Source organism: Siniperca chuatsi, linkage group LG12 (genome assembly GCF_020085105.1).
Source record: "Siniperca chuatsi isolate FFG_IHB_CAS linkage group LG12, ASM2008510v1, whole genome shotgun sequence".
Classification (NCBI taxonomy): domain Eukaryota; kingdom Metazoa; phylum Chordata; class Actinopteri; order Centrarchiformes; family Sinipercidae; genus Siniperca; species Siniperca chuatsi.
This window is the reverse complement of record NC_058053.1, coordinates 23932038-23992985: the sequence shown is the minus strand read 5'-3', so window position 1 is coordinate 23992985 and position 60948 is coordinate 23932038. Positions and strand designations below refer to the sequence as shown.

At 39.1% G+C, this 60948-nt stretch overlaps 1 protein-coding gene across 1 annotated transcript; it reads right to left on the bottom strand.

Moving 5' to 3' along the window:
* Nucleotides 1-1774: 1774 nt before the first annotated feature.
* On the bottom strand, nt 1775-31313 carry wars2 (tryptophanyl tRNA synthetase 2, mitochondrial). The gene is made up of 6 exons (XM_044217160.1): nt 31164-31313; nt 16045-16305; nt 12183-12263; nt 10119-10201; nt 7741-7859; nt 1775-4353 (listed from the first exon to the last, which is right to left on the bottom strand). The coding sequence occupies exons 1-6, from the start codon at nt 31284-31286 to the stop codon at nt 3905-3907; spliced, it is 1116 nt and encodes a 371-aa protein (XP_044073095.1). The 5' UTR covers nt 31287-31313; the 3' UTR covers nt 1775-3904.
* Nucleotides 31314-60948: the final 29635 nt, after the last annotated feature.

Below are 60948 nucleotides of genomic sequence, written 5' to 3'. Positions count from 1 at the left end.
TTTTAATGTTTTCTAAAAAGGTCCATTCTGCGCATTTCTTTTATTTTGTGAAGTCGAATATTACAATAATACTACACTAGATGTAATTATAACATGCAGCTGCAGCCGATGGTAGACATTACCTTCTAATTCTTCGACAGAAAACTAACTACCTAAAAAAATAAATAGAATTATATTATATGAAACGAGCCGCAATGATCCTACAATAAAATGACAGAGAGACAGGTTTATCACGGCTGAAGTCCCTCAGGAACATTCCAGGATTGACAGATATTATAGCTACAAATAATCCCCTGACCCTGGCACCACGAAGTGCGATCAAATATACAATCCCATATATGTATATCCAACACACACATTTTATGATATACTGTACTGTAGCCTTTATGTAGAGACCATTATTTTCATTAAGTCACTGATACAAAGGCGTATATCATTAGGCCTACATCAGAAATGACCGCTCGTTGCGTATAGCGCGATAAAAACACTGCAGTGCTATTTGACTCACCCGTGCGTGAGTAAACGGGCTATAATGTCTGAAGGTTAAGAGGCTTCAGGTTTACTAGCTTCCTACACAGCTCCCTGCACGGACACCGTCTAAGTTCAACATCAGTAAAAAAAAAAAAAAAAGTCTCGTTTTTATATTTAGTTTTTCTGTAGCTGTTTCCATGTGACACGATTTCCATTTACCACGATTTCTTTAAAAAGTAACATTTATTACGACTCTATTAAAGTTTTTACTTCTGCGCATAAAACGGTTGAGTTACGGAGTCGCTTTCATATTAAAGCAGGCTACTTATTGCAGCACTCCGATATCACTGCTGTCTCACTTTACACAGAAACATGTATTTGTCATAATGCTGCGGTCCTAACAGGGCGCTGTGATTTACAGCCTGGTGCTGTGTGTATATGTACTCTATATATTTTTATTTATACTCCGTCAGCTGCTTATGCCAACAGGAAAAAAAGGACCAAAGGGAAATAAACCGAGCGAGGACATGCTCTGTTCCCAGGTAAACACCGAGATGGAAAAACCACAGCACGGTCCAGCTCCATAGTGTGTGTGTGTGTGTGTGTGTGTGTCACGGTGAGAGTCTCTGCAGGAATATTATAGGACTAGAGAAGTGCATTTTCAATTAGAGAAAGTGTGATGGTTAAAACTGTAAAAGTAGAAACAGCAGGAGGGTGAACTGTGGGGAGAGTATGAGTGGGTGCAATAAAGGGAGGAAGAGTGAAAGAATGAAGTGAGGGAGAAAGAGGGGGAAGTGGTAAAACAACAACTAAAAGAAAAAAGGCATGACGAAAAAGAAGAAAAGGGAAAGAGAAGAAAAAGAATGAGGGATGAGAGAGAGTTGAAGAAAGAAGAGGAGAGGAAACAAACTAAGGAAGAAAGAATCACACAACAAAGAAGAGGAAGAAAGAATGAAGGGCAGATGAGATGAATGGAAGAAAGAGGGGACTAAGGAAAGAAAGGAGGAAAGAATGTAAAGAAGAAAATGAAGAGGGGAAGACAGAAGGAATACAAGACGTTAAAGATGCCGTTAAACATGTTAGTCACTGCTCCTACTGCAGCGCTGCAGTTACACTGGACATCATTACAGGACGACTGCAGGTGTATTGTAGGAGTATAAGATCTCTCTCTATTGGAAGGCTGCCATAACAGTAAAATAACTAATTCCTCTGGGAGGATGACACCATATGTGCATCTACACTTGTTTGTGTAAAGTTTGGATGTCAAAGTTGTGTGTATAAACAGACAATCTACAGCAAAGTGTTAAAATTTAGATACATTTAAAGTTTAATCAAGTGTTCATGTGTGTGCAGTTGGTGTGGAATTATGTGCACGCACAAGTATCTTTTTAAGTGTGTGCTGCAAGTGCAAGAGTGTGTGTGTGTATGTGTGTGTGTGTGTGTGTGGCTGTTAATCAACAGAGAAGCATTACAGTGTAGAAGTGTAAGGTTGTGCATGAGTGTGCACGTATCAGTTTGTGTATGCACAGAATATGCATGTCTGTGTCTCAAGACGTCAACAAAATCAATGTTAATGAAATGTCAATGAAAAGGATGACGAAACTACCGAGCTGCACATGTACAAAAAAAAACATACCTTCTCATTCATCTTTTTCAAAACACAAAAAGACAAAACTGTGAAACAAGCAAACGACAACAGTAACAAGCAGAATTAACTATAACCACCACACACTATCACCTTAATATCAGTGCTCAGTTTCAAGTCTTTACCTCGAAATTCAAGCCTTTTACATTTGGACTCATGAGTTGCGATGACGCGTCTTGAAGCAGCGGAGCTGAGAGTTTCCCTGCAGCAGGGCGGAAGATCAGCAGATGGGACAATTATTCAGTTGCATGAATGCTTTTTTCCCACCACTGTGTGTGGCTTTGTGCATGATGTGCACTGATTTTGCTACCGTAAACAATGCTGTACTGCACTGTATGAAATGAGCAAGCAACAACGAATCAAACTAGATTGTAGTCTTGGAAAAGATGATGCTCCACAGTGATCTTCAGTACAAACAGGAGTAATTTACCTTTTTTTGTGTCGAAGATCACATTTTCTTGAGTTATTACACCCAGTAATTATTTTCAATGATCTTCACTGTCAATTCCTGCACCACAGAACCTCTTCAGTCATCTCTCGGTTTCATTTCTCATATACTGTCTGTACTGCAGGCAGTCCATCATCACAAAGTGTCCTGTAGACTGATACTTATGCATTTTTACTCCCTAGCTTTTCACAGCGCCTGAGCTTTGCTTGCATTTGTCTGAGACCAAATGTTGTATTCTGTATATCTGTAGGAGGTTTTTTTTCTTCTTGAATTTGTACTTTTATTTGTATTTTCACAGTTCTCACCTTTCTTCCATTTCTGCCAGCTTTGTAAAGCACCTTTCATGAACTGTGTTGTGTTTACTGTTGTGTTTGAGCGCTCAGGGGAGAACACATTAAAAAATAATGTTTGAAGCAATAAAGGACTGCGGCCCACCCCGAGTCTGGTTCTGCTCGAGGTTTCTGCTTCTTAAAAGGAAGTTTTTCTTTGTTACTGTCGCCAAAGTGCTTGCTCTTAGTGGGATTTGTTGGGTCTCTGTAAATAAAACTATAAAGAGTAGTGCAATGAGATAACTTCTGTTATGAATTGGCACTATATAACTAAAATTTAATTGAAACAGATGTCAAACCACCAGTGAATCTGGTTTGAATCTTATTTGCCATAATCTGTAAAAAAAAAAAAAAAAAAAAAAAAAAAATTTATAAATTGTTATTCTTTCATGTCATTTCAGATTTCTTGTATCCAATCTTATTCTAATCCAGATTTACAAACATCTGACTGAGCTGCCAGTTGCAAACAGAACTATGGACACATACTACAACATCAGATCTCAACCCCTGTGACCTAAAGTCAACTTGCATTTGAACACTCAAACCAAATAAGTATAATTTAATAAGTAAATGTTACCTCTTATAATAAGGACATTTTTATTATTTTGGTGACATGGCAGAGCATTGTTAGCATTGAGGACTTATATTGGAGAATATCAAAAAGACTATACACTTACAGTACAGCCAAAACTCAAAGGCAGATAAATAAGCTGCAATGTCCTCAAAACGAGTTTGTGGCAATTCATGTTTCCTTCTTGTTTGGCTGTGTTCAGACCAACATTACCACTGCATTAAAAGACACAGCCTCCTCATCGTCCGCCAATCAGACTCTTACTCTGCAGTTGAGTCTTTTCCAAATTGCTTCACACATTTTGTTATGAAATGAGTTACATCCTTGAATATCCTAGAAATGTAAACAGTCATTGTAATACAATTTGATATCAGCAGCAGTTAAGTACTGAGCAAGGCCTGCAGTATACATGTGGCTTGATTTTACGGCCTTGCTGACGCTCAGCGGAATCCAACTCGCTGTCGGACCTCTCTGAGGACCAGTGCAGCCAGTTCCCGAGCCCTGCGGGTCCCCTGGGCCAGCACTCCCTCCAGGTGAGCACGATCTAACCTCAGCCTCTCAATCTCCTCTCTGATGGGCGTCAACCTCTGGATCACAGCCTCAGTTACAAGCATCTTATAGGCACCTGTGTCCAACCCTCTGGCCTGAGACACCGCTTCCTCCACACTGATCATCGCCATGGCAGCATGGATTGTCACCAGGTTGGACACACCTGGCCGCGTCTCCGGGTCAAAGGTGACCTCAGAGGTGAAGTCAGTGACAGCACGGCGAACCTTGAGGACAATGTCATCAGGAGAGTCTGTGATGGTAATCGTCGCCATCGTTTGGGGATCAGATTTGGACATTTTGGAAGAAGGGTCACGCAGGGATTTGACTTTTCGTGTAGAGCCTGTGGGAGGAAACCAGATTGACAAATCCATTAGTATGATAAGAAAAAGTGTCTCCAAACAATGAATTCATTCAAAATGAGACATCCAGCAGCAAAATTACTCCCAACATCAAACTTAAGCACTTGATCACATTGGAAAACTTTTACCTGTTATATTTATAAAACTCACAAAACTCAGCTGTGAGCATCACTGGTCACAGAGACTGAGTGAAAAGGGTGTAGGCTTGGTTTCAGAAGAAAAACATATGATAATACAAAAAAAAGAAAAAGATAGAGACCTGACACTTGATGATAATGGTGTATTTGCATCTTTCCAAAAAAGAGCACTCTCCTTTACGGCTTTATCTTTATTTGATCAAAATAAAAAGTAGATGCAGTGTCCTGAGTAGTGTCGGAAAATCTTCCTCTCTGGCTGTGTGACTCCACAATCTCCACCAATCAGAGGGTAGGGCAGCCTGTATTTAGCCTGACAGGCAAAAACCAGGGCAAAACTTAATGCTCGTAGTATACCGTAATAACTGAAGGAAATGAGCATATGAACATTTTTATCAACTCTGAGCTTCTTGAGTTTGTCAACTGAACATCAAGAGAACACTTAAGAGAGATTTAAGAGTAAATCAAACTGAAAAGGTTAAAAAAAGATGAGAAGCGAGGTCCTTTAGACCTGTCATTTAAAGTCTGATAAAAACAACTAATCAATCATTCAAAATGAATCTACATTTCTATAAATCAACTTATTGATTAATGAAAAATGTTTCAGTGCTAGTTTCTTGACTCTATAAAGACATTTCCTTGGAAAATAGTTTCGTTTTGAGGGTATTTTAATATCTAGTCGTGGATTTCAGTTGGTACATTTTTCTTTTTAAGACACAGACAGTATACATACAGCACTCGGTTTGAATCGCGTTTGTGTCAGCTGGAGTGAAATGATGAAATGAAAGTCTTTGTGCAGGAATAAATGAAGAATTACAGTTTCCGTATTGCTGCCTGGTGTGTGTGTGCGTGTGTGTGTGAAAGCATCCCAGTGTGAAGCAGACGTATCTCGGTGTGAAGTGATGAGCACACTGTGAGAGCCGGGATTTCCTTTCTTATTTATCAAACCCATCCTTCCGCCATCTTGCAAGCTCCGACTCTTTTTCTATCCCATACTAGAAGTCCACATCCGTCCCACATGCCACGTCCTGTTTATCACCACAGAGACGTCCTTATTTCAGGCAAATTAAAAAGTCTTTGGTTTGGTTTCAAAGGTAAGGTGGTGACTGGCAACTCTGCTTTGCCAAAGACAAGAAATGAGGATTGGATCCACCAGTGTGAGCCAAATACCGCTGAGCTCCTGCCTGCTTACACACACACACACACACACACACACACACACACACACACACACACATAACCCCCTCCCTGAAGTCATCTCAAGGACATCCCTCCAAATCTATTATCACTCTATTATTCTGATACAAGAGGAAGAAAATATTTCTTTAATCAAAGCCGCGCTGCACACATGACTGACTCCATCTTGTGCTTTTATGATCCTGATAATCAAGGAGGATGAAACTGGGCGCTCAGAACATGTTAACCATGTGTGTGTAAAAACTCTGAGGACATATTGGAAAACATAGAGCAATCATTTAAAAATAAAACAGTAATAATGTCATATTGTATTTTAAATTTTTGTTGAATGACCTTATATCTCCCTGAATTTCTGAGGTTGGAGTCTTCCTTTGCAACAGAGACCTAGACAAAAAGGCAGCAAAGTCAAAACAATAAAAGAAATGAACACAAAACAACACTCAAAACAGACAAGGCCAGAAAGAGCCGTGAAAACAGATGATTACAAATGGAATAATTTCCCTTAGAATTTAAAATTGTCTTGAATTTGACCAGGAATATGAGTTCCGTCCATTTCATTTTTTTCTACAGACTATTTCCAGCGGCTGAAGCAGAAAACGTGAAGGCTTTAATTTTCATCATTATCCAAGAATTGGCGACAGACAGTAAATATACTGTACATCTTGTCACCTGAGGTAATGATTGTGAAATTAACTCTGTGCAATTAGTTTGCAAAGGGGCGCTTCCGTGGCTCAGGCGTTAAGATGCCAACCATGAACTGCCACGTCCCTGGTTCAAATCTGGCCGGGGACCTTTGTTGTATGTCATTCCCTGTTTCTCTCCATGGTTTCCTGAAGAGGTCAAAATTCCAGCAACACTGGTAGTGTACAGAAAACTTTATTGTCAGACCAACGCGTTTCGGCTTGTAGCCTGGCCACATTCTTCAGACTTTTTCCCTTCTCCATGCACCTTGGACGTAGGGTGAAGTTGTGCCGGAAATCCATACTCTGCTTCTCCCGTGTTTCCTGTCATCTCTCTACTACTATCGTTATCTAATATAGGCATAAAATGCCAAAAAAAAAGAATTCGCAAAAAAAAGAAAGAAATCCGTTTGCAAAGATAAAACAGAAGTATACAAGAATTGCACCCTAAACACCTCTGACAGCTATTGACGTTTGTTGCTTTGCTCTTCAGTGAATTTTTCTTGTTCCAGTTGTCTACTGGGCAACCGTTAATGACGTTACATCATCATCTACATATTTCCAGCAACTGAAACACGGTTTGATGATAGAAATTATTTTAGTGACATAAGACATCACTGGTGTCAGTCCCTCAAATTGGAAACACAGGGGCTTTATAGCTGCTGTTTTTTACCCTTGCCATTAAGGGGAAGAAATCCACAAAGGGGAAACTTATGCACAGGAGCAGAAAATATAACAGAATGCAACATGTTGTAATCTGCACTGCAAAACCCTCTCATGAAGTTAGTTTTGTCTGTAATTGAATTATTAAAATGTTATTTTATTAAAACAGGTTGAAACAAGCTGATTTCTATTAAATCAATTAAATTGAATTTGTTTTAGTTATGGACAAAAATGATAAAAAGATTAAGACAAAATTCAGAAATCACCATGGCACTCTCTCAATTAATATGTACACACAGTTAACTCACAGCTGTCCCTATGAAACCTGAAATTACTCAATAATTATAAAGTATAAATTTTATCTACAGTTTAAGAGCATCTAAGGGGTGATATCTCATTGAAACAGCAGCTAATACAAACGGAATTTCCACTGAAATAAAGTGTGTGTTTCATACGAGTTTAATGTGCCATGATGATTTGCACGATGAGGTTTTCCACTCTTACAAAAGGAAACTGTAATACATTTTGCACATAAAAATAAAAATGGAAAGCTACTGAATTCTGGCACCGATCATTGACTACCGGAGATGCATTTCATTATCGTAGCTGGCCTTCAAAAGCCCATATCTGATGAAACCTAGTGTGCGTATGTGTGCCACTATGCCTGTAAATGTGTGTAGGAGCGTGTTCTTACTGAGCAGGGCGCTGGGTTCAGGGAACAGGTCTCCGTAGCGGTTGTTGAAGATGCGTGCGAGATCCTGAGCCAGCTCTAAATGCAGGACCTGATCCTCTCCGACGGGGACGTGAGTGGACCTGAGAGACGAACCCATAACACAACATGAGCTTCCTAAACAACCGTACACACAGCACAGGAGATAAAATACACAACAAAATGTGAGCCCAAATTGGAGACACTTGGAGTCGCTGCTGGAGCTCTCTTCATCGTTGGTTTAGCAACTTTGCAGCTGTCACTCGGGAGGAAGCAATCCATTAATTTCATCTTTAATAAAATCCAGTGAGCATTACAGATGAGGGTTCTCTGCTGCATCGGCCTTTTTTCACAGGAAATTCAGTTTTGGCTGTTTTATGGTTCAAATAGAAACCGCTGAAGAGATCAATTCTAAATTTGTTCAGAAATACGTAGTATTCACCAAGCTGCAATAGTCCAACCACAAACTGATATGATCACCAACTCGGCTCGCATTAAAATCTACTGACGCAGCACCAGCACACTTTAACTTGCAAATTGTACATAAACACACTATATTGCATCAGACAATTTCTCTGCACTAGAATCTGATACTAAGACTTAAATGCAACATGTCAAAGTAAAACAGCTTGGTTTAACTGCATTTTAAATACATTAAGGAGTGTTAAAGGGCTGACTCACACAAATTCTATAAAAACATATACTTACGTAGTAGTATCTACCAGTGGAGATAGTTTTGGTTTTATTTGTCCAGGTTTTGAGATATCTGACTCTTAGATTTCTGCCTCCACCCCCACATACAGTGGAGGTGAATGGAATTTTATTTTGTAGCTCACAACACTGAAAATGACAAAATTCAACAGCAACATCTCTTTCCAGAAACAATGTCCCCATTACTCTGGATAAACCACATAGTTCACTGTTAAAAGTTTTCACTGAAACTACTTTATACTGAAGAAATAGACCCCATGAGAACAGTTGGCATGTGTTGTGGATTATCAAAAGTAACAGGAACATTGTTTCAGGAAAATGTTGCTGTGGAATTTTAAACATGGTTTTTCAATGCTGTGAGTACCACAAACAAAACTTCTTGTATCGTGATAAAGGCAGAGATCTCAGAGGCACGTATCTCAAAACCTAGACAAATAAAATCCAAACTATCTGCATGGTCAGATACAACTAGAGATAAGTAAGAAAATACATTTATTTATGAATTTATTTTTTGGTAATATGGGTGAACTGCCCCTTTAAAATGTCTTCAATGGGAAAAAAATGATTATACTGCAGGGAATACTTCATAACTGTCTGTAGACTGATATTGTTGGCCAATCAGGCTTTCCCCCAAGAAAAATATTCTAGCTGCTCTAGAAAGCCACCCAGATCCTGACACTTCTGTTCACATGATCAATTTAGTTAGTAGATTACGACCTAAACAATAGTCATACAATATATGGTATTTGCTCTATGAAATAGCACCTCCGCTCTTTTTCCCTTAAGGTTAATGTTTTATTTTCATATACAGTAATGGATTTCATTTTGTATGATGTTAGCGGAGGTTGTCCGTGTTTTCAATTCAAGCTGACCCACCTCCATTAAAAACCCTCCCGATACTTAATGTTTAGCACATTATCAATACTAACAGTATTAAAAATGTACAGTAAGCAGAGCAGATCTACAACCACAAGAAACTGCAGTATTAAAGGGGTAGGGTTTTTTGTTACCCCAGATCTTACTGGAATATAGTTTATATCATCGTTTATAATCATGCAACCTCACCAACAGCTTTAGCTTACAGAAACCGTTGACCCTGCTAGAGCTTCTTACATGGGCTTACAGTCAATTGTTTTGGCATTCAAATACAAAGATAAATATGCTTTTGAACAGGATGGTTACACGTCTGTTCGAATAATAAAAATGGCTGCAAAACATGCTTTCTACAAGGATGAATTGACTTTACATTTCTTAGCTTCATCTGTACCAGAAGCAAAATAAGGCTAATGAAGCCGCACAGAAAGCACCGTGTGTGACCCATTCCTACGGGAGGAACATATAGAAATGATAGGAAACTCCATTTTAATAAGTTCGGGTTGAAAAACAATGAATCCATCCTTTAACAGGGTTTAGCACTCAGATTTACCGAAGTGTGGAATATAACAATAAAATTCTATAGAGCAACAACGGCCAATAAATGTTCTTTGTGAGAAAAGATTTAGCAGCTTAGTAGATAAAGCTCAACAAACATAGTGAATACTGGAAACTATGGTGCTCAATCGTGCATTAAGAGATGCAATGGCAAAATGTATCTGACAACACACACACACACACACACACACACACGACATCCTACTTGTATAAGATCTCACTTGTAGAGGAGAATATCGGCAGCCTGGAGGACAGGATACGTGTAGAGACCAACACTGCCTTCATTCTTTTGTTTGCTCTTCATCTGAGTAAAAGATAGAGGAAGGAAAGAAAGGAAGGAAATATAAGCAAGTTGAGGTAGAAGAAAAAATGAAGGAAGAAAAGGAAAAGAAAAAAAACAAAATACAAATCAAAAATAAAAGCAGACGGGGGAAAGACTGACTCGTTTGCACTTTTTCTTTCCCCCTGAAAGAACCATTTTCACTTTTACGACTCATCGATTCTCAGACAAACGGGGTACGGATGAGTTCATGTGACATTTTCCACCATGTTTGAGATCAACTCATCTGTTGGGTAAACAAAAGGTGTTTTCTATGTAGCAACAGAGACTAAGAACAGGGAACCGCTGGCTCTCTCACTCTGTCTCAACATGTATTAAAACTGCATGTGGCCGGGGAAAATAACTGTAATTACACAACTTTTGAAAAATCTGGCAGGTGGAATAGAGAAACAAAACGATCAAACAGACAATAGGGATGTTGGATAAATGCCGGACATTCAGAGGGAGTGGAAAAAGGAATGATCTTAATTTGCGACTATTAAACTGAAATTAAGCACAGACATGGCAATAATTAAATCAGCATAATTCTGAACCAGCGATGAGTGAGAGGAGGTCAAACCTTTGAAAGACATAACATTAAGAATAATCACAAGGTATGCAATTTACTGTACAAGGTGCCATGCTCATCCCCAGATTGCACTTAGTTTGATAAAAGATTTGGCTGTACAAAAACTATTTCAGTCACAGAAATCCAAGCTGGATTCCAGTCTCCATTTAACTTTGTTTAGCTATGAAATAAATACTTCTCATCTCCAGTTGATGATATGGTTTGTCAAAAACAGATCGGACCGCAGCGAGTAACAGGATATTAGGGTTGAACTCAATCTGAATACACATCAGTCAGTTCAAAATATTATTTGTCATTGCATCTCATCATAATGACAGTCTATACAATTTGGACAGAAGAATCCATTTTGTCACAATAGGTTTTTTATCTGTACGTCAATCAATAATAATGGTAATAATCAATAAGTGACCAGCAGAAACTACGACTCCAGTAAAGAGCAGCAAGCTACGTACTGTAATTATCAAAGCAGGGACTGCTTGGATATTTGTTGTTTGAGGCTTGAGAATGAAATCTTACAGACGCAGGTCGCTCTCATCGTCCATCCAACAGAGAAGGAAATCAAAAAGACACTTTATAAAAATGTCCCTTAACAAATTTTGACTTTTTAAACATTGTATTCGTGGTTTTATTGTTTACTGTTGAATAACTAAACATTGTTTTGTCTCTTAACATCTTACTAAAGAATACTGGATGGATGTATTCATTTAAACAAAAGTGAATTTCTACTTTCTCTTTTTATCGATTATCTATTGATTATCCATTTATAAAGTTATTTTCATTATGTGGCGATTATTGTGGTTAAAATAAAAATATCTGGCTATGGTATGTATTGCTTGATCAACAAATAATAAGAATATTATATAATTGTAGTCCATGTTTAACATGCTTCTTAAAAATATATTTTTAAAAAATCATTATTATTAAGTTTTAACACATATGTGTAGTCTGGCTTGTAAAGCATCAATGCAGTGTTATTAGCCCACGTGTAAATGGTTAATAGAGGCTCGTTAAAAGAAGACAAGATAATTTGATACTTACAACAGAGTTGTGTGTAATTTTTATAAATCACATTTAAATACATTTACAAATGTGAACTTGTAATGCTGCACCACAGCAACAGAGAAAGAAGGAGGCAAGATTATGCACAAAGATGATTACAGTTTACCATAAAATAAACTCTGAAGTGTCACACATGATTATAAATTATAAAAAAGTCAAGATCTCATAATACTAAGGATATTATGAGATCTTGACTTTTTTTATAATTTAAAACTTCACTGTTTACCAACCTCTGCAAGTGTTCTAAAAGGCATGCTGATCATTTAATGTGTATGTGCATGTGGGAGTGTCTGCCGCAGTAAATCTTAAAGCTCTAACCTTCCACTGCGGCAGGTGTCGGAGGCGGGGCATGCTGGTCAGACAGCCGAGGATCCAGGAGAGCTCAGCGTGTTCGGACACCTGCAGGGTCGAGAGAGGGGTGGGGACACATGCAATGTTACTGTCAGGGGAAAATGATCTATTATAATCAGCTTAAAAATGCACAGAGACACACATATGTTAACACTGCATCTCTGCAATTCATACCTCTTCCATCTGGCATTGAATTATTCAGTTTAATACAAGTTAGCCAAAATATATCTTGAACTGAATCATTTTCCTAGATGCAATAACTTGATTTCACTAGGTCATATGTTTTAGTTCATTTTGGATCTTTCGTCCAAAATTAACTTGTCAATCTTTCCTAATCTATAACCTGCCATATTTGGAACACTACCACCTGAGCTCTCTGTAATTAACTCACAAGCATCTGCAAGCATCTTTTGGCTCGTCAGTTAGGAACTCATAGTCGGATAAATCCTGACCCTTCAAAATTAGATACAGGAAGTGATGTCTTTACAACGACTCAAGAACATAAGACAAATATTGTGCAACAGTTTGTTGCTCGTGTAGAAGAACTGACACTCTGGCCACAAGGAGTGGTTCTTGCTGTTGTAGCTTGTAATTTGCTGCATATTTTTTCTTTCATTCTCTTTGTTTGTAGTTTTTCCTCTCTCTTTTTCCCCAAAGTTATATTCTTAATTTCATTTCTGTTTGGCTGTGTGTTCCTATAACTGCTGGTATGGGTGGGGCTGGATTAGGGAAAGTATGTATGTGTTCAAAAATCAATAAAGAAAGTAAAAATATACGTTTACACAATGGACAAATAATATGTGCATATCTACATCCATTCACATATTATTCTGTATTTGTTTGTGGGTTGTACTTTATTTAGTCAAGTTAAAAATAAAACTCTCACTACCACAGAGAAGCATGCCAGAGATAAATAGAAGAAATCAATTAAGCAGACAGATTAAACAAACAGAAGAATGGGTGAGAAGTCTATTACAGGACAGCTATTGTGGAGGGAGAGGGTGACTCCCTAGCGCCTCCAAGTGGCAGAGAGGAGTACTATCAGTTTATGCTTCACCCCATCTGTCCTCCACTCCTCATACAGACAGGTGCACCCGGTCACACCTGTGTTCACTGTTGAATGATAGATTAATATGCATTTCCTGATGTTAACAGAGCTGATTCTGTGGGATAACAATAAACATCGTCTGAGCTGATATGTTGTTCTCTTTGCCATTTGTTTTGAATTTGTCTTTAATTTTGTGCATCTTAAAAAGAGAATAAGCAATATGGAAGACTTTTTGTTAAACACAATTGACTATTGCGCCATGACCACTTTTAAATCAAAAAACAACACCTCTCTTTTACACATTAGTATGTATTTTTGGGGCATGACTGACATCGACATGAAACAATCTTGGATTTTAAAATCAGCTGTGATCACAGTGGGGGTTATTAGTGTCACTGATGCCTATTACTTGGGGAATGTCAGATATCAGCTAATAAACATTGGTAAACTAAAAATCAATCCACCCCTAAGTTCAGACATCATCATCTGCTTTTACTGTTGTTGCATAGATATGTGAATGAGTTTGGGTTTTAGTTGTGTTTTTTGTTTGGGTGATGGTGCTAAATGTGTTTATTGAATTAGTTTCATTTAAAAAGGTAGGTTCATTTAAAAAGGTTTTTGTGAAGTAATTAATAGGTGAATGTTAATGTAGTGTATCTTGTGCATCTGACAGTGGTAGATTAATTCCAACATATCCACTTTCATGAATGCTGTCCTGAATGCTGTCCTGAATGCTGTCCTGAATGCTGTCCTGAATGCTGTCATGAATGCTGTCCTGAATGCTGTCCTGAATGCTGTCCTGAATGCTGTCCTGAATGTGAAAAAAAAGCTTGTGTGTGTGAGAGAGGGGGTGTGAGTGTGTGGGGATGCAGGAAATAGCATTCTGCTTCAGCAAATTAAAGTTTATGGACTCTGGCTATATTAACATCCCCTCTTTTTCTTGTAGCTTGAAAAGCATTCTGGGGAGTGTGACGTCAACACCAGACAGCAGGGACATAAACCAGGATTTCAGGCTAACATGTCGGGGGCCGGTATTCATTACACAGACAGACAAGAGATGGGACAGATGTCGATGACAGCGCAGAAAGGGATGGATATGGTTTGATGTGCAATAAAACTGATATTTAAAAGCATGGGAAGAACAAGACCTTCATTCATGCTGCATAGCAAGAATGCAATGCAACGAGAGATATGCTAATGTTACGGATCATATGGGCATTACACTGATAGTGAGTTATCATACAGCCATGGCAACAACTCCTTAAGACTGTAAAGATGGGATTTGGGAAAACAGCAGACAGTTGGCCCTGCAGTAAATCCACTTTTCTTCTCGATACTTGTGTAAAACCCAGAGGATTTGTGGATCTGCTTATTCATTCACTTCATTTTTGATACCACTGACTTCAGCTCGTCACCAGAGCTGCTCTCTCTTTTTTTCTCAATGAAGTCGAGTATTTTCTTTGGGCAGTCGTTGTATTTTTACATGTGGAGCAGGCGTGTTCAACAGGAGGGTCGCCTTGCTGCCAAGTTATGTGGCATGAAGCTAAACGGGAATAAAAATAGGACTGTGAGTGAGTGTGTGTGTGTGTGTGTGTGTGTGTGTGTGTTTTAGGGGAGGGGGTGGCAGAGAAACACAGATGGACTGAACTTAACTATCTTACACTCGTTCTCACACACACACACACACACACACACACACACACACACTTCAACTTCTAAACTTGTGAGTACGAAAACACACAGTATCAAGAGAGAACCAGCCAAAGCTGGTCAGATTTCCATCCTCACTGTGAATTTAAACCTGAAATCTGGGATCTGGTCATTATCCTTCTCAGATCCTTCATGTGGCCAAAGCACGACTTAATGGTGGTTTATAGGTGTGTTTTTATATCCCCCTATGAATTTGCAGAGCGTACAGTGAAGATAAGAATCAGGAGCGATCAAATAAGCGTTTTGGGGCCAGCCAGCAGTAAAATAAACAGACAAAGATGGCTGACTGTCAAGATGACAAACTTGAAAAGAGACTTGAAAAGCTGCCTTTTAGAAAGAGACACACATACATTCATAAGCAGACACGTACTTTCACACTAGTCCACTGCAGGATTGATTACGTTAAGATCAGATTTTTTGCCATCAGATTTTTTGCCTTAAATGTGAAATAAATGTGCAGACATGAGCCAAATACGTGTGCACAAGCATATGTCAGGCAAGAGCGCTTCGTATGTGATCACATGTGAATGGTAATGTTCTGATCCTGTGTATGAGTGTTACTCATTTATCTTTCCATTTATTACAAAAGGAGGACAAAGGAACTCACATTCATAACACTAACGATGCACTCCAAGTGTCCACATAATAATATTTTGGAGTAGAAACTCCTCAGCCTGTCACTTTAAAGAGGCATTTATTATACGTTACGTCAATATGGTGTCTAAACATCATTGTGCTCATAATGTAATCCTGAACTACACTTTTTCAGCAACACATGACCTTACATGTATCATAGCACCATTAGCAGTAAATGGTAAAAGATTTACGTTTGAAATATACAGTAAATGTGGCTATATTATGCTCATAATCTACTTGACATTGACATTGTAGTAATACTGTTACATTGGAGAACACAACTTTATGTCAGGCAAAGAAAATCCTGTTAGGGTCATGTTAGTCATTTGTTTTCTGACCAGCTGGGAAAATCTGAATTCCATCTTGTAATGGAGCACAGCAGACACCCATTCATCAAATCATCCACCATCTATCCATCCTCCCTCTCCTGCCCACCTGAGACTGCTGGAACAGTATTGCCCTCTCTGGGTCAATGCCGCAGGCCAGCAGGCTGGCTGCCATATCCAGTATGTTGCTCCTGAGTTGGGCCGGGTCCTGAGGCTGGGTGATGGAGTGCAGGTCCACAATGCTGTAGAGCACTGAAGGATACTGGTTCTGCAGGGCCACCCAGTTCTCCAGGGCACCCAGGTAGTTGCCCAGGTGGGGCACCCCAGTTGGCTGGATCCCCGAGAATACGCGCCCACGTCCTGGAGGTTCCTGGAGAAGAAGGGGAACGTGCTCATGGTAGCTTTATATGCACTTATGTTAAAGATGCTCTGTAAGGATATTTTCATATAATTACCTTAAACCAGACGATTCAAGATGTTTCATACAGCCTGTATCTCACACCTTTATTAGGGCTAGTGTTTCTTAAAATAAAGACTGTACACACATAAATCATGTCTTACGTACTTAAAGTAAGTACCCATAATATCAACATCTCAAAATTAATGCAGTAATGATTTGTTGATTTAAAATTCTACACTAACAACAAGAGAACAGATGTGATAAATAGAACAAAAACTCCTTAATGGAGAAGAGAAACTAGAGTTTGGAGAGAGAGGGTGAAGATGAAAAGGTGAGAAAGTCACAAGAGAGAAGCCTGCAGAGACTGAAGTGTCAGCGTTAAACTATTGGCAGGTTGGAGGCCAGCAACAGTCACGCTTGTATTACCGAGATGCTAACTCCATGGCTAGCACCTCTGTTCTCTCCCAAACACATCCAGCACAAAGAATGCATCACCTCACTGGCCAACAATAACAATTAACATCCGTCCAGCCAACTTCAAGGCCTCTGTTACCACAACAGGGAAGGACACTGAAAGAGCAGGGGGAAGCAGAATCACGGAAATAGATCAAATATACCATACAACATGCAGCCCACCATATCACCAACATTATAACAAGGACCTTATTTTACAGAGCTGGAGCTAGGAGAGCAGTGGGCTCTTCACCCCCTCTGAATGAAAGAGGGAGATCACTGGTGTTTGTATCGTTGGGCAAACATTGTGTTTCTCTTTCTGCAAAGCCAGGCTGGGCCAGACCGCCTCATTTCTACTGGCATCAGCCCATTTCGCTGAACCTTGGCTTACAACTGGCCCTGCTGGAAGGGAGCCTTAACCACTGCTTGTGGCACCAAGCACCACATGAAACAATTAGAGGGCAAGCAGAGCGGCACCTGTCATGAGACATGAAACCACAATGGCATCCAAAATCTAGGGCTTCTTGACCAAAGCCGTTACACAGTAGATTAGGACTTTGACGGAGCAGAAAAACACAAAGACACAGACTGGAACTTTGGTGTTTTTTTTGGGCAGCTATAAAGACAAAATGTTTGGCGCCTGGGTGACACACATTTGTCTGTCCACCATGGAGGCCAGGGTTTAGTTCCCGGCAGAGGTGCGTTGCTGTGGCTTGGCCGGGTGCTCTAACTCACAGGTGAGAAGGGGGTGAGGGATCATGTACTTGTTGGGGTGGGGAGGTGGAATATGTGGTAGAGATAGCATGAACACCCACGTGCACAAGGATTAGAATTACACGAGGTCTACAAAATCCAGGACAAAAGGCCAGCAATGCCAGAGACTTTTGTATGTACGAAGAGCGCGTTCATACTGAAAATAGCACTGCATTTCAAAAATGCAAGGGGCTGTGTTGTTGTTGTGTGTGTGTCTACAGGTACCAGTGAGAAGATGAAATACAAACCATGAAGTCTAGTTTTGTATAGTATCAGCACTCATTTAACTGTCTATCTTGATTAGACTTTTCATGTTAAGACGTCAATAGTCTACAGCCATGCTAGCGGCAAGGTCCATACAGAAGCTCTTTTTGAGCTTTTGATTGCATCATGCCATCTGCCAGTTTACCCAGTTGTCATGAAGTGTAAATGTTCAAATTTCCATTTTTCTGAGCATCTTGAGGACTACTCATTCATGTTGGCTTAAACCACGTTGTCCACAAATTTTACTAGTTTACTTACAATGAGTTGTTACCAGTTCTTGAACTCCTGGAAAAAACTTGGCTAAAGATTGTACATGCTGCCTTAAAACAAAAAACAAAAAAAAACAAGCAGACAAAAAGAACAGTCATGTACTTACATAAAATCCAGTTAAATTAGCTTATTTAAATTTTGTGTTTAACAGTGCATATATGGAGAAACCCAATAAAGAGGACATACGCGTATACTGAAGGGAAAAGGGCTCTAAAACTGTATCAGTGGATTTCAGTGTAGTGCTTCCTGCACAGCAGTTGGATGAAAAAGGATCAGACATTTTTATCCATCAACTACCAATAAAAACTAAATGTTTGTTAAATTTTCTGATCTAACAAACTGTTAAATATGTCAGTAAATATATACAGTACATCTTGATGTTGATATTATAATTATTATTTAATCACTTTCAAAGAAAATTACCTACAATTCTGATGAGGTTAAGTTTGTTTTAGGTTGACGTGAGATCTGTGGATGGGTTGTAAACAGCAACAGCTGGGCAGAGGAGTCCATTTGAAAACGTTTCCCCACAAAACCCATGGGATCTCTGTGTTATCACCTCAAATCTGACTGGCGATCATATGTTCCCCAGCTGCAGTCTTCAAGGTTATCATAACTAATCATTAAAACCTGAAGCTTTCAGAGGATATCCTCTTCAGTCACTGTTGAGAAATCGGTTATCTCGACAGCTAGCTAAGCTACATCACATTCAATCTGACTGAGGGACAGGCTCGGCACAGCCTCTGAGATCAGTTAACAGCTGCTCTCTCACCAGTGTTGCCCAGGGCTTCTCCATCTCTCAGCCCTGAGGGATTAAATGACAACTGTTCTGAGGCCAGCGTGGTCTACAAAGTCTCCATCTACCGGCCTGAGGGAGCTGGTTGCTTGCAGGCAAGAGCGAGGCAGGAAGGAACTGGGTGCTTATGTCATTACCGACAGGGTAATTGCACTGGAGTGCCATTGATGCTGAGAGACTCTTAAGAGGTGTCAGGATTGATTTGGATGCGGATGGGGCCCCGAGTCTGGCTCATGTGTGTTCTTACCTCGAGCTGACACGCCAAACGCATGTTCCCCCTCTGCTCCGCTCCCCAGGGGAAGCCATTAGCCATGCAGACATGGTAATGGTGTCATTTGAGCCAATCGAGTGTCAAATGAGAGTCAACGCCACAGCTAACTAGCCACTGGGCAATCGCGCTATCACGCATAATGCTACTTCGCCAGACACCTCCGTGTTACTTTTGGTCAGAGAAAAGTGTCTTTAAACATGTGCCTTTATAGTTGTTGGAAGGGAAAGTAGGTTACACAAGGAAGTAAATCAACTACCACATGATGACAGAGGAGACAGCAAATGTTGTAAAGCAATTAATGTTTGTAATGAATACTGCACTGCAAAGCCAAGAGTAATAAAATACTATCATCTAGCATACTTTGGCCATGGATTATATTAAACCTGTGTAAATTAATTCATTACAGCATTCAAATACTTGTGGAGTGCTTGACTTCATATGATGGAGGTGAAATGACACCTTGTGGCTTGTTAAAAATTCCACTAAGATAAATCAAATGCACCTCAAGCAGTTCAAATTACTGAAAAATTTGTAACCACATTTAAACATCTTAATAAATACCTGAAACCATCACAAAAGAAGGGGCTAAAATTTGGCTATACTGGAATACAGGAAATCAAGTACTTTTATTTTTATTATATGTACACTGTTCTCCTTTCTTTTGTTTCTTACTGTCTGTGCTGAACAGCATTGTGTTCAGACTGCTATATAAAGTTGAGTTGTTTATTTTAATAATAATAATAATAATAACAACAACAACCTTTATTATCCACAAATGTGGACATTTGCCTTTGGCTTCACAGGTTGGTTTAAAAAGACATCATAGTAAATCGCAATACATGCATTAATAAATAACACAACTTGCACAGTACAGACAAAAATAATGGACAATTGGTTTCAGTGTGAATGGTGTTTACAAATTTAGCAGTTAATGCATTTGGTATGAAAGCCGTTTTGGAAATGTTCTTGGTTCCTGCAAGCTCTATAGCGTCTTCCTGAGGGCAGTTTTATGAATTCTTTAAAAGGGGGATAAACAGGATCAGACACAATTTGTCTGGCTTTTTAGGGCAGATAACTGTTGACACACTGTTATATGTTGGATGAAATATTCCAAGCATGTTGCCTTTTGGCCACACTCTCAGTACCATCACACCATGCTAGCGGTTCTGCAAGGCTGTACTTAAGTAGAGTGGTGCTTTGAGCTAAATTAACATGCTTCCGTTTAGCAAGTATAATGTTTACCATGTTCAAGGTCTTAGTGTCTTAGCATGCAAACAGCTGATTAGCACTAAAATTAAAGTACAGCTGAGACTGATGGGAATGTCAATTTTGCAGGTATTTAGTCATAAACTTAAGTTAAACTAAAATTTCGACCCTCTAGATGAAAAGTTTACCAAAGTTATTACAGTTCATTCAGAGGGGGGCATGACTGTCCACTGTAAAACACTTCATGGCAATCCACCCAATAGTAATTGAGACAGTTCACTCAAATCCACAAATGTTAACCTCCCATTGGCACCAGAGAAAAATTCAGGGGATGACTAAAGTCATTAAGATTCATCATCTGGGATCCATGAATGTATGTATAAAAATAGTTGAGATACTTCAGTCTGGACCAAAATGGTGGACCTCCGGCAGACCAACCAGCTGACAGAACGACCTCCCTAGAGGCAGGCCAAAAGCATGGCGAAAAAAAGTACATTTTTCTGACGTGAATAAACATTTTGAGACACAAACTTAAGAAACAGCAGGCTCAATAGAAACAAAATACTATCTCATCTTGTCCAATCAAATAAAAGAGCTGGTGAGCAGCGTCATTTGCCTTCCCCTATTGTCTCTTCACTTCCCTCTCTTTCCATCTCTGTCTCACAGGCGTTGGATGCCTGTTGATGACACGTAGCAAACGCGGGAAACGCTGGTTGTTCTATCCTCATATTTTACACTGACAGGCACGGGGCTGCCGTACTACATCGTCGCTAAGGTGGCGAAAGCTTTCTTCATCCACGTCTGCCATATGCTGAATGCATTACGCACCATGTGTGTGTGACATTAACGGCAACAGCTAGAAGGTTACATACACTAAAAGGCAATGTTTTCACACTTGCAGTACCTTTCCGGGAATATGTGTTCATTTGTCTGCGCGTGTATGTGTGTGGTAATCTCCATAGGGACAGAGGTCATGTGCAAACATAGACATATGTCCGCACGTGTCTTTGCCTACATCAACATCAGTTAAGCTGTGAAGGTGTCTGTCCATATGAATTTGACAGCTCACATCGAGGAACAACACTGGTGGAAAGATCAGACAGCCCATCAAAAAAACTGCAACATGACCAGAACCTACACACAAGCTGCATTATTAAATAGAAAACAATAGCCAACTGGAGCTGATTCACTTCATTTGAGAACAAATAGACTGTCTTCTACTTTTTCAGCTCCAGGATCCATGGAAACAACATTTCCCTTTTCTCTCCAAAGTCTTCCAGAGCCCTGGAACCACTTCATTGTGGGAACTGAATGACAAGTGTTGGATTTATCATTTAAGTGAGCACAAGATACAATGGAATTACATCCTTACAGAAGAATGTGTAACAATGACAAATAGTACTGGGATCAGATGCATAAAACTAGAAATATGCATACATTTTTTGTTTTTGCCAGATTTATGAAGCTGTGCATTTGGATTGTTTCAACTCCCACAGTTAAACTGGGCAGAGATGTTACTATTCTTGTAGGTTGAATTGTCAGCTTTCTATGTTCACACTGAACAGTTAAATCATATATGGACTCACAGATGTATGCCCCTTGAAGTAGCATAATTAATTTGCTTGGTGTGTAACTTCAAATACACACAAACTGACAAACAGCCTAAAAGAATAACATTGCATATTAGATTCCATCTCTGCATGCACTTCTTAAACCCTCCAGGGTTTTTAGTCAATTCAACCTTTTATACATCTGGTCGCTAAACTGAATCTCACAAACTGTCTCATAGGTTTTTCTTTGTTTCCTTCATTCAGTAGTTGTTTTTGCTCATTGGAACCCAATCTTCCACTCGGTGTCACTATAAGAAATGGTTGCATTCGAGGTGTTGCTAAAGCATGCTATGTGAGGGGACAGTGTTAAAAGCAGACCTGATATCTGCCATTATTATTATTGAGCAGTTGCAGCTTCGAGCATGTCCAGGCCCACAGCCTCACTCCGCTTAATGTTATTAATCACAGCAATGGTTTAGTTGAGCTAGGACTTGCAAAACAATGGATTTCTCTTCTCAGATCTGTTCTGGGCTGCTTTTAATGGCTCATACATCATATCAGAGCCTGGGAGTCCTGGAGTGGCCCACTGACATCTCTCTCACCAAGGGGCTGATGAGCGGGGCCCACGGTCACCGCCATTTTACAGCGCCAATTTCAACACATCTCAAAAGCACCTCCGTGAGCATCGCTGCTTGCCCCGCTGTGAATTACCATGAGCTCTTTGTGGGCCAGGAAAGAGCTCCAGATTTGACCGTGGCTGCATCGAGATGGGCCTACAGATGGAGGATTTTCGTGGCTCACCCGCTGGGCGTCAGACACACAGGATCCAGTGTTCTTCTTCTGTCCTGGGCGCCCCACACAACCCCATTAACACCAGCATCATGCTGAAATGCACCTTGACACACTTTCCCCCAGTCCTCTGTATCTTTCTTCATCTCTGTCTTTCTCTCACTTTGGGACCTGTTAACGCTGGCGACCAACAGAGCTGCACTTCAGTGAGGTATCAAATAGGAAATGGGGTTTACTGTATTACCCCCCTTTATTCCTAAAAGGGCGTGTGTGTGTGTGTGTTTAGCCAATGTGGGTACACACCACAGCTTGAAACAAAGTGCATATAACCACAGAGAAAAACATACACACACATGAATGCATATAAACATATACAGGCAACAAAACTAAGAAACTGAGTGGTGGACAAAGCAGGAGAAAGAAAAAAGAAAGTGATGGAGGAAGCAATACGGTAAAATAAAGAAAATAAGAATAAAAGTGTGACTATAGCCCAGTCAAGACTTAGGCTGTTTTTTTCTGTTTTTTTCCTCCCAGTGAGTGTGTTGGAGGGGGAGCAGAGGGGAAGGCCCAAAAGGAGCGTTTGATTAAATCTGCGGTTGACGTGTGGGACAGGTGAGATTGATGAGGTTCCTCTGAGTTTCACACTGTGCGGAGAGAGGGGGTACAGGAACAGAACGCTGCAGTGTGGCGGGCCAGGGCTCGGGGCCCGCTCGCGCCGTGGGGTCCCTCGGCTGATTAATGGGACTGGAGGCCCTTCAAAAACAGCACTCCCCGCAGACAGGACCCGACGGTGCTCCAAAAATAACCAGGCAGGGGAGGCAGCCTCAGCCTCCAGCACTAACAGGCTGCAGCTTCTGAAGGAACCATGCTTCAATACGGCCTGGGGGGGGATAACCAAGAGGAGCAGTGCCTACTCAAGACAGGAAGCTGTAATCTGGCTCATTAGAAACTAAACATTTAATGACTTTTCTATTTTATGGGAAGTGACAAACACCGACAACTGATATTGTATAAACTACGGTATCATATTACCTGCCGATGTAATTGCACACAAGTGTAAAATGCGCACATTCAATCCATAGAAGTACAAACTTTACACAATGTGACACTAACAACTGATTTAGAAACTAGTTCTCTGAGTACTTCAAGGACTTACTGTCCATCTTGGCTTAAAAGTTGAGAAGTTAACATTGAGGTGCTCAGAGGAATGGAATTTTTGGATATTTACAGTTACATGACCAATACGTAAAATCTCTATCTGCTGAGGAAGATCGTGCGTGATGATCGAAAGCTCCAGAACAGCTACTGAATGGACCTGGTGGTAAGATTGTTTTGTCAACTACTGTTTCAAAAGGTGAAGAATGAACTTTAAATCTGTTGTATCAGAATCTCTTTAAGGGGGAATTCAGACCAAACATTGCACTGCACCCCTGTTGCTTCAAGTACCAGAAATACAATTCAGGAAGTCCAGTTTGAGTAAAAGATCCATGAGTTTGTAGTTTATCAGACACCAAAACACTGCGCAGTAATCACAGGTTTTTAAAACAAGTTATCATGGCAGAAATTATTTTATCCTCTATTTTGATCAGGAGGTGAGCACTAGAATAACGCCGTACATGTGAAACAAGTAAACTAGAAGAAATGTGAGCTTGTATGTATTTGTGTGTTTCCGGATGGCGTTGCGCCAAAACTTGAGCTAGATCACCTTTTTTGCAGACGACCTTGTGTTATTTTTTGTCTGAGCCCTCTATGTTGGGACCCCCTGCTTTGCCAACAACACTCATCCATGATAGCTACTGACAGTCATCTAAATTCAACAAATCATGCGTGATAAACAGCTATATTATCTACAGCAGTATCACTGACTAAAACTGAACTGTTCAGGCCTGTTAAAACCAAAGCAGCTTGCCTTCAATATGTCCATGATCACATGTAAAGCAGCTGTGTGCAGCTGGAAAAGCAAACTCTAGCTAAATTCATATGTAACGTTTTTCACAGTTAGACAAACACATTCATGCCAGAGCTACTTGTTTCCATTCAGTCCTTCCAAATTGTTTCAAATAGTTTCATTATACCACTTCCTCCTTCTGTGTTGACAATGGGCATGTTTAATTTTATTTCACTTGCAGGAAACAAATGACTGACAGGAGAGCTAATAATACCCGAAAAACACATAAAAGTAACAACACAGCAAAAAATAACCGGCACACACTTCATAAATTTATCAATATGTAATTATGGTAACACTCACGGCAAACCTCCACCAGCAGCCTCTCTGTAATTTCCCCCTGCAAAGGCAGCATAAACCTGTTGACTGTTGAGCGCAGCTCAATGGTACGTTACCAGATACTTGCTATGTTTTAATAAAAAATGTCAGACGCTCAGCAAAAGGCGCTGGATCAGGCACGGACTAAAACGCAGGAAAACTAGGAAGATTCCCCAGGCACCACTGTGGGCGCACAGCTACAGACTGATTCTGTAAGTCGACTTAGCTAGATATGAGTTTTAAAAAAGGAATATGTTGACATGTGGGATAGTTTTAAGAAATGTGTAATGTGCAAAGCGTCTGAGTGAGGGCCTTGGCTGGAGAATGAGTACGACAGACCTAATTACACAGACGGGACTGCTGAGAATTAGCGGGCTTTTCTGACAGTTGAAAATAAATAGGGCAGTTAATGAACATCCTCAAAGGGGAGGCCATGTTTCCTCGCTCTCGCAGGCCTCTCCCATGTGGTGCGGGAGCTGCTCTAATGGTTTTAGCTGACACCCGAGTAAGTGAATTTGGAGCCGAGGAGAACAGAGAGGCAAATTAGAAGTCACTTCCTCTTTCCTGGAGCCCGGGGCTGACATGACTGATATCAGTCAATAACAGGACCACAGGCGAGGGACGGCTGAACAGGGAGCCCTGTATTTACAGCTGACATAAGGCTGGAGGTTACTGTAAGGCAGTAGGGTTGTAGAGAGTACAAACCTTTCAATTCTAATACTACACTACAACGGCTAAATTCACTACTCAGGTTAAATTAATTTATGCAGCACATAAACCATTAAGAAATTATTAGTTAATTAAAGCAAATATTTGGTCAAGATATCAAATATTTGTTTGTTTTTAGTTTGCCTTGTCATCAAGCTTTATCAATTTAGATTCAAGAGTTTTTGAGACCACTATATGGCAATTAAAATGGAGAACAGATTTCAGAAGAGAAACAAAACTAGAAATACATTGTGTGCTATATTAGTGAAACAGATGTCACTACATTTGCAGGACTTCTATAAAGTTAATTTAAGACAACAAATTCTGCATTCAATACTTCAGGACCCGATTTCACATAATTTAAGACATTAAGAATTTCCCATGATTTGCAGACATTCAGTTGTGGTTCATTTTAGTCATTACAGAAAACTATGTAAATAAATATGTTTTTTAGTTGTTTTTTTTAGCTGCATGTAATACAAAAGGGATTTGAAGACAGAGCTTTTGGCTCCAGTAGCTTGTGATGGGTATTATTGTTGGTACTTCATAAACTTAAAGGGGTAACCTGGCAATTTAGTATTGCTCGTCCATAAAGCTTGGGAACTCACAATAGACAAGTAAAAAAAAATGGATCCTACATTTCCCATAATGCAACTCAATAGTGTCTTTTATTAGACCTTCCGTGCCTGGTTAACACTTTTAAAAAATGTCTTTCAAAATCCATACTCCCAGTTTTTAATACAGGCTTTCTGTTATAAATTGGTAGACTCCAAGCCATGACAACCCTGATGACATCACTGGTGTTATCTTCTCAGAGGTGACAAACTCCAGAGCCACTGAAGACATTATCACACCGGCTGTGCCTTGTGACAATCAACCTGAACTTGATCTGTAAAATATCAAGTTCGCCTGTGATGTTGCTCTCTATGAAATATACCAGAAAAAAAAAACATATCTTTTCATCTACTGTGAAAACCAACTCAGGACTGCAAAAAACAGAGCTGACCAGACTGCAATTTTGAACTTTTGTCAAATTACTACAGGTTATCTCAAAAATAGTTGCTATTATGAGCAAACATTAACAGTGAATTTTAACTGCAAGTGACAAGATTTTAAAAAGCAAACCACAGCTCTCCACAGACCACAAACATTTCCCTCAAAATTCAAAGCATCTGACAAAGGTCACATTTCATCTTTGTGTCAGTCTGTTGAGGTTCAGTGACTTTTTAAAACACATTTTCCAGTGCAGAAAAAAAACGTCCAAAAAGAGTCTTGTTTGACGCACATCACACCTCAGGGCATTGTGAGCGTGCTGGTGTTTGCACTCAGCCTTCCACATTTGGAGAAAATTAAAACAAATGAAAACCAACACCTCATTTCTGATGTTATTGCTGGTAATGAAGCACTGCTGTGATGCTTTTTGAGTCCCCTGCTTCCACCCCTTCCTCCCCTCTCGTCGCACACCTCTCCGGCCTCTCCAGAGACTTTGCCTTAACAAAATACAGACGAGACGGCGGTGAACGTGCATACTGTATTACAGCTCGTACATCAACCAGCAACAGGGCTTTGGGCAAATGGTTGAGGTTTTAAACTGCACAGCTCAATAATTAGCATTGTTGTTGTACTGAAACGCACTGGTTATTCTTATGTGTGCCAGGGGACTCGTTGTTTGCCTTAACACTCCATTTGCTTCTCAGAGGCAGCCGTGCAATGATAGGAAACCCGAAGCTGAGTTATAGTAGGCCTGTTTCTTGAATCCACTGAAGTAAAAAAGGTACACTCAAGGAGTACTATGATGTCACATGCCAGACTAGGAAAGGAAAGTGCACCGAATAAACTCAAGATAGAAAAGGAAAAAAGTCATAAATGAAAGCTTTTAATAAGTTTTTATTAAGAATGTGATGGGCCACTCAGAGCTGAGAAGGAAATGCCCACAACAGAATAATAAAAAAACTGGGTTTTAAACTCATGCAGGAACCATAAGCCATAAAAAAATCCATTATAATGAATAACAACAATATCATCTTGTGGTTTTGTAAAAACCTAAGCCAGCTAAAGTCAAATAGAATCAATGTATCACATTTAATTCATGTGATGACATGTTGTAATTGCTTTAATGGAGAACCACGATTTGCTTCAACTTGCCTTGTTTAGTCCAATTCAGTTTATTATTTAGTTTATTATTTCCTCCATTTTCCAGAATACCTTTCTTGACACCAAAGCTGACACTTACTGTTGAGCTTTTAAGTCTCTGAAAACTCTTTCTGCTGTCAGACTAAATGCAGCTGCTTAAATACTAAAATGTTCTGCTACAATTCCACAAGTATTCTCTACTGTATGTAACAGTAACAGTTTGAAGAGACTGTGTTTCGCACACATTTACACTGTGTGATCAGAGTCGGTTCAGAGCGTCTTTGGTGTGATTTGACAGATTACAAAAAGGAGGAAGAAAGAAAATAGCGAGGGGCGCAGAGAAGAGACAGGCCAGAGAAAGCAACAGAAAACGTCCATAAAAACTCTGTTTAGTGTGTCTGTTGTAAAACTGAACTAGCATACCACAACAGCACGACGTCTATGCTTCAGCATCTCAGCAGAAAGCACAACGTTACAGTCTCTGCATCCAGTCCACAGAGCGGACCCGACACAAGGTAGATGAAGGCTAGTAAAGAACGTATGCTACGTTAATTATGGCTATATGTAACGGCTAGTTAACATCAATCATTGTGGTGGCTAGTTATGATGTCCCTAAGTTAGCTAGGTTTTGTTCAAGATATTAACCACAGAAAATAAAATGCTGCAGTGATTTTGTGAAAGCCTGAGCTTCATTCATGTTATTTATTATTATTATGATAGTCACAGTTCCTGTCCACTCGTTTCTGCCTCCTACAAATGCCACAAAGAAGACAGTAAAGGCTTACGTTATGCCTGAGCTGTAGTTAGGTTGAAACTTGTAGTTCTGAAATTTAAGAATATATACCCTTTTTAAAGCAGAAGGTGTTTGTTTTTGGATTTCAGATTGTTTTTTTCTTTAAAACCCAGAATGTAATACGTCACTCAAATGCACTAAATGAGTTTAGTTTTGACAGATAATATTATTGTATGCAATTTAAGCAATAAAAATGTAGATCTTTCTAAAAAGGAAACCAATTAGTTGTTAATTTTAAGAGACCTGTCTTATTTTCTCTTTTGCATATTTACTATTAGTCTTTAATGAAGCAAAAGTATTTCTTATCCGATTACTCGATTAATCAATGGAATAATCTGTAGAATACTCGATTACTAAAATAATAGATAGCTGCAGCCCTAGGACTAACCATAAAAATACTACTTTTTCCACTGCATATTTGTGCTGCGCTGCGCTTCGGCTCACTGCCCAGGAGAAACTTTGGATGACTTAATTCTTGCACTCAGCCTGCTGCTGCTGCTGACCGACTCCACAGAATAAAAAAGGTGAACAGTGTGCACATCCAACTCCCGTTGGGTGCAGGTGCAGGACAAAAATCAGCAACAAAGAAAAAGGAGAAGCTGTCAGCAAACTGAAATGTCCAAGCTCCCAAGTTTTTATATGTGCAACGTTTCGACCTGCAAGGGCTTCATCAGGCAAATATTCCGTTTTAAAAGTAGAAGCATGAAAATGATTTATTATGAATTAGTGATGTGTAGGTTCTGCTGAGCTCGTCTCAACCTACTAAAACACTAAATCCATTTAACAGGGAGAGAGAAGAAACAAGAATGGACTAAAACCAATCTGATACTAGACTTTTGAGGCCAACACACATTGAAATATTTGAGAGTTTTATATTAAAATGTATAATATATTAGTTGATATTTATTGTTGTACTTTAAGACATAACAAAACAACAAGTTTGGGAAAGGGATTCCTTAAATTTGATTATTAAAGAATCCCGATGACCCTTATGAAGGCATGAAACTGAAAACGTTTGGTGAATTTGAGTACTGGAGAAGAGCTGCATGACGTGATTTAATTTTGTTGTGTGTGCAATGTAAGAAATTATTATAGAATTGCGACCAAGATATGTACTGTTGAAAAATAAACTAATCAGTGCGATCTGGTGGACAAACTATGTAATGGTGACACTGTTGCTAAATTACCTTGAACACATCTTTGGCTTTAAATACTTATAATAATTTCTTGTTACTCATCAGCTGACATATACAAAGATACCGAATATATCTGCGACAAGCTAATATCGACCGATATATTGGCCCAGCCAATTTATCAGTCCTGCTTCAGAATATACTATATATGTAGTAATACACACTTGGGTTGAGGATATGACCCTACTCAAAGAGTGGTGTGATGGCTATTCTAAACATTTCAGCAACCGACATTGTAGCATTAAAGAAGACGTCAACCTGCCACATCACACGCCTAAACATGTTTCACAGTGTGTGTATCAAGATTAACTAGACTTTAAGTGCCAAGTCCGTTCATCTTGAAAACAGTCATCTTGTTTCTGTGCCTGCTTGTAAGTCAGTCAGCATTAACATGTCTTGTACACGTTACTCACTGGACTGTATACTGTATATAGACGTGTATACATGCATATACTGTATATAACAACCCACTTCGTGTATATAATGTAATACTTTACATTACCCATTCAGTATTTATTCCTTTGCACCATTGCTATTTGTTTACAATTTACAGAAACACTGTGACTTGCATATAGACATTATATGTTGTTGGTCTTTGCTGCTTCATATATATATATATATATATATATACATATATATATATATATATATATATACATACATATACATATATATATATATATATATATATATATATATATATATACACACACACACACACACACATTTTTTCAACTACTTATATGTGCGTAATTTTAACCTATCTTTGTTCAGCTTTGTTTCTCCTTGTTTTTAGCTGTATATCTATTTCTATGTTCCTGTAAATTATTCTGTGTGTAAGTAGGCTACATTGAGAGCAACTTAAACACCGGAGTCAGATTGCTTGTATGTGTACACATACTTGGCCAATAAAGCTGATTCTGATTCTGTACATGGAGCTGACCACTGGTGAGACATCAGAGACGTGTTTACTGAATATATTGAGATCATTAACAGCCGGCATGCTCCTTTACAAACAGCCAGTCTGTTCTCACATCTGCTCCAAAAGGTTACTACTAATTCAAATACTTTGTTAATAAAAATAACTAATGAACTAGATGACCTCCACTCTGTTTTCAAGAAGAGACAAATACCAAAAGCACGAGTTTAAATAAAACTCGATCACAATTGTTTAAAGAAACATGATTTTTTAACGTATGAAGATGAAAACTGAATTTAACATTGTTCCAGTGGGTAAACAGGGGGGGGGGCACAGAGAGTAAGAAACAACAAACCCAGAACCGTTTCAGTCTGTGTGCAGCCAGACTCTTAAATCTCTTATTCGAGCTGAGACACGAAATGGCTGAGACAACGTTAAGACAGTGTTTTCACCGCAGCACGTACCTTGTTTTCTGTGCAGGCCCCAGCGCTCAGGAATCTTTTCGGAGAATTAAACTTCTGAATGAATCTGAAGAGATGTTTCAAGTTAGTCCGCAAGGGGAGCGCCATCTTGGACTGTGACGTCATACTAAGGTGGCTTTGAAAGGGCTTCTTCTTCGTCTTTTTTGATTTTACTGGCGGGTTACAAACCCACGTTAAAGGTGCATGCCGCCACCTACTGTATCGGAGCGTGTAATGTCATGACTTTAACCAAAATCTTGACAAACGACGAGTAAAAAGAGTAATTAAAAGAAACTTCATAAAGAATTTATATTCTAGATATTAAACCTGTTTCTTTTACATATTTTAATAAAGCCCTTTGAACCTGTAAGGGTGTATCCCCTGTCTCTAACAGGCCTTTGATGCTCCACTCCCTGCCCATCTCTATCACTCTGCACTTCAGTCTTTCTCTTTCTACACTGAACTTCCTACGTCCCATCAGCACATATTCAACAGTTTCCTTACAGTTACAAGTCTCACATTTATCTGACACTGACTTTTTCATGGTATACAACGTAGCAGTGATGACCTAAACTTAACCTAGAAAAGATAACATCTTCTTTCCTACATTTACCTTGATTATTTCTGACTTTTATAGTATTCTCTACCCTAAATGTCGTTATTCCAGATTTCCTGCCAAGATGTCGTTATTCCCTATTTCTTTCTTTAATAGCCAAGCCACACTCCTCATTCCACCATGGCACAATTGTCTTGTACCTGTCATCACAGTTTTAGGTACACTTTTTGAGGCAGCTTCTTCTTTCTAAGAGAAAGGTTACCACCATGCAGAAAGTTACAGATTTTAGTTTTGAGTATCGATGTGTGAGAGTTTCATTGGATAGATATCAGATACACTCTGGATTACTGATTGATATAACAGTAATATTACATTTTGAAGTCCAATTGATTTGCCTTTTCACTTGTCTGGGTGCTTTTTTCTATATAATTCAAGTCTGCTCTATAAAGTGCAGTGCAGAAACACCACAGTCATTAGCTCTTGGTACCAATAAAATGGAGACAGAATGAAAATCACACTAAAAGTTAAAAAACAAGGATCTTCCAGACAATTGCCTAAATTCATGTGTCTTTTCAGAAAACTCAACCCCTGGGTCTTCCATCATAAAACTATACAGGACCTTCTATTCTCTTTGCTGAACTGTACACCAGCTGCCTGCACTGTTCTGTATGCATGTCTGCGCCCTGTGCAGCCTATGGAAGAGGAAGATATGCAAATACACACTCTCTCACCACCACATGTACAAGTAGACTATAGAAATGTGTCAGACATGTGTTGTTTCCCTCATTGTCTGAGGTCTCTATGTTAATTGGCTGGTGTTGTGTCTAGCCTGGCTGCGTCCATAACAACTGAACTTTCCCAGGGAGCAGCTGCAGAACGCCTCTATTCCATACCTTCCCTCTTTACAAAGTGGCGATATACATACTATAAGTGATTATGCTACATGCTGGGTAGGGTTACAATATGTTTGCAGGGCACACTGGCTGCTCACAGTTCTTGAGACCTCTTGTTTCTCAGACATCTGCTCCTGATTTTTTTCCCTCCACCTTTTGCATCTGGTTGCATTTGCAACACAAAATACAGGCTATCATTCCATATTCATTATTATTTCCCGAGGCGCTGAGACTGAGCTCTGAGCCCTGAGCCGGTATGTTCTCTCACGCCTGGATGATGGGAGATCTGGTCGGTGGAGCAGAGACTGACTGGTCGGCGATGGGTTTGTATGCCTGTTGGTGTGTGTGTGTGTGTGTGTGTGTGTGTGTGTGTGTGTGTGTGTGTGTGTGTGTGTGTGTGTGTGAGCCTTCAGCTCCTGTTTCCTGGCCACCCAGTAGAGGTTGGTCCTCCTGCTCTTCGTCTCCTCTCTTCTTTTTTCTTCTGCCTCTTCTTTTCTTCTAAGAGAAATTCCTTCCCTTAAATCAAGAAGAGTGGGATTTGCCTGCTTTTTATTTATGTATTCATTTATTGTGTGTATGTGTGTGTGTTTCATCTTCTTATATCCCAGTGGGGACTTTAACCTGAATGCACACTAACCTATGGGGACTTTGAAGGAAATTGAGATCCCCACGGATAGAGACTGCTTTTTGAGGGTTAAGACTTGGTTATAGGGTACAGGTTACAATTAGGTTAAGGTTAAGGTTAGTGTAAGGGTTAAGGTTAGGCATTTAGTTGTGATTGTTAAGGTTAGGGTAAGGGGCTAGGGAAAGCATTATGTCAATGATGTGTATGTGTCAGTCTTATGGTAAAATATATGGCTGAGGTGTATGGTTTGACCAAGTCCTGGATGTAGGATGGGCCTGAGCCATTCTCAGCAGTGTAATGTAGGAGAACTTGAGTAGGTTGAAGACCAGCCGAGCTGCTGCAGGATGAGCTGCAGAGTTTAGATGGCAAATGTAGGCAGACCAGCCAGGAGTGAATTTCAGTAGTCTAGGCGCGAGATGACAATGATAAAACATTTAAGCGTACAGTTCATGGTGGTGAAAGGCACTTTGGATTAAAGCATCCACCAGAATGGAAAACGTTATAGCCAGTAGGCGATTTGTTAATTGTTAACAGGGGGGATAGAGTTTCTCGGTTTGTTTCGTTCACCCATGACTAGCGAACCAAATCATGACCCCCGACATGCATTTTGGTCATTTTGCTAACAAGCGGGGTGGCACCCCCCTTCATCCCCCCTCAAATCACCTACTGGTTATAGCTGTTTGCAGTACAATTTAAAGCCATTGTTCATCAAAATGTAATAATACATTTACATCAGTAAATCCAAATAACCTTTTTCAAACTATATTGAAGAAATGTATTTTTACAGTATATTAAGTCATGTAGGGTGTCATATCAGTAAAAAACAATGCACTGGTGTACTAACATTAACACAATTTAGGAACTAAAAACAGCCTAAAAAGTACTTTTAACAAAGGAAAGAAAACAAAATTTTCTGCAAAAGTGTGAGTGTTAACAAAAGTCTAGAAGAGGACAAAAAATGTACAGTTAAAGTTGCCCTGTGTACTCATCACATTGTGTGTATCCTTGAGCTCTAACAAACATGTTGAATGCATTCCTTTCTTATAAAACAAAGCCAATTTTTACATTTTACATTGTTTACATGCATGTTTACTTGCTAGCAGTCTTCTTCTTCCCTGCCTTTGTTAGTGCATTTATTTCCTGGCACATTACCACCACCTGTTGGTCAGTGGAATAGTATAAAACCATTGGCAGGACTGAGCATGCACGAGTCAAACACATTAAGAAACTGCTCTATAGAGCTACTAGAGCTTAAAAAAAACTTCACTGGGTACCTTTAAATAAAGGTTAAAAACAATTTTTTTTATGATTTATGATATAAAGAAATAAATGTAAAAATCATAATTGTGTGGCAGAACACAGAGAGCTCAAAAAGATTTAAGAACTACATATACAGTTAATCAATGTTGTGTTATAGCAGTCAGAGAGTAAAGACATGCATATTTATCTCGAAGAAAATTAAGCAGATTATGACGTAAAAAAAAAAACAGACCCCAAACTCAGACCAACAAGGTTTAAACTGCAGCAGCAAGTTAGTGAGGATGGGACACTCTCTGCTGCTGCTGCTACACTTTATGATTCATCTGAGTCATAATAAATTAATAGTAATAAATATATTTTTTTACATAATGCCAACTACTGCAGCATGATGTAACTGTTGTATACGGATAGGCTTACATGGGTTTCAGGATGTAAATGTGGTGAGGTTTTTTCAGTCTTGGTTTCATTGGGAATTAAAGCGTTAAAAACTGTCCATCACTCAGTTTGAAGCAGAGAAGAAGAAACAGACACTCAGCAGTCTGATCTCCAGAGAGGAGTGAGAGGCCGTCCAGGTGATGAGTGAAGACTTTGTGCTTTCATCACAAATCCGCTCTACTTTTCCCATCAGGGTGATTCATTTTTCATCCTCAACAAGCTCTCTGCACCTCCTGCTGCTGCTCCTCCTCTCCCACCCCAACTTTATATCTTAAACCCTTTTCTCACCTCCTTCTTGATAATTGTCTCCACTGTCTTCCTCTGCCTTGTCGTCCTCTTCTTCTGCTGGTGCTCATCATTTTCCTCACCCTATCTTGTTCTCCTTCTCCTCATCCTTCTCTCAGTCTCTCCTTCCCCTCTTTCTTCTCATGCTTCTTCATCTCCTTCGACCAGACCAGCCATAACACATGTAATACATACAATAATTGAATATGTATAGTACATATTCACATAGAATATGTAAATATATACACACAGTTAGTCTAACTTCTAAACACACATTCTAATACTTTCTCACACATACTAACTTTCTGCAGCAGCCCTTCTGAGCTGAGGAGAGATGCTGGTAGGAAAGTCCGGCTGGTGGCGACCGACACTCCACCTGTCATAATACAGCCAGGCAAGGCATGATGGGAGGGTGGGGGGCTGCTGAGTGAGGGGCCAAAGATGTGTGTGTGTGTGTGTGTGTGTGTGTGTGTTTTCTGGACTCTGGATCCTGATGCTGAAAGACAGGATCTCCCCTCTGACACTGCAGGCATTTGGAGTCCACAGGACGTCCACCACCCAAGTGGATGGATGGATGGATGGATGGACAGCTAGCAGAATGACAGACACCTTGACAAATGGAAGATGTGTTGGCTGAATGGACAGAATGATGGATAAATCAGATGGACAAACAAAAGAACAACATCCTGGATGGATGGACAATCAACCAGATGTACAGACAGATGAGTCGATCACTGGAAGGATTGAAAATTTTGCCAGAGGGATAAAAAAAAATAATAAAGTCCGATTCTGTGCAGTGAACAGAACGAGTCAGTGATTGAATTGTCGGACCGACCGCACACAGCATGCAGTGTCACTCCCTCACCGGCCCGCTGTTCTCAGAGCGGGAAGCCTCGGCAAGCATAATAAACATTCAGGACAAAGTATTTTGTGTAAAGCAATGTTTGCTTCCCCAAGGAGAATCTGGATTTCATTACTAATCTGTGTGACTGTGCATGTGAGAAACAGTTTGTCATGTCAATGCATTTGTGTCTACATTATGTATATACTGTATATGCATGGGATTTCTATGTGCATGTGTGTACAAAATCTACATCCCCACCTACAGTATGTCTGTACTTAGGTTTGGGAGATATAACAATATATACCATGGGATAGTATAGAATTGTGTGGATTTTGCTTTAGTGTTTCTACTGAAGGTAGCTTTCCTTTTGATATCTCTGGTTGTTTTAGGCGTTATCTCTGTCTGTATCTGTACTTGAACTAAAGTGAGTGTATACTGTGTGTGCTAATGCCTGGGTGTGATGGATTACAACTTCACTTATTATTTTCTTCATGTATTCATAAATCATTGTTTTTCCACCGGTTGGCCCCTGTGTGTCTCATTAGGTTCATCAGGCAGGAGACTTTGTATATTATCATATATGTCATATATATCATATATTGTATCATAAATGATTAGCAGAAATCTATTATTTCTCACTGTCAAGCCTGAACTCTGTTGTAGAACATGAACTTTTCACTCGTTTTTAAAAGCTGCTTCCAACCACAGGAACGGACACTTTTCATGAGGCATCTGATTAGTGCTGCTGGCTGGCAGATTCCCAGCAGAGACTCAGGCTCACTCAGAGTGATTTATGTGTGTCAGAGCTGCTGATGTTATGTCACTGAAATGTCAGAGGTCACCTGACATCAGCATGCAGCAAAGACGACAGAGCGTCAACAAACACAGAGGCACAGAGAGCAACTCTATTTTCTCCTCCACCTTCTCTGCTTCGTGATCATCTCGTATTATAAAAGCTTGGGGATCTATTTATCTATCATACACTATTTCAAATGATGAAGGCCTGATTTTAAAGAAGGAGGAATTATGTTTCCACTGGTCACGCATGTTTCAGATAATGACTGGTCAGATTTTCATAAAACATGAGGAAAATTTATATAATTATATATAATTATTATATAACTGACAAACCCAAAAGAGGCGCTACAAGTACAGGTTGGGGTAAAATGAGACGGATTCAATTCAATTCAATTTTATTTTATTTATATAGCGCCAATTCATAACAGCAGTTATCTCATTACACTTTTCCTATAGAGCAGGTCTAGACCTTACTCTTTATAATATTATTTACAGGGCCCCTAACAATTCCCACCAAGAGCAAGCACATAGTGACAGTGGCAAGGAAAAACTTCCTTTAAGAGGCAGAAACCTCGAGCAGAACCAGACTCAGGGTGGGCGGCCATCTGCCGCTGCTGTGTTAGGCTGAGAGAGCGACAGAGAGAGAGATAAAAAGAGCGAGTAAGAGAGAGAGAGAGAGTGCGATAGTAATAAGTAAATAATAATAATGTAATGGTAGTGGTAATATTAATATTAATAAAATAATGTGGTGTCAAACTGGGAGCTGATTCCACAGGAGAGAAGCTTGATAACTGAAGGCTCTGGTTCCCTTTCTACTTTTGGAGACTTATATTCTGGATTTTACAGGGAGCCAGTGCAGAGAAGCTAATATTGGAGAAATATGATTTATTTTCCAAGTTCTTGTAAGTAGACGTGCCGCAGCATTCTGGATCAACTGAAAAGTCTTAAGGGACTTATTCTGGCAGCCTGATAATAAGGAATTGCAGCAATCCAGCCTAGAAGTAACAAATTAATGGAGTAGTTTTTCTGCATCATTCTGAGACAGGATGACTGATTTTTGCAATGTTACTAGATGAAAAGGCAGTCCTTGAAGTTTGTTCTATCTGGGAGTTAAAGGATAAATCCTGATCAAAGATAACTCAGAGAATCCTTACGGTGGTGCTGGAGGCCAGGGCAATGCCAGCTAGAGTAACTATATCTTTACATAATGTGTCTCAGAGGTTTTTGGGGCCCAGTATAATAGCTTCAGTTTGTCAGAGTTTAACATAAAAAATTGCAGGTCATCCAGGTTCTTAAGGTATGCTTGAAGGTTAGCTAACTGATTAGTTTCATCTGGCTTGATCAATAGATATAATTGGGTTTATGGAGTGTTTCCTAACAATACTGCCTTAAGGAAGCATATATAAGGTGAATAGAATCGGTCCAAGCATAGAACCTTGCGGAACTCCGTGACTAACTTTGCCGTGCACAGAGGATTCATCGTAAACATGTACAAACTAAGATTGATCTGATGAATAGGATTTAAACCAGCTTAGTGCGGTTCCTTTAATGCCAATTAAATGTTCCAGTTTCTGTAATAGGATGTGATGGTCAATGGTGTTGAATGCAGCACTAAGATCTAACAAGACAAGTACAGAGACAAGTCCATTGTCTAATGCAATTAGAAGGTCATCCATAATTTTCACCAGTGCTGTCTCTGTGCTATGATGCTGATATAAGGATATCCACAGGATAACAGAAAAAACAAAGACAATCAGCGTCAGAGTAAAAGCAAGCTTTAGTGATCACATTGAAAAATTACAATTATTATTGATAGTCATAATAAATTAGATAAGATAAAATATTATAAGATCAACTTTTTTGATCCTGCGCAAGCAAATTAAAGTGTCATAGCAGCAGAAGTGCAAGGACAGATGAAAAAGAAGTAACTTTAAAAAAACGTTTAAAAACTAGAATACTATTATGAACATCTACTATATACAAGTGTATCATGAAAAGAACTAAAATAAAAAGTACCAAATATATTATATACATGAACATAAATAGTCACTATAAAGTGTATTGAGACAAAAAATAGTAAAAAGTAAAGTGGGGGGGGGACAAGAAGTTGCAAAAAATAAATAAATACAAACATTTCACTCAAATTTTGCTCTTGAGAAAATGAAATTGTGTGTCTTCTGTCTGCAGATAGCAATGTTAAAAGTGCTCAAATGCAGACACTTTTAATAAAAACTAATATCTGAGAGTCTTACAGACACAATAAAAGTCATCATATCTATAAAAAAATAATTCATCATCAAAACATAAAAGATGTTTTTTATTCTTTCATTTGTATTGATCTCTCTCTACCCCTGATTGGAGATGTCTCTGTATCCTGTCAATCACATTCAGCTGTGTGTATGTGTTCTGGACAAGCAAAGAAGATCTGTGTGTGTGTGTTTGTGTGTGTGTGTGTGTGTAAAAGTAGGGGTTGCAGTGGGGGCTGTGGGGTCCCTCAGGGAGGCAGTCTGTTTCAGCACCTTGTCTCATTGCCTGTTACAGTGTTGACAGGACAGGAGTCGGGGGGCAGACAGGGTGAAACACAGAATTACAACAGATCAAAGGGACACTTCCTCAGCGTCAGTATGAATACTGTCATTATTATTATTGTTACTAACATAATTGTTATTTTACTGAGTTTTGGATTAGTGTTTAAAAGTACTGTACATGCAGTTTGATAATTCACTTTTTGACTACAGCATGTGAGTTGACAACAAACATGGACTTTTCATAGACAGGTGTAAGTGCTGGTAATCAAATTAATGATTACTATATTCTATTCGTTTCCCAATAAGCTATGGCAGTAAGACGGAGCTGAGGTGGTACACCTAAATGGAATGGAGACATTATTAATTGTACACCTGTGTTTGACAATTCAAAGGTCTATAACCTGAACTTTTGTATTTATATGAGTAGCCCAGACTCTGCTAACCTTTACCATGTTCATTTAGGAATCTAATTTATTTTTGTTGACAACAGTCAGTTAGTTTTAATTTGAGAAGGTTTATCGGATGGAATCTAAAATAAATTGCACTGTTTAACATTTGTAGTATTCAAAGCAATAAAAACAGCAGTGTCTCATTTCCAAAATATTGTTCCAGTTACTCTGAATAATCTACAGAACAAACGTTTTCATTGCAACTACTCTGAACCTTAGAAATAGTCCATATGAAAACTGTTCATATCAAAGTATGCAGATTATTCAGAGTAATGGGGACACTGTTTCTGAAAAGACACATTGCACATTATTTTTTTTTATTAATGAAAATAACAGCACAAAGAAAATTCTATTCACCTCCATCATGTTAAGGTGGAGCCAAAAATCTCTTGGCAGCAGATATCTCTCCACATTAAAGCGTAACTGATGTAAAAAAACGGAGTCCACTCCACAGTTTTTATCTCACGCCAGTGCTGTCATAAATGTTTCTCAACATTACAGCCACATTTCCCACATGCCTGTTGCTTCCTGTCAGGAGGAAGATGTCCCTCCTCCTAGAGTGACTATAGTAAATTAACACAAAATAAAAGTCACAACAAAAGCATCTGCTCAGTCTGAATGCTGCAATGCGAGTATTTTTGGAGGTAGAAACATACATTCATACTTTATGTCATTAGAGTGTACTTCAAAGCCATTATCAGCCATTTAGCACAATGAAAAAATTGTAACTGAGAGCTTTGTGTGTAGTTTTCTGGGAACCAGACGTGCTGTGTGTTCCGGGGGTTTCTGCCACGCAGCCTCTGACTGAGCTGAGGTCTGAAGAAAGTGTCAAAACTGATGAAGACTGCAGAGCAGAAGCGAGTGCGTGTATCTGCATGTGTGTGAATGCATGTATGTCTGCTGTATGTGTGTTTATTACCCGCTTCCAAAATAACAAAGGGATCGGGGGGTGAGTGGATGCCAGTGTAGCGTGTAATCAGAGCCAGATCCTACAATCCATCAGCGCCGGGGTCCATAAGAAAATGACTGACATCGGTAGACGGAGACTTTCTACTGATTCCACCGCAGCAGAGACCCAGTCATTAGTCAGCCTGACAGCGCTCATTTATTCCCAGTGACGTGAAAAATAATGACTGTCTCTTTGGATATGAACCCCCTCTCTCCCGCAGTCCTCCCCCCAACAGCCCACCAAAGCAACTAGAAGTCACGCAGACAAACTCAATTTGGATGAGTTTTTCCTTGTTTTCCCTGTAGTGTAATTTCTTGAGACCACACTATTCCCAAAGTCAGCCTCTCCATTTGGTCATCTTTTCCTTCTTTCCTTAACATGAAGTAAAACTAATGTGTGTCACTTTTTAATGGATGTCCCTCTATACAGTCATGCAGAGAAACTCAGTTTTGATTAAACATTTTGTTTTTGTTTTTTTTATTCATCTGTTTCACTGCTTTTATGCAATCTCAATGTGTTTCTCTGGTTTTATTTAGGAATTTTATAAACTCGATAGCACACACGCACACACACAACCACACACACATACACACGCACAAATCAACAGCAGGCTAATGCACATACTCATACAAAACCTCACTCAAACATGTACATACACACAAACACACACAAGATCAATTATAATGAAATCGATATGGAATCCAACAGTACTTTATTTTTACTCATTTATTGATATTTGTACCATAGTTTTTTATGTATTTAACATCAGTGTATGTTTTTTTACTGTATTATCATGTTCTTAGATATGTTTCTTGTAACCTCTAGCTTTCTTACCCTTTCTTTTATGTATGATGAATGTTTTTTATGGATGCAACATTGGTGGAAGCCCATTCCAAATTTCCTACATAGTGGGACAATAAAGCAAATCTTGAATATTGAATTTGTAACTTGTTGGTTAGTTGATTTATTGACTTAAATATAATAATTCAAACAACAAGGATGGATGTTGCCTTCCTAAACCAAAAATACAAGAGCACAAGTGTAAGGACTGGATTAAATTGTGTGTTTGTCATAAACCATTAATACTAACATGGCTGGCTAATCTCACTACCTACAGTAGTAAACCCCAAAGCCAAGGGGGTAACCACTAAGTTTGAGCCAGTCCCACATAAGCAGCTCTGTCCTGCTCTTTATTGCATTTGAGGAAGTATACCTGAGATACACTCACAAAACTCATCCAAAAAAAAGCCCTTTACCTTGCTCATTTGATTCATGATGTTTGAAAATACTAACAATAAATCATAAATCTCACAATTGTGTTCTCTGTGAAGCAAGAATCTGAATGAGTTTATGCTAGGGAGCAATGACAGTCTCATCTTAGATCTTTATTTCTTATAATGTACTATAAAGCTGGGGCTGACTAGATCTACCCTGCAAAACAAGAACAATCCCGCTCTTCTGTTTCCATGTCTTCTGCATGTTTCATCAACTGGTGAGGATGATGACTTTTTACCTGAGATCTGTCAACTTCTCAGTCTTTTTCTGCTTTTTTACACTATGTTAGCATGATAACATGTATGTGGTCATTGAATGCATATTTAAGACCCTTTTGTAGGCTTCTGATTTTCAAATAAGTCAGCTGAAAGACATGAAAAAGTCAGTAAATTGAGTTTCTAACCAACTCACAGCAAATGACTTGCAAGTTACAGCTAATAAAATCTGCCAGCAAAGTTGCCTAAAAATGAGAAGACATTAGTCAAAGCTGGCATCACTCCCTCACCCAAAGATATGTGCTAACACAGAGTAACGAAAACCTGAACCAATAGATGATTTAATCATTAAAGACTGGCAACACGGGCCAAAGTAAATCCTGATCTCCAAATGTGACCTTGTTATCCAGTTAGCTTGTGTTTGTGTGTGTGTGTGTGTGTGCGCGCATGTGCGTGTTTGTGTTTGTTTGCTTACATTGCCTGCTTCCCCTTAACCTTGATGACTGATTAAGAGCTAGAACACTGAATAAACTCTGCCCAAACATCAGCAAGTCCGACGGGTGTGTACAAATATGTGTTTGTCCATGTGTGTGTGTGTGTGTGTTTTCTCAGCAGCTACTAAAAACAGCCGCAGCATTATAACACCTAATTTACTCTTATTTAAAAGCAGGAACGAGTGAAGGAGAGGTTGATGGTATTTGCTCTACATACATGTGAAACAATTTGTATTCTGTTTCAGGAACCTGCTTCAGATGAACAAATCTGAGAAAAAAAGACATTTTATATTTTTGACATTTGATGTTTTAATCTAGAGTAGCTTGCAGGGAGGTAACTCTGAACGACACTCTAACAGGATGGATGGATGGTGATGGTTACGAGACAGGATTTCTGCTCTATTTTCCCACAGAAATCACAAAAGTTTCATCACGTTTTATAACCACAATGCCAACACCCACATCCACAGCATGCAGAGCTGAAAGGGTATCCCTTTTTAAGTGGAGAAAATAGGCATGACTTCAGTCGGAGTCAAACCCCAAACCTCCCAGTATCAGAGGGGATATTAACTAGTAAGCTATTAGTTATTACTATTTGACAGTTATTGATTTCATTTTACTGTAGTGGACTCACCATGTGGGCCTCAGGCTTACATATGCTTCTGCAAAGATACATGTAAATGCTTTTGTGAAGGGACAAATAAAACGGGTTTTTGGGTGAGTATGATGAGGACTTAAGGAGCAGTGTGGAGGATTTAGTGGCGTCTAGCGGTGAAACGGCAGTTAGCAACCATTTGAATACCGCTCGCCTCACCCTCCCCTTCCAAGCGTGTAGGAGAAACTACGGTGGTCATGAAACTTATTACAAGGTAATGAAAACACGATTCTTATTTTCAGGTGATTATACACTAATGAAGACATACGTAAAATGAAAATCACTTGAAAAATTTGAGCCAAGGTTGACTATTTTGAAACAGAATGGCCTAAATGACTGTGACATGTAAATTGATATCATGGAGGTAATGGAAGAAATGAGAGGGTAAGTGCACGTTAGATGTGTACATGTTCGTACAGTATATGTAAAAGTATGTATGTTCGTATATGTGTGCAAAAGCGTACATGTAATTAGAAATTTGTTTCTATGCTTTCATGTGAAAAGTTAATTGGGCTTCTCTGTATTAAAACACACTTGTTAAGTTTTTTATTTTTATTTTATTATTGTTTCATTTTATTACAGCTGTTTTCTATGCATGTTCATGTTCATGCACTAATGCACCCACAACTGTAAAAATATGATGAATTGGTGCTTATGAAATGAGCAATGATGTGATTAATGTAGTAAACTAATACCAATAAAGTATAACAAAACAAGTCTGGCATCATTTCATGTTTTCCCCTGAAGACACTAAAACCAACAACGAATTTATCCAGCAACGAGTCTTGTATGATTAGACACAGCTTGACACAGCTTATATGGTTCCCTGTCAGAACGTTATTGTTGTCTAAGACCCAGTTTACACTCAGTCACTTCATGTGTCTTGGGCGGATTGAACAGCTATCTGATCTGAAAAAAGCTAAATATAAATGCATCCAAGAAGCATTCAAAATGGATTGAAATACGATTGTTGAAAGGCGCTTGCCTAGGGCACTGAATGTGCTAGGTCCGGCCCTGCGTATAAGCAGGATTTTGTAACATCACCGAGAATGGACTTCTCAGTGAAGTAGGAGACATCTTGTGTACAGCAGCTAAACTTTTAAAATGAAAAGTATTTGCATATTCATAGATTCTGGATTTTTGTTGAGTGAAGGAGATGTTATTTTGTGTAAGATGAGTATTTTTACATGTCTTAAAACATGTCTGTAGGGCATCTTGAAACTACACTGAAGTAATATGTCATGCAGTACAATGGTATGACTCTTATATGTGTTTCATGGGGGCCAAATGAAAATGGCCTGTACTCATTGCTGACACATTTCTTAATTCCATTCCTTTCTATTTTGTCGGGGGAGGAGGGGTTATTTGTTTGTTTGTTTGTTTGTTTGTTTGGTGTTAAGCTACTGTGAAGAAAATACTTTCTGCAGATGTTTACGCTAAAACCCTGCCTGTTGAGCTACTGGCTTTTAATGTGAAATATCTGTGCATGAAGTGTGTGTTTCATTGACAGTGACAAAACACTGGACATAAAAACTGCAAAGTATAATCTACTGAAATTAATTAGTGAGAGAGAACAGTATTTCTTCAAAAACAGAAACTCAGAGCAGCAGAGTGGTGAGTATGACATGACTGTTGTACTGAAAACAGGGAAAATGTCTGACATTTAACATCAGGCAGTTTCAAATGAAGATGCTCTCTGCATTTTAGGTAAATAAAGGCCATGATTTGACAATTTACAGTTAAAATTATTTCTAAAACATTATAAAACTTTCAGAAATCTGTTCTAATTTTAACATGACTTTTTTCTGTATGGTTGGTGGGTAACTTCAAAGTTTTCTAGTCAGATACATTTACGCTGGCTGTACGCACAGTAAACCTTTTTCCATTTAACCCAAAATCTCGGCCATCTCTGTAAATTTCTACTCTTCCTCGCTTTTCCCGTGTGTGTGCATATGTGAGGAAGAGACTGGCACATATGTAAGTGTATGTTTTAGTGCATGTGTATGGGTCTGCTCACATGTGTAATAGATGTGTAATATCTGTTTCAAGGCCTCATCACTGCTGTCAGCACGTCAGATCTTCAGCGTGTGTGACGGAGGCTTGTTTTACTGAAGTCATAAAGCTGGAACCGCCTGCCATCTCCCCACCAAACCCGCTTGTTTTCATTTACATTTCAGCCTAACCGCCCTCGCATTTACTGTGGAAATCAGAAAAACTGCAGCGAGACAGCAGTCTTTGTGTTCATCCGTGTTTGTGAATGAGTACATGTCTGTTTGTCTACTGGGTTGTGTTTGTGTGCATCTATGTGTGTGAATGTATGTAAGTATGTGGAGTCTGACTGTGCATCTGATTGGAGGTCCCAGGGGTCCTGTGGGACGGGAGGACAATTACATAGCTTTTTCAGAATTGAGGTTGGGAAAACCAGACCTGCAGATACGATATCATATGAAACAGGGTCATTATGTGTCACTATCTGCTCAATACAAAACCAGGAAATTAGTTACAAATGCATTTCACAAAATGGAGCCACATCAGTAATCTACAGTTCAAGGAGGTCCAGTGTAAAGGTCCTCAAAATTGTCACATTAAAGGGGCGCTCCACAGATTTTATATGTAAAAGTCAGTTTACTCATGAAGGAGAGATCTACACAGCCTGTGACAACAGTTGTACAATGTCTTCTTTACATTATGGGATCCATGGTTTTTGGAGCTTGACCTTCTCTAGGGACAAAAAGTCAGAATATCTCTGCTGCTTTGACTTTACCCATTCTTTTTTAAAATCTGTCTCTTGCAAGTCCCTAAACTTTATGAAGTGTAACACTAAATGGCTCGAGTTGCCTAACGATCCACAAGGTTTTAATTTAATATTGACTCAGGATTGAAAGCAGGATTGGAGTGATGTTATCTGTTTATGTGGCCCATTTCTGCCACTAAGACTGACCACGAACTAAATCTGAAAGACAACTAAATTTATCTTTTATTGTGAAGTACTTTATCAGAGAATATCTGTAATTTTGATGCAATCATAATTACAAAATCTGTTAACAATGAAAAAAGAAGTAATGCATGTGACTTATGATGTCATAATTACAGGAAAAACAGTAACATATGTGACTTAGTAACTTATAATTAGGGGGGTGGGGGTTCTCATATTTTTGGCATAATAAGGCATAATTATGAGAAATAAACACTTCATAATGAAAAAAAATTCGGATTTTTTTTTAATGTACTAAGCCTCCACATGTTTGTGTATCTGCATGCATGAGTATGTTTGTGTGTGTGGTGTATTTATGTATGTGTGTAAGTAAGCATGTTTTTGAGAGATCAGTGTGTGCCTGCCATCTTTCTAAATCTGTGTGTGTGTGTGTGTGTGTGTGTGTCTACACAATGAGTGCTTGTGTGTGTCTGTGTTTTGATGTGTGTACTCCCCAGCTGCAGCCCAGGCTGAGGGGATCTGGCCCAGATGGATGTTGAGTCAAGTCCTGCTGGAGCAGCAAACACACTAACAAGCACGAAGAGCCACAGTCAGGATCAGGTTCACTGAACACCGAGCGACGCGCAGATGAAGGCAGAGCAGAGTGACCGCTGTTAACACTCTGCTAAAACTATGGAGGTCTGTAACGGTTAGGTGCAATGTGGCACGAATGGTTTGTCTACAGTAGAAGAAGCAGTAAAGGTACTGAAATATTAAGGTGTATTCAAAAGAATTTTTTTTCATTTTTCATCATTTTTGTTTCAGGTCAATGGAATCTGAACTGGATCAAAACCACACAACTGATTTGTGTCGGTTTTGCACCAATTGTGGTCATAGCTTTTGAGCTCATTTCAAAACTCCATATTACAATTTTTGCTCTGCTTATTCTGATCTGGCAATGCTTAACAAGGCACTGGCTTGAGACATACTGTATGTAATTTCACCTAGCCTGATCAACAGTTGACTGACAGGTCTGGTCTTCATTCAGACATCAACATGAAGCCTGATTTGCGATATATATTTGGAGCCTTTCCAAAGTACAATTGCAGTGTTTAAAGAACTGCCTTCTATTAAATAATTGTCTTTTCTCTTGAAATACACAGTATTGGGAAAATTATATATTTAATGCACTGAAATAGTTGGCTTATCCATCTACATAAGAAGCACAAAGACAGTTTTTCAGTGTGTAGATCAGAAGGGCGAACTAGCTATCAAAGATGTAAAAATACAAAAGTTATTTTGGAGTCCAACAGTGTGGGATTCCATGTGTGGTTCCATCTGGAAACAACATCCAACGACATGAAAAGACCTGAGTAATTCTTCGCTTCCATGAGAGGAGACACCAATGCTTCCCAGCAGACATGTTTATGAGCAGATACATGATTAAGAAGAGATAGTGTGACACAAACATGCTCCTCATTTGTGAAATTATAGGTCATCCACCAGGAACTTCCTCTCATTTGTGTCTCTCTTTTCTCCCACTGCAGACCTTCATGCTGAACTCCGAGTTGGTGTTGTACTCTTTTTTTATTTTCCCTGAATGACTGTTGTATGGCAACTATTCTCGGATGTAACCAAAAACCAGTGATTAAATGACAATTGTCTGCAGTGACAATAACTGTTTATATGTGTAATGATGCACAGGAGAACACCAGGCACTTTGCTCAAAAAAGCAGCGTATGTAGCATAATGCTAATGGCTGAAGCAAAATTCCCCTTTTCAGGTGGAGGCAGTACGTAAAAAATACTGTTAAACGAGCAGTTACTTTTAGCTCTGCTTCACATTGTGTGGATTAACAGTTTTAACCTCCCACTGACCTAAGAAAACCCACTGATGCATATTTGTTGTGTAAGCACAGATCTTCGAGCACAGATCACGTCATCCACTCGTGCCAGTGTTTTCATGTCCTGTAACAGAAATTACAACCATTTTTGTACCTGTTGGTTCTCTCACCAAAATCCCCATCAACTCTTATATTTTACGGTCTTTCCATGTTTGTCCTCCCTGCTTATGCTGCTCAGGCATCAAAGTATGAAGTTATATTTAGCATTTTGGCTTCAATTTTGAGAATACAAGTAACATATTGCATGTGACCAGATACAATTTTAGAGTACATATTCATTAAGAACAAATAAAAATGAGAGTTTTAATTGATTAAAAAAAAACATTTAAGCCTATTTGCAGACAATAATTCATAATTTGCACACTTTAAGCTGCAGTGTGAGCACAACCCTTCTGATTCTCTTCCTCTTCCTCATCCCCACCTGACTTCCTCCTTAATACTGTGCTAAAGGTACTGTAAACCTACAGCTGTTCTCATTAATTGACTCTTCAAACTCCCGGGCCAATTTGGAAGCGCCTCCACTCGAAGAAAGACAGTCAGAGCAAAAACAGAAAATCCAACTTATACCATGCATAATTAGCAGCATAATTAGAGCACACACAATGTATGACTGATGGTTTTCTCTTTTCTTTTATGGTCACTTGTTTTACAGTTAAAACTATCATAAAGGTTTCAATGTGTCATGTTTAAACTGAAGATTTGTGCTGTCTATTCCCCACCTCTTGACTGCAAAAACTACAGAAGATTATCTTTCCTATTATACTAAAAACTATAAAAATAACATACATTTTAAATTTGTATTTGCTTCTATTTTATTTAATAATATCACTTTAGCCATTTAAATCTTATTTGTATTGTATTGTTTATTGATAGCATATCATATTATTTTTATAGAAATTAAATAAAACTTGAATTTATATTTAATTGATATATCTTGTTAAATTGGTTACTCATTATATAACTGTTTATTCAATTTGTTGTTTTCTGAACATATTTTTATGTATATAAGATAATATACTAATATATAATTTAATATATATATTTTCAAATTCAGAGGTATCTTATTATTGTTAGTTACTTAAAATGTGATTGAGAGAGAGAGAGAGAGAGAGAATAACTGCAGGCACTGTATGCAGGCAGACGGGCAGGTGGTCGATCCCTTGTATCTATCCAACCTTCCAAAGCACATGTCCCACATAATCCCACATCCTCAAAATTACAGAGCTTTCTTGTAATGAGTTTCTCTGCTTCCCGTCTCTAGCCTCTACATTCCTCTGCTGGGTTTATTCAGCTGCCTTCCTCAGCCTCAGCAACAAGGGATTCGCACCCGCAACCATCCGGGGGCAGACTGACGAGACTCTGCTTACTGTCCGAACTCAGCGGCTTCCCACCCACCCACATTAATTGTAATTACATTTCCAGCTTCCGCCTCCTCTTCTTCTTCAGTTTACATCTGCTCAAAACAGCTCACTGCCACTTCATATATTTGCCTGAATCAGGCACCAATCTGTCATTAAACGGAATGATTTATCCCTGTCAGGGAGCTACAGAATGAATAATGTGCAGTAACTGCTCATTGTTTTGTTTTAATTGAGTTTTTTTGGAAGGTGGACAGCCACTTCTCGGCAATGTTTTATTAGTTTTTATTGCCGCAAAGACAGGAACGTGTGGAGTGAGAGAAATATGACAGCACAGGTCGAGCCAGGAATCGAACACGCGCAGTCTGAGTAAATTTTTCCAGGCGGGAGCGGGGGGCACTCGTATGGTCGATTTTGGACTGAGTGACCAGGGAGTTTAACACTGATCAGTGTGTTCTTTGTCAAAGGTTGCACAATTCCAGCAGTAAGGTTGCCAGTGATGCACATTTGCTCTTGCACTGGACTGTAAATTTGTATATCTGAAAACTGCTAACACATGTTCTTCTGTAAATCTGTCAATAGTGAACATAGTGAGACTGTTCGGAGCCCACAGGAGCTCTATATTTGCACAGTGAAGACAAATCATCCATAATTTTCACTCTAACTATTTCCTCTTCAGGGATCAATAATGTTCATCTCAACTCGTGCTGATGTCCTCTTGTCCCACTATTGGCCTTTTATTAAGTACTGAATGTTGCCTAGCCATTGCCTTATGATACATACATACAACAAAAAAACAAGTTCTTATGTTGTTTACACTTCACTGAATTTTTTTTTTTCATGTTGGCTTCCTTCCTCCCCTGCACATATACATAGAGTTTTATTATTGTATGTAAATTCTGTTCTAACCGACTCAAACCTGTGATATCATATATTCATTTCATTATTCATTTAGTTAAATCTGCAGAAACGGATGTTTTCGTCGCTTGGATGCAGCGGAAACCAGCTGTAGGCGCAACACTGACATATCATCACCTTTTAAGTTGATATGGTGAACTTGCAAGCAAACAGTTGCTTAGTTACACATCCAGCAGATACAGAGCAACACTATCACTGATTTGGAGTGGTGTTTCTGCCACCTGGCAAATGTAAGTCCAATATTCACTCTCCTTTTAACTCTGTATTTGCTCCCCACCAACTCCTGAGGTAAATATCTGGCTTTTTAGCCAGATAAATGCTCCACTATGCCGTTTGCTGCTGAGCAGATAGTGTACAGTGCGTTAGAGGTTTTTCACTGAAAACAGCTGCCTGCTGCGGCTGAAAACGACAAGAGCAGTGAGAGGACCCAAAACAGTAAAGTTACAGGCCAGAGAACCAAAACAATGAGCTGAAAGACGCTATAAATGTATGTAGAGCTGAGGGGAACTGCAAAGTCAGGTGATAATTCTCTGTAGGTGCAACTCCTTTTACATACACATGGTCATGTGATCCATTGTTAATATACACATATAGATACAGTAATAGGTGCTTTAAGAATTAAGTTAATTGTTATCATTTTAAGGCAGTAATGTATGTATCCACTAATCCCCTCTATTACTTTTTGTGCATGTTTGTTGTTGATGATTTGTTGATGTTTGTTGTTCCTTTTCTGAACTCATTTACAGTTTTCCTGATGATTAAAGCGCATCATCCCTGACAAATAAACTAATAAATCAAATTGCATAATTAGGGTGGGCTATGGTGCAATCTTTAAGAGCTGCAGTCTAAAAAATTGGTATATATTTCACAGGAACTAAACTGTTTATGCCCACACACACATGCACACAGTATACACACACAACAACAACAACAACAACACAGCAACAAATCGGACTCAGAAAACACAGACTTTCTGGAGAGCTACCAGGTCTTAACATCCTCTGACCTCTCTGTTTTTGTATTTTTTTCTGCTCTCCTCTGTCAGAAATCGACGCCAGCCTCCTCCGTCTCCCTTGCTGCTAGAAATGGAGAGACGCATGAGGCAAACAGCCTGAAGGATTGACTCCCGGCCAGGAAGAAGAAGCAGAGGAAGAAGACAGTGAGATTTGGCAGATTCAGAGAGACCTCCACAACCGTGGCATCGACTACTAAAGTACTGTACCTTTCCAGTTCAGATGGAAGGGAAAATACAACAGCTTTGAACCATTCTCATGAGGCTGAACGACCTTCATGCTGTTTTAAGGTTTCAGAGATGCTGCGTCCAGACTCCACAGCTGACTAACCTTTGATAAACAAGCAAAAGATGCTTCTGGCAGCTGAAATCCTCACAGGAATCCTCTCCCTGCTACCAGCAAAGAAAACTTTGACCTCTTGTACTCAGTGAGATCCTTCTGTCCCTGCAGCATGTGTCAGTGTTTTTCTATGTCACCACAGTTTGGCATGTTCGTAAACTCTTGAAACAGATTAAAATGGCACAGGCAGGCAGAGTGGATGTTAACTTACAAACAACAACTGGGGTTCGACCAGCAGATTTTTTTGTCATGTAGAATTCTCCGCCTGCTGGAAAGATTTTGCAGCGTACATCCTCATCCACCCGGCTGCTCATCTCTGAGCAGAAAAGACAAGGAGAAACATTAAAGGTTCATGAACGAAGCTAACTATCCGTAACCACACTGAGAGCAGAGGGGTAATGAGTCCCAAAGATCGTACCGCAGTTCACGGGTGAACGAAGGAGAGCGAGCTACGCTAATGGAAACGATGCGCGCTGATCAGTGCAGAATGCACGCCTAGCTTGAGGATTGAATATCATAAGGAATCCCATATGGGGGGAGGTGGGAGACGGGAGGTTTATCCTTCTGAGAAGGTGCGTTGGAGTGACACCACATCTGTGCATCAGTAGCGTACTCTTCCACGAAGAAGATCCATCTCTTCTGCACTAATCAAGGCCCGGGTAAGAAAAAACAGAAAAGATTCGGGTCATTGAACCAAAGATTGTAAAACAGAGCAGCGTTGCCTTGGGAACCTGAGCACAGCTGATGTAAATAATGTGATCTATTGGTGCCATCTGGAAAAGATTGGGCCGAAGGGTGCCTCATTCTTTGCCTCTTCTCTTTGCTATATGTGAGGGGATCCATTACCGTGTTTATTTGTGCAGCTAAGCTTTGGTCGGCGAATAGGATTATATAGTGGGGGATTGAGAGTAGATCCTACACAAACAGCGCTATTAAAGCTGGATTTCTGATATATCCTGAACAATAATGGATTTACAAGGCAGGAGTTTTTCCTCTCTCCTTCTCACAACCTCTTCATTTTCCAGAAATTGAAACCAGACCCACAGAGAGGAGCGTGGCTCTTCTGCTATGTGTGCAGCGAGAGAGAGAGGAAGCAGGCCAGAGCAGTATTTATCATAGATTTAAAACACTTATATACTGGGTTGAGAGAGGAAGAAAGAGAGAGAGAGAGAGAACCTGCACTGTTCACTGTTTAATCTTTAAAAACTGGTCACAAACATTTAGTTTCATTTTTTACAACTCTCAGTAATTTCATGTTGTTTATAGCAGCCGTCACAGGATTAACCTGTTGGTGGCTCACTATAGATGCACAGAGAAGCAGAAACGAATCAGTGCTCCTATAATGGAATATTACCTAGCGCCAGGTTTTCTGTATGTCAGTTAGTTTTGTGGTAATTTGATAAAATTAAATGAAAGATGTTAGAACTAGATTTGATTATATAATAATGCAGGACCACTTGATACTTTAGTAGTGCAAATTCCCAAACATATTTGCAAGTAATCAAATTACCAAAGACCTATTGACACCTTTAAGTCACAGGAATATTCAGTCAGGTATTGGCCACATGGCTATAAGTATAGATTCTATTGGCTGCTCCAAAATCTAGATAAAAATCAAGATTAAATAAACAAATCAAAACAAGAGGTGCTTGGTTCTTTCACTTATTCAGAAGAAGATCAAATGGAAACTTGACCACAGTTTTTCTAGTTCTACTATTTTCAAATTAATTTTGTTTTCTAAATGATTTCGAAATTTCATTTTATTTTCAGATCATTTTCTAATCAGCTTTAATTAATTTTTTTTCTGAATGATTTCATTTGATTACTTACTTTACAATTGTATTTCAGTTTAACTTCAACTCAATTTTCTGAAAAAACACATTGGGCATTTTGGGTGAAGAGGTTATTTTACATATAAATTGGCCGACATTCCTTGTTGAACAAACCCTGTCAGCAGTCTCTCTCTCTCTCCTTTGTCCTCTGCTGACTGACCACAGCAGCTTTATTAACGCAAAACTCTTCATTCTGCTGGCTCATCACTTTTTCTCCTATCATGCTAGCTGTGGTATTGTTAGCTATCTTTAAGGCATCTCTCTCTTTTCCATCTTTGAACAAATGTTTTTGATGGAAATTAAGATGCCATTCTAGGGTTTTCTAAGCACTTAGTATTACTTTATATAACTATTTTCAAAATTCCACTAAACCACAAATTTGGTGGCTCAGATCGTTGATCTGAAACATACACTTCTTCTGCGAGTAACATTCGTCCTGACTGTTGTATGTGGTAAATGTTGGTGGAGTGGCCTGCGTTACATTGCCTCCATTACTTCCCTGTTGTTGGATATTGATGTTGACAAGCCTTACAAATAAAGAAACTAAGAAGGAAATCAAAAAAATGTTCTTTAAGTTTCAGTATATCATAATAGTATTTCAAAATTCGATTACCCGGTTTTAATTTCGGTTTAGATTTAGTTTCAAAAACATTAGTTAAATTTACAGAAATTGGATGTTCAATAGATTATTCAATGAAGGAGACCAAAATAAGTTTCAATTTGGCCATGAAAGAGAGTGTTACTTAATCTGTCTTGATTACTTTTTAACAATTATTATTGAGCGCATTTTTATTATTTTTATTTTTATGATCCCTGCCTTAATTGTATCTTGCTTCCATTTTGTTTGCCTTAATGTCATCAATGTGACACTGCTATGACAAAAACAGTGAAATTAACACCAAAGACAGTTACTGTAATCAGCTCCCCGTTTAGCAACGTATTTAGCACTATCAGTCAGAAAAGTGACTGGAGTCTCAACAGGTTGTCTGGCTAAAACAGCCCAAAGTATAATAAGACTTGATGGCTTGTGTTGATTTCTGATGAAGACTGCAGACCTCAAAGCCGTCATCCAGATGTGCGTGTCAACACCAGGAAGGACCGGTCGTCAAGAAATGGAGAAGAGAGAGGCGAACTGTCAGCATCACACAGACACACACACACACACACTGCAGTGACTGAAGACAGGAGATAAGAGATAAGAGAGAAATACAGTATATTGACACTGAGCGTTGACAGAGAAAGAAAAACTGATCTGACACACTTTCTCTTGATGATTACTAGAATACAACTGTGGTTTAAACTTTACCCAGTTCATGAAAATGTTTCCACACTAGAAATGATGAGTCTAATGTTTCTGGTTTATTTTAAATACGTTAAATCCAACTACCGAGCAACTTGCACTAGCTGAAACAGGTTTCGATATGTTGTCAGATATTGAAGGGAATATTTCATGTATAATGTGGCCAAGTGTTTGCTGTAATTTAACATTGTGACTGTGTGTAACTAACATGCAGTCTATTTAGGTGTACCATATCCAGGAGCCCAGTATTGTGCATGCTGGCTCACTGGCATGGCTTTCTGGAACACCTAAAAGGAACAGAGCCATCATCAATGTTATTAACAACGCCTGTGCTTTTCCTCTTGTGACAAATTAAAATATGAGAGGTCTGTTGCACTGAATTTGCATGTGAGCAAAGAGTAAAAGAAGCAATAAGTGAGATGGTACGAGCATTTATTACACACCCAGCAAGGTCAGGGTGACAAAGGTCGTACATAACACTACTACCTGTACTGTACTGAGTCTGTGGCCAAAATCCAACAACAAAACCAGTAGTTTTGTTTAGTAGCAGTAATAATGCAGTGAGGGTATATGGATGGATGTATTGTGTGTTAGAGGTGAGTTGGCTGTGTGACAGTTTTGGTGGTGGTATACTACAATATTAAGCAAAAAAACTTTTATGGAAATATTATTTAGTGAAACTTTTCAAAGAATTTTCTTGAATCTAGATACATCGGCTGGGCTGATATTATCATCTGACTTTAGCTTATAACAGATATATCGGGATCAGCTTAACTGTCGGCCACTAAGTAACAAGAAATTACAGTACAGCATGCCACAGATATGACTGAGATAGTTTAGACACAGTGTTGTCATTACATAGTTTGTCACAATTCTTTTATAACCAACTTTAAGGGATCAAAACTGTTTGTTATGTATAAAAAAAGATTATCGCCCGATATATCATTATCTGATATTGATATCAGTATCAGCCTCAAAAATCCCATCTAATTACATCAAAACCAAAAAGATAAACAAGAAATTTAAATCAAGTGTAAATCATATACCATTTACCAAAGAGATGCAAACTTGATAAAGGAAAAATGTATGACATCAAGGAAAAAGAAAGTGAGAAAGAAAACAAAATCCTGGAAACTGTCCACAACTCCACAACTCAGTGCAGAGGTTCAAGCTGTCAGCAGCACCATCAGCCTACGAACCAAAGAGAGCTGCACAAGTCAGAGCTCCCCCATGAATATCAACCCAAACTGGCCGACGCAATCAAGACACACACATACTGATTATCAGGCCTGGTGATTTCTGGTCGTCTCCCCCTGCTCTCCAACGATCTGTGGTTAGCCATCATCTGGATTATATTTTTGCACTGTAATCCAGTAGAAAGAGAGCGGGAGGAAGGAGAAGTGGGGCAGGGGGCTGGTGGGGGGTTGAAGAGCTTGAGAGATGAAGGAGACAAAAAAGAGTGAGAGATGAGAGGAGTATGACAGATGAAGCAAGGCTCTGCACTCTCTTTCTTTCTCTGTAATTTGGCTTCCACTGTCGAGCCAAGAGGAAGCTGCCATGTCTCCTTTCCCCACAATCCCTCACCTCGGCTGACAGCAGACCCCCAGGTGCTGGCTTCAATCTCGATGCTTTCTCCTCACTTCACTGGGGCGGCCAAACCTCAGGGGCCAGGGACCAGGGGGAGATTTTTTTTTCCTACACGGGGAACCAGGATTCTCACGGTGGTTATCCCTCCTTAGCAGTGTAAATGAGTTGGGAATGACCTCCTTCCTGGTTTGCATTATACCCCGACTTGTTAATTTGACGCCTTTGTGCTGACAGAGAGAGAGATGATGCTAAGAGACAGCGTTTCTTACCAGTATGTGCAGAGACTATTAGGATAGAGGATATTACAGTTTTTCTAATGATGTTCAAATGTCAAATACCAATGTTTAGACCCAATCAGTAATTTTTATCACTGTATAAATTATGGCTATGTTGACTCATTCCATCATAATAAAAAGTGAGGCATGTTTTCTTCATTTGTTTTCAACACACGCTGATTTAAAAACGTCTAAACCATTAATAACTTGGATGAAGTTGTTGTCTTTTGTTAGTTTGTTTATCACAGTCTAGATCAGAAAATTTTGCTGTTCATTACAAAGAAACGGAAATTTGTCTTTGATGTGGCTTACAAGTAAAAATCACACCGTACATTTAGAGTAAATCAAGTAATGTACAAGAAATCAAATGCACAAGAAGTAGCAAAGTGAAAAAAATGTGTAGATGTTAGTGTGCACTTCATTCCCTGTTTGTTTATAATGATAATGCCAGTTGGAATGAATGATTTTTGAAGGCCATGGGGACTTTCTATCGACAATATGTTGGGAGGAGTTGGAAGGGGTGTGATGAGGATTATTTTCAGTCGAACTGAGTTAAAGTGCAGATCTGAGAGTCGAGGCTGTGTGATGTTTGTTATTTTACTAGCCTGCTTAATGATGTGGGAAAGCTGATTTGTTTTTAACAAAGAGAAAGTTGCACCAGCACGTAATGTGTATGAGTGACTTCTAGACAGCTGTTAAGGTGCCTTTCCTAACTTTGAATCTCTTGAGTTTCTTCAGCATAAAGAGGCGCTGCTGGGACTTTTGTACACAAAGTCACAATGTTGAGAAAAGGAATCTCTCTACTTCAGTGCCCAAGTATCTAAAAGAGCTATCAATCAGTTTGGAAGTGATAGCCAATCCTGTATTTTGAATTCATTTTAAAAGAACTAAAAATATTTATAGTAATAATTAAATAAAATGATCATTAAAAATAATGATAATTAATTGAATTAAGAGGAAATTGGGTCATTGCTCTGAAAAACTGTAAAAAAAAAAAATGGTAAGGAAGGTGATGAAAGTCATAATTATACATGAAAAAATTCACTTACTTTCTAGGAATGGAATGACTTTCATGGCAATGTCAATGAAGAAGAGAATAATATGCCTGAGGAGTGTTTGTCTGAACGAGTTTGAATATCCTTGTAGTTACCAGTTATGTACTATGTATTTACTATTAATTGCTTTAAACTGATATTGATTTAGATTACATAAATGTACTGTAAGGAGAAATATTCATATACATTGAATTCTTTGTATATGGCAAAAACACTGACAAACATAAAATCATCCAACAACATATAAACAGGTACTGGTACTTTTTAGCCTAATTTGCATCACTAATTTAATCACAAATTCAGTATTCTGGTAATGTTTTTTTTCATTACAATTGACATCATATAATCATTTACACAATCCCCGTTCTCTATTTCTCTCACACACCAACACTCACCTAGTATTATTGCAGCAACCTGCTGTACAGATGTATGGATGCTGGTGTGTTTGGGCAGCTACAATACTGGGTGAGTGAGAGAAAAAGAGGGAGAGAGCAGCAGGAACAGAACTTCAGAACAACAGGCTACAGTACAGAAAAGTCAAGGTGTGAGATTTTTTGGCTGTGCTGCAGCATCTTACACTTTTGTGAGCTTTGCTATAAAAACCTCAAACTGAGAAACAAAGACGGATAAAGAGAAGATGTGAGAAAAGGTCTGGGATAACATCAGAAGGCTCATAACTCAGCTATAAGCCTGTATGGCAGCATTATCCAATACAAATTACATTCATACATGCAACACCGCCTGGTTTTCTTTTGTTTTTCTTTAACATGCCGAGTGGTAGTTAAAGGTTCAACATTTTGGGAAATACTCTTCCTGTCTTTCCTACAGTGAGATGAAGCGATCAATATCAATATCTGTGCATTACGTAGAGAGCTGGAGTCAGGATGTGTTTAGCCCAGCCTATTATACAGGATTGAGACAGGGAAAAATAGCACTCACTGTCCACAGTGAGAAAATATGCCTACAGACACATCTAAAGCTCACTAATTAACATGCTATATTGTTTGTTAAATCTGTACATAGACAGAAATGTGAAAATGATAATTTCTGGTTTCACAGGGAGTTACGTGCTGGAACTATTTCTTGTCTTGTATTCATAGTGAGGTTGTCAGGGCTGGTGCAATGGGGCCTATACAGCAACCAAAACCAAAATAGATTTTGGTTTTGATTTTATTTTATTTTTGTTTTTCACTTTGTTAAGAGCCAGGTTAGCTGTTTGACCCTGTTCCAGTCTTTATGCTAAGCTAAGTTAACCACGTCCTTACATGCTTAGCTTAGCTTAGCAAGTATGTGGTTAGCTCCTTAAGCTAACCACATAATTGATATAGAAATCAATCCTCTCATCTCACTCTCAGAAAGCAAAATAAGCATATTTCCCAAAGTGACTATTTCTTAAATCCATTATAGTTTGACAAAACTCAAGACCCACTTACTAGTTTTTTTCCCAAGCTTTCAAATGCATCTCATGTCAGTGGACGGAGTTTGCTAAGTTGTCACTTATACTTTTTCAGTGTAATGATCAGTTACCAGAAACCATTTCTATAGACCCTTTTCACAGCAAACATTTTGGCATGTCAGAGCAGGAAAAGCACAGGTGTAATTAATAACATTAATAATGAGTGCATTCCATTTAGGTGATTTCCAGGGCCCTGGCATTTTGTATGCTGCCTCACTGGCACAGCTTGCTGGCACACTTAATGGAACTGAGCCATCTTTAATGAAATTGGTTTCACCTGTGCTTTTCCTGCTATGAAGTCAAAACTTCTGCTGTGAAAAAGGTCTCTTGAATTCTGATGAGACAGCCAAGTAAAAAAATCAAACAATGGCTGCCACTCATTGTACCACAATTAATCATCTGTTGTCCATATTAGTTCTTCTAATGACTGGGAAGACAGAAGAATTTCCAAACATTTCCACTTGGGGGCAGTGCCACAGTTTGGTGGTTTTTCTTCTTTTTTTTTTTTTTTTTGCTCCATGCTGCTGGAGCAGTAAAATGTGGAACTTGTATGACGGCTACATCTGTAGTTAAAACAGCATGAAAGCCTCTGTACTTCCCCCTGAAGCCTTCAAGGCTGGACCAGCTCCCAGCGAGGAGGAACCCTGTAGAGTCAGCTCCGTAACGCAGACAACAACTGGCACACAGGCAGTGCCGGCCCTTTATCTGGCTTCTATGTGGGATACATATGCTGGATGGATTTCAGCAGTTACAACAATAACAACAACAACAACAGCAACACATGGCTGAATCCTTTTCAAAGCTTTGACTCCACATCAAAACCCTGTCAGAACAGAACGTGACAGTAATGTAAAATACAGGAAGCACGGATATGATAAAACTTAAATGGCATTAGGGTAGGGTGTGCTTTCTGCACTCTTAATTGATCAGAGATTCCCTTTGAATAAACATCCACTTCACACCTCTTGGATGTCTAATAATGTGATGAGGTCCCGACTGTCCAATAAGATTTTTAAAAGGAAGTTCAATAGGATTTTTAACCTCTTAACATTTTAATAGAGCAGAGCTTTTTAGATCTTTCTCTCTCTTCTCACACATACACACATATGTGCATACATTGTGCTTCAGAGGTTTCCCATTTTGTTTGATGGGAAATAAAGATAGAGATGAAGAGGGGAAGAGGCAAGAGGTTGAGGACATGAGTACATCTCATCTTGAAAACCACTAAAGAGACGCTCTATCAAAGACGCTTTCCTTCCGCCCATAAATACCAGCTCAGTGAATAATATCCCCCCCCCACACACACACACACACACACCACGGGCATCAAGTCAAAATCACAGATCTGCTCAACACATGAAAGGCATGATCATCACCCCTTCCACATTATATAGTCATGTGATCCATTGTTAAAGGGACAGTTCACCCCAAAATGAAAAATACATGCTTTTCCTCTTACCTGTAGTGCTATTTATCCATCTAGATTGTTTTGGTGTGAGTTGCCAAGTTTAGGAAATATCGGCCGTAGAGATGTCTGCATTTTTTTTTATATAATGGCACTGTTACAAACACATATT

Bases quoted from the DNA above. Each gene is read 5' to 3' on its own strand.
- wars2 (XM_044217160.1), bottom strand. From the start codon at position 31,286: ATGACGTCACAGTCCAAGATGGCGCTCCCCTTGCGGACTAACTTGAAA. The intron at 16,306-31,163 runs GTACGTGCTGCG...CTTCTTCTCCAG, and splicing joins GGGCCTGCACAGAAAACAAG to GAACCTCCAGGACGTGGGCG. The intron at 10,202-12,182 runs GTTAGAGCTTTA...TCTTTTACTCAG, and splicing joins GACACCTGCCGCAGTGGAAG to ATGAAGAGCAAACAAAAGAA.